This window comes from Castor canadensis, chromosome 17 (genome assembly GCF_047511655.1).
Source record: "Castor canadensis chromosome 17, mCasCan1.hap1v2, whole genome shotgun sequence".
In the NCBI taxonomy this organism is placed as follows: domain Eukaryota; kingdom Metazoa; phylum Chordata; class Mammalia; order Rodentia; family Castoridae; genus Castor; species Castor canadensis.
In genome coordinates this window covers 959,904-1,020,851 of record NC_133402.1, presented here as the reverse complement: position 1 = coordinate 1,020,851, position 60,948 = coordinate 959,904, and the positions used below count along the sequence as shown (strand labels likewise).

The 60,948-nt window shown below is 57.8% G+C and overlaps 2 protein-coding genes across 2 annotated transcripts; one reads left to right on the top strand and one right to left on the bottom strand.

Annotated features, from left to right (window-relative positions):
• Positions 1-233: 233 nt before the first annotated feature.
• Tpsg1 (tryptase gamma 1) lies at positions 234-3,809 on the top strand. The gene is given in 8 exon segments (XM_074060239.1): positions 234-329; positions 2,020-2,089; positions 2,092-2,143; positions 2,737-3,002; positions 3,285-3,430; positions 3,531-3,566; positions 3,568-3,622; positions 3,625-3,809. Coding segments are annotated over 8 exon segments (906 nt in total).
• Positions 3,810-3,845: 36 nt separating this feature from the next.
• On the bottom strand, positions 3,846-30,233 carry Cacna1h (calcium voltage-gated channel subunit alpha1 H). The gene is made up of 34 exons (XM_074060468.1): positions 30,127-30,233; positions 29,916-30,049; positions 29,562-29,659; positions 27,293-27,452; positions 25,311-25,626; positions 25,044-25,136; positions 23,545-24,337; positions 21,760-22,202; positions 19,582-19,733; positions 18,738-18,923; positions 18,116-18,233; positions 17,793-17,948; positions 17,552-17,642; positions 17,247-17,455; positions 15,872-16,297; positions 14,769-14,869; positions 14,510-14,633; positions 14,355-14,423; positions 14,079-14,263; positions 13,802-13,928; positions 13,528-13,653; positions 13,345-13,434; positions 12,942-13,134; positions 12,610-12,627; positions 11,362-11,513; positions 10,569-10,678; positions 10,246-10,379; positions 9,770-9,840; positions 8,440-8,518; positions 7,321-7,442; positions 7,000-7,245; positions 6,735-6,918; positions 6,412-6,572; positions 3,846-5,663 (listed from the first exon to the last, which is right to left on the bottom strand). The coding sequence occupies exons 1-34, from the start codon at positions 30,217-30,219 to the stop codon at positions 4,620-4,622; spliced, it is 6,804 nt and encodes a 2,267-aa protein (XP_073916569.1). The 5' UTR covers positions 30,220-30,233; the 3' UTR covers positions 3,846-4,619.
• Between the last annotated feature and the right edge of the window lie 30,715 nt (positions 30,234-60,948).

The window sequence follows — 60,948 nt, the reverse complement described above, 5'->3', positions numbered from 1 at the left end:
CTGTGTCTCTGAGCTAGTCACTTGCTGTCTGGCCTGTGGCCTCCATGTGGGGAAAAATGGAGGTAGCCCCTTCCTGCATACAGAGTAGACAGACAGGACCTATCAGTGGAATTCTGGCTTCCTCCTCCCCCCTGGCCTGACAGCAGGTGTGAGGCATGCCCCACCACAGGCCAGGTCAACAGGTCCAGGACTCAAGGTGGACGGCCCTTCTGTCCCTGCTGTGGGCAGATGCCATGGCCCTTGGTCCCTGTGGCCTCCTGCCGCTCCTGGCTGTACCTGGCTGGGGTAAGGTAGCTGTTGCTTGGGGAGCATATGCATCCTACCCTGGGGTGGGGTGGGCTCCTTGCCTCTCTGGGCCTCCCCTATATTCACCATATTCCCCCAACTATGGAGCTGGTCCCCATCTGGGAGCTGGAAGCCCTACAGAAATTGGGCTGCCCCTTGGCTGGGTGTCCTGGTGGTCTGTGCTGGGGACGGAGGCTTGGGTGAGGGTGGAGGGTACTGGCAGCTCTAGACCCTGGACTCAGGTGAGACCCTCCTCCAGGGAACCTGAAGGGCCAGGGAGCCAAGGTCAAGGCAGTGCCCAGAGCCTCCCAGCTGCCATTTACGGCTTGTGGCTGGTCCCACCTTGCCCTGGGCTTGGAGTGACAGTTGGCTGACCCCATCCATGGGCTGGATCCTGCTTTCGGCTGCTCAGGATGGAGGATCTATCCCAGGGTCACCTTGGGGCCTGGTGGGCATGGTTCAGGCCTTTGTGGCTGGAAGTGCTTCCTTGGGTCCTCCTTTATCCTTCAGTCTCTATCCCTCAGGTGTCTCTCATGAGGTTCTGCAGCCAGGGATGTCCCCAACAGGTATGTGTGGGAGAAGTTGGAAAGGAGGCCTGGCAGGAGGACCCCAGAGATGATAGTGTGGGCATCCTAGGGGTCATCCGGAGGCCTAGGGAGGTCATGTACTTGTCACAGTTGTGTCCCCTCTGGCTGAGGGGGCACAGCTGGCCTACCCTGCAAGACTGTGCCTCTCCCTGCCTGGTGTTAATTTCTATTTTTCGGGAACTACTTTGAGGCCTTGCAAACCTGCTGAGCCCGGAGGTCCTCTCCTTCCCGTGCTGATGGCTTCTGACAGTCATTCACAGTTGCTGCAATCAGCTGATGCTCAGGGGTGCAGGGACTCCCCTCATCTTTTCTATTCTGTCAGTGTGGACTCAATTTCCCATTTTACTCATTTGTATGGATTTTAATCTCTTAGCCCTATTAAAGGTCAAGTTGACCCAAATCTGGCTGGCGGAGTCCCTTCAAGCTGGTCTCTGCATCTTCATTTTTTGAAAAAATCAAAACGTGGAGGTGAAATCTACATGATAAAACTTAGCCATGATCAAGGGTACTGTTCAGTGGTGCTGTGCACATCCTAGTGTTTCGTGTTCTGTGACACTGCCTCTATCTAGTTCCAAACTTTTTTTGTTTGGTCGTACTGGTGTTTGAACTCAGGGTCTCACACTTGCTAGGCAGGCACCCACTTTGCCACCCCTTTCTTGGTTGGGTATTTTTCAAGACAGAGTCTCATCAAGTATTTGGTTGGTATTGGCTTTGCACCACGATCCTCCTGATCTCTACCTCCTGAGTAGCTAGGATTTACAGGCGTGAGCCATCAGCATCCAGCTAATTCTAAACATTTCGTGATCCCAAAAGGAAGCTTCGTCCCCACCAACCAGTTACTGCGCCCCACCCAGAGCTCCTTCTTAGCACCCACACCTGAGTCCCTTCCCAGCACCTCTCCATTCCTGGGCAGTGAGCTGCCTGCCTGTTTGGCCTGGCCGTCTCTCAAGAAGCCACACCGTGCTTCTGGGAAGGGTGCCGTCCGTGGCAACTGAAGATATGAGTGGGAAGTCCCTAAGAGAGTGGGGAAGGGGTGCCAGGGAAGACTTCCTGGAGGAAGGGCAGTGGTCACAAAGCTGGCCTCCGTGAATCCCAATGATAGCCCCTCCTAAACCCCAGGTTTTAGATGCAGGATTCTGAGTTGTAGGGGCCACCTGCCCCGGCTGGGGTGTGGCTATGGCAGGCCAGCCTCAGCCTGCAGAAAGTGCACATATGCGCGAGTCCCTGCTTAGCCCTGACCGGCTAAGACTGGCTGCTCACTGCTTCTCCAGGTGAGTGTCTGGGGCAAGCAGTGGCCTGAATACCCAGGCCTGTGGGGCAGTGCTGGACCTTTGGTTACCTCTCAACCCTGGGAATGCTTGAAGCCTCAGTTTCCCCTTCAGTAAAAAGGGGGGACTATTTGCCCCCGAGGTGGCAGTGTGCAGTCCCAGTGAGGATGGGGCCCCTGCCAAATCATGGCTGTTGAACCCAAAGGCAGCAACATAGCCAGTACTGATCTTGGAAGTTTCCTGAGCACAGCCAGTGTGAGGCTGTTTGTGCCTCTGCACACCTCGCGTAGCTGAAAGCTGCCTCCTGATCAACCTCTCTGGGTCTTCGGAGTGTTACTGGCCTCCAGCAATGCTGGACACCTCCTAGTCAGCAGCAGTAGGTGCTCAAGGTGCCACCACAGTCCTGGGGTCTCTGAGGCTGGGGCCAGGCTTGGCTTCCCATGCACAGAGCAGCTACTTCTGTATCTGAAGCCAAGGAGGGATGAGTTGGGCATCAGGTCCTGACAGGGTAGGGTTTGAATATTCTGGATGCTGTCTTCCTGCCTGTGCAGCTGGTCACTCTCAGAGTGGTGAAGTTCCATCCTCTCCTTCCCCAGATCCCTGAATTCATCTGGCTACCAGGACCACCTGGGAGAGCTAACTATCACTGCATCCTCCCATTTCTCTACTGTGAGGCAGGTTTCCCTGTACTCCAGCCTCCGAGGGCCACTGGGGTCCCATGGGGACACTGCTCTGGTACAACTGACTGCTCCTGTGACCCTCTCCAGCTGGGTTCTGTCTGTCTGCCTCATAGAGGCCTCAGCTGACTTCTGTCCTGGAACTCGACGCTGGGTGGCTGGCTGGGAATTCACATGGGAGGGAAGTGAGGGGCTCTTTCCCAAAGCCTTTCCCCATGGGAACAGAGGAACACAAGGGCCACCTAACACAGCCTGGGACCCATGACCCTCTGATGACACTATTATCCTCGGTGACTGACACTCTAAGAGCCATTCACATGTTGGTCCATACCTGACCCACGACCAGTGTTACCAGTAACTAGGCCCCTATGGTGGGGGATCTGGACCTGCATAAAGGACAGGCCCTTTCCCTACTCTGGCCAATGCGGGGCTGGTGTCCTGACCACTGAACCTGCCTCTTCCCCCAGAGCCTCAGCAGCCCCCATACAACCTGCAGGAGACAGAAGTCTCCATTGTGGACACGGAGACCTGAAACCAGGCCTACCCAAGCACAGACGGCAGCATCACCCAGCCAGACATGCTGTGTGCCCAGGGCCCTAGGGATGCCTGCCAGGTGAGCCTGCAGGGTATAGTAGAGCATGGGGGAGCCTAGAACCCAGCAAGGAACCTCCTGACTCCTTGGCATCCCATCCTTACCCTAGCCTGCCCTGCAGGATGACTCTGGAGGGCCTGTGGTTTGCCAGATGGGACAGGGCCTGGTTGCAGACTGGTGTGGTCAACTGGGATGAGGGCTGTGGTTGCCCTAACTGCCTGGAGTCTACACTTGCAACCCTGCCTATGTACACTGGATTGGCCACCACATCCCAGAATCAGGAGGCTTAGGAAATCCGGGGCTCCCCTGGCTTGCTGTCCAGGCTGGCCCTTTTCTACCCAGCCTCCTCCTGCTGTTGGGCTCCTGCAGAGAGCTTGGCTTGGCTCCCACTCTTGCCTGAGCTTGGACCTCTTCTCTGATGCGGTAACCAAACATGTTTCTGAAATAAGTTAGTATTTATTCTGCTTAGCCCCCTCCCTTTCCTTCCCCTAGACTTAAGAAGCCACAGTTTTCTGCATGAGATTATTGCAACATTTAACCTGGATTTATAAAACCAAACAAAGGGGCATCAACTGAGAACGGTGGGAGGCCCACTGGAGGTGGGGGCTAGGTGTCTTATTGCAAGGGTCAGAACTCCATGGTGATGTGGCCCTTCCCAGAGTCACTGGGAAGCTTCTGGGATACCCAAGCAGATAGAATGAGGGAAGTGATGTGGGGGGGACAAGGCTGGAGGTGACAGAGAACTCAGACTGTGCGCAAAGGTGAGTTGGCCACTGTGGCCTCGGGACTGAGCACTTGCCCATGAGGGCACAAGAGGCCCAGATGTGTGCTCCCTGTAACGACAGCAGGCTGTGTGGATGGGGCTGCAATGCCTCCTCTCTGAGGAGTTTCTGGTCCTTTTCAAGATGCAGCTGCTCTAATCCTGGGGTTGCTGACCTGGCCCTGGCACGACTTTAGACGGTGGCAGCAAAATTCAGGAAAACCCAAACCTGAATCAGCACGATGGAAGCTCAAGGGACAGAAGAGCTGTTCCTGTGTCGTGGTGCAGAGAACAGCGTCTGCCCACATCTTTCTGGGCTGGTATCCTCCCTGGGCCCTTTTGCTCTCCATGGGGCCTGGGCCGAGAACCACTTATGGCCCCACCCAGGGCCACCATCCTGCAGGGCACCACCAACCCCAGTGCCAAAGCCCTGTGCACACTGAGCCCTAGTTACACGGGCTCATCTGTGTTGTCATCCGGGTCAGGGGTGGCTGAGGGGGGCCGTTTCTCCAGGGGGGCCTGGGGAACTGTGAGGAACAGTCCCCGCCCCTTCTCTGGGGGGTCACCAGAGGGCACAGGAGTCTCTGTTTCACGGGGTTCCAGAAGCACTGTGGCCCCTGAGGAAGCTCTGGGTTCTGGGGTCACACTGTGGCCACCGTCCAAGAAAGGGTCTCCACTAGGGCCCCCCACGTCCAGTGGCTCAAAGGCAAAGTTAGGCACAGTCAGGTGCTCTGCCCTGCAGGAGGCCTGTCCCCACCGCTCCCCCTTGACTGCAGGGTCCCCTCCTGGGCCTGGGCCCTCTGCAGGGTCCAGGCAGTCCCTGTGGGGGGCTGTCTCACAGGATGGGGTTCTGCGCCTCAAGGTGGTGCTTCCGCCCTCTGCTGCAGGGGGCCGGGCAGAGCCCTCATCCTCTGTGGGAGGGTCCACGGAGATACAAGGGGGGCTCATCTTCTTCTTTCTGCGTGCCCCCAGAGCTGGTTCTAGCTCCAGGACCCGGGCTCTCACCTCCCCAGGCTCCTGGTGGCTGTCCCCGCCACCCAGCTCCACAGAGGGCCACCTTTGTGTGTCTGCCCGGCTTGACTTGTCCAGAAAGCCCTGGGAGTCCACGCTACAGAACCTGTGCAGGTCCCGCCCACTGCCTGTCGCCCCTCGGGCTGCAGGGGAGGCCACAGGGGAGGCTCCTGGGCTGTGGGACCCAGCTGCAGGCCAGGGATGGGCGGAGCTGGTGATGTGGCTGACCTCCTCATCGGTGGGGTCTGAGGCTTCAGCCTCATCTCCACTAAGGGTTGGTGGCCGACTGGAGACACAGCGCTGTCCAAAAGTATGCTTGCGGGTGCGGACACTGGCAGGCCGTGGGGAGCGAGGTGGGGACCGCAGGGAGGCCCCCAGGGACGCCTGCCTTGTTGGAGTCTTCTCAGCAGGCTCCACAGGATATGGAGCACTGTCCCCAGTGCCATCAACCTGCCCTTCCAGGGACTCAGTATGCATAGCCTCCTGTAAGGGCAATGGAATCAAGGTGAAGATGAGCTCCCCTTCCAGCAGCCAGGGGCCCATCAGAGTCCTAGGGAGGCCAGGGTGAATAGGTCTCTTGGGGGTAGTAGCTCCTTGTCCTCCAGACCCAGATGACATAGCTGGGAGCTGCTGGTATGACTTCTCAGCCCCTGGCCTCCCCCGCCGACCTGTGAGGCCCCAGCAGATAAGTCTACACCTGCCACACTTTGACACCTGGAGGGGAGGTCTGAGCTCCTGTGGGCAGAGCCTGCTGAGGGCCCCGGGAAATCTGGAGAAGCATGGCATAGGCCACCTCCCTTTAAGCCCCATAGCTCAGCCTGGCACCCCAAGGATGGGGTGCTCCTGACAGCTCCTGTGGGGTGCAGGGTTCTTATACTGGGAGGCAGGAGCTGGGGAGGACAGGCAGAAGCTATGGGCCAAGGCTGGTGATCTGGACGTGGTGCAGATCCAGAAGCCAGCATGCTAGCCACTGTGGGGGCCCAAGGCTGCTGGCTGAGAAGGGGAGTCAGGTGTCTGTAACCAGCTCTGCTGTCACAGGCTGGCCTCTTGATGGGCTTCCCTGAACCACCTGGGCTTGATGTCCTGAGACCTCCCAAAGTGGTAGACAGAAAACTCTGAGCCCCAAGAACACAGTGCCTGCCCTCCTGTGCCTTGGTCTCATTCTTCCTCCAAATAGGGAGAGAAATCCCACGGAGCCCTCTGAGGTCTGTGGGACAAAGGCTTTCCCTACCTGTCTGCAGAGCAGCCGACTGAGGCTGGGGGAGTGGGGTGCATCCTGGGGGCACAGGGTGTGCAGACGGCCGCTGCTCCTGGCTGGGGAGGATGCTGCCGATGGGACTTGGAGGGACGCACGGGGCTCCAGGGGCGGTGAGGGAGCAGAGGTGACCGGGCCTGGGGCAGGAACACATCTGAACCTTGTGGCTCACTAGCCTGGCCCCAGGCCACCCTCCCACCCTTTTCCACCCTCCCTCCCACTCTGTCCACTCTCCTACCCGATCCCATCCGCCCTCCTGCCAGGTCTTGCTCTCTCGCTGCCCCTGCCAGCGTCTGTACCTGAGGGGGCATGGCCCGAGTAAATTTCCATCTCCACCTCCTGCAGTGGGTGAGGGTGAGCGGCTGCGGCGGGTGCCACAGGCCGGAACATGTAGCTGTCATTGGGCAGTGAGAGCATCCTGGACACAGACACTTTGCGTACAACCAGGAGGTTCGGGGTATCTGGCCCAGCACCTGGGCTCTCCTGGGGAAAGAAAGAGACAAACTCATGCCGATTTGGTGGCACCCCCAAAATTACCGCCCCCAGACTCTTCGCTGGCCCGACCTGCACAGCGGGCGGAGGCTGGGCTGGGGGCCCCTGCGCCATAGCCAGCTCGATCTCGGCGTCCATCTCTGCGTCCTCACGGGCCTCCTTGTTGTTCTCCTCCAGGTGCTTCATGAGCACAGCCACTACCACGTTGACCAGCACGAACTGTGCCACCAGCACGAAGGTCACAAAGTAGACAGGCGAGAGTGCCGGCAGGTAGCTGAGGCAGTGCTTGTCTTCACGCGTGCACTCACGCAGTGTGTCCTGGGGCGGGCGGTAGGGTCACAACTCTGGCCTCCCTCCCTCTGTGCCTAGGCCCCAGGGCAGTCCTGCTGTTACCTTCATGATCCCGTTCCAGTTGTCCCCGGTGGACACGCGGAACAGTGTGAGGAAGGCCATGCCGAAATTGGTGAAGGTGGCATGCCTGCTCAGGCCCTCACAGGGGTTGTCCTCGCTGCACTCTAGGAGGAAAAAAATCCCACTAGTCGGTCATGCCCTGGCATCCACTAAGGCTGCCCAGTGGCCCGAGAGGCAAAGGTATCACGGGCCATGGGTGGGCATGAAGCCAGCAGGCCACATCTAGGCGTGAGGCTGGCTGTGGGGCATGGCCTGGAGCCCGGAGCCAAGCTCTCTGCGGTTGCCCTAGCTTCCATCCCAACCTCCTGAGCCCCAGACCTGGCCTCTTGGCTCACAGTCTGAGAAATAGGGCTTTCCTGGGGACTGAGATTCTCTGGCATCTGGGCCTGGCCCAGCAGTTATCAGGCCTGGCTGTTGGGGGCGGTTTTAGGGTCCTGGGATCCTCTGTGATCACACACGTGTGGTGCCCAAGTGGGAGGCTATACCTGGAACCCAGCTCTCTAGGCGGGCAGATACCAGGCTATAACAACTACATGGCCATCTTCCAGACAGGGCCCACCAGACCCTGGAAAGACCCTGGCAACAACTGGGCTGACTGTCAAGGATCTCTACCTGGCCCAGCTCAGACTAGGCCAGGGTCTTGGGACTAGGTAGATATCTGAGTGGCAATCTAAAAAGACACGCTGCTGGCATTTGTCTCGTAGAGATCATGTGGGGTTTAGGTTGAGGCGTGTGTTTGTGTGTGCACATTTTCAAGTGCACACTCATTTACCCTGCCTGCCTAGCTTGGGTGTGGAGATGTGTGTGCAAGCCTGTCTGTATGTCACACCTGTGTGGACATGTCTGTGTGCGTAGTTACTCGTGCAAGTACCTTCTGTAAGCCCTGGCCTCACAAAGTGAAGGCTGATGGGGGCAGGGCTGGATGAGGACACTCTGGGAGGCCCATGGTCTGGGTTGGGGCCAGTTCCCTGTCATGTCCACAGCCCATCAGCCTGTTGTGTGAGGACTGATATGGGGTGGCGGTGGGGGCAGGGATTCCTGGGCTGGCATCTGTCTGGGGATTGGTGCCACTTAGCAGGGAGGTGGCAGGGCCACACTCACCTAGCCTCCCGAACAGCTCCACTCCCAGGGCAGCATAGATAAAAAACAGGAGCATGAAAAGAAGGCCAAGGTTCCCTACCTACACAAGAGAGAAGCAGAACAAGATCAGCCCACGGCACTCGACTCTGCAGCCCTCAGCACAGGCCCAGGTAGACCCACAACTGCCACTCTGGGCCTAGGCAAGGTGGGGCAGGGTCCATTTTAAACCCATGTTCCTCCTGGCTCTGCAGCCTCCTGGGGCCACCAGGAGCTCTCAGTGTTCAGGGCCCCACCTAAGCCAGCCTGAACTGGCCTTTCTCACCCAGCTTCTGCCCCTTCCAGGTCCTCCCATGCACCCTACTCTAAGCCAGTGGTCCTGCTTCCAAGGCCTACAGGCTCTCCTTGGGGGCTCTGGCCTACCCACCATGGCTGCACAGTCCCCATGGTGGGGACCCTGGGCTGGCGCTCAATGGACAGGTGTGCCACCAATGGGCCTCGCCAAGGCCTCCCCTGTGAATCTGCTGGGCCCCCAGCACCCACACACTGCCCAGCACCTGCTCCAGACCCTGGGGCATTGCTGCTGGGATACAGCCAGGCCTAGGCCTCCCACCACCCCAGCTGACAGAAAGCTGAACACAGGGTGGAACACCAAGCAACATTCAAGAGCATCACTCGGGGCTCAAAATGCTGCTGAAAGCAGGGTGTCGGGCCAGCTGAGGTGGTGAGCAGTGGGTCAGTGGGCTGGGCACGAGTGGACAGGTACATGATGGGGAGGTGGTTAGAAAGAGGAAGGTGTGGGGGGTGGGTGGATCAGTGAGTAGTTGGGAAGGGGACTGGTGGACAGAAGGGGCTGGGCTGGTGAACTGACAGCTAGAGGAGGGCAGGGCAGCAGGCTGGACTGTGGTGGGTGGGCACAAAGGGGCTCAGTGCTGTGCAGATGGGGCTGCGTGTGACATGTATCTTGCAGCATGAGATCCAGAAAGGATAAGGCAGGGTGGAGAACATAGGAAGTAGGGGTCAATTTCAAGGCCCCCACCTGCATCCAAGCCGTGGGTCTCTGCTCATAGGCAAGCCCACTTCAGTTTCCTGTGACCTCTGTCCCACCCCTCCTTGCCCCAGCTTTCTTGCCTCCAAAGTGCACCAGCTGTGGCAGGCACTGACCACTGCTGTTGCCTAGAGCCAAGGCCAAGATGGGTGACTGTGTCTGCCTCTTCCGGCTCAGCTGAGCTGTACACATGGGGCACCACCTTGGCCACATGACCAGGTGAGGGAGGGAGGAAGGGATGTGAGCCAGGCTCACAATGGAAGGCTCACGATGTCCACCCTCAGATGGTACCGAGCCCCGACCTACCTGGGGAAGAGCTTGAACCACAGTGTCGAGCAGGGCACGCATACCCGTGGCCATCTTCAACAGCTTCAGCACTAGAGCCAGGAATCGAGCATCAGTGGGGCCAGGCTGACCCTTGACTGTCCAAGGACCCTGGACCCCACCTGGAGACCAGGAACCCCCTCCTGCTATAGACACAAGCTAAGGACGAGCCTGTCTGAATGGCCTGCTGGGCCTAGAATTCCAAAGCCACCAGCAAATCGTGGGGGAGGTGGACCCTTGGGATGAGGTGGGGCGCACGGGACCGCCCGCCGCTGGGGGACCGCCCACCGCATGGAACCACCTTCTACCGCAGGGGGACCGCCCGCCGCGGGGCACTGCCCACCGCGGGGGGACTGACCACTGCACGGGACCGCCCACCGCACGGGACCCGCCTTCTACCGCCGGGGCACCGCCCACCGCCCACCGCACGGGACCACCCACCGCGGGGCACCGCCTACCGCGGGCGATACGCAGCACACGCATGATACGAATGATGGTGGGGTTGATGGGCAGGGCGGCGTTCATCTCAATCTCCTCCAGCGCGATACCCATGATGGACAGCAGGACGATGGCCAGGTCCAGCTGATTCCACCTGGCCGGCAGGGGTGCAGTTCAGTGCAGCTGCCACCTCAAGGCTCCACCAGAGCCCACCCAGCAGAGGGAACAAGTCTCCCTGCTACTTGTGGCACATCCCGGAGTCACCGCAGGGTCCACCTGCCCCATGCCAAGAAGCCCCAGGATCCCCCCTGCCAGGGACCACTAGGCCACCTGCTCCACACACCTGTCCTTGAAGAATCTCCGAAACCCAAAGGCCACCAGCTTCAGCGCAGCCTCGAAGACGAAGACGATGGTGAATACATAGTTGCAATATTTGAGGGCCTCGTCCAGAGACTGGGGACAGAAGGCAGACTGGCTGAGGGGCCCAGGGACTCTGGGATGCCCCCTTCCTCCTCTCCCCCCACTACACAGAGGGCCTCTTGCAGCCACATGGCTGTGGCACAGACTGGCTCAGCAGTCTTCTGATGATTGCCTGTCTCCAGCACAGCACACAGCTGGAGATTACAAAGATGCCTCCCAGGGTCCACGGGCCACTCCATGCCCACCCACCTGAGGGCCAATTGCATGTGGCCTCCAGCAGGCATGGGGCTGTCGTCTGATGACCCAGTAGCCTCAAGAAGAGAGGAACCAGGTTCCTGCCCTGTCCCCAGGTCCCCAGTGTCAGAAGAGGTGACATTTCCCCAAGACTAAGCTTATTCCCATTAAAAGCCTCTGTTATTCTGTAGTCCAATGCTCCCTGGGGTGGGAGTGGGGGGAGTGGTGGAGACAAAGTCCCTTTAATGTGAAGACGGAGGGGATGGGAAGGGACAAGGGCCAGCTCCTCACTGTGGACACAGCCGGCATTTTTGCACTGTGACTCTCATGCTGGGGAGCCTCTCCCAGGGTTGGACTCTGAGTTTTAATCCATTTCAAAGGCTTTGTTGGAACAGTGGGGAGGCTCGGCCGGGTTTCCCCATGCTGGTGCTGATTAGCCCCACCCCGAGGCCAGCCCTCTGCCTGACTGGCTGTGGGACCACCTTGGGCTGGTTGTAGTGCTCCATGGACATGGTGATGACATTGAGGCCGATGATGAAGGTGATGAAGAGGTCCAGGTAGTGGCTAGTGCACAGTGAGTGGATGGAGCGGCGTGTGTGCGAGTAGTCGGCATAGTAGGGCCGGCGCTGGGCCTCTGCGGGAAGAGGGGGTACAGGTGAGCAGCCTGGATGGCTGGGGGGCTGCCTGCACCCTCCCATGGCGCCTGGAGGTCCCTTCTTCCTCCTGGGAGGCTGAGTGTTTATGGGTGGTTAGGCAGGGCCGTGGCTGTCCTGGACTCTATGGGGGTTGCCCAAGGCTGTGGGAGGGGAATTTTTGTGGGAAGGGGCCTGTTCTAGCCTGTGAGTCCATGAGCTGAACTGTGCCCAGGGGCCTGAGGTCAGGTTGACCTCCTGGACTGTGGGGTCCAGCTGCCATGGGTTCCTGGAGCTCAAAGCCAGGCAGGAGTGTTTAGCCTTTGTGACCACTTTGTGCTGTATCAAGGTTCAGACACCTTGCTGATGAAGGGCTGGGCTGGATGACCCCTCTTTCATCTCCCAGTCTGGGTCCTCTGGGCCCCAGACAGGCAGAGACGAAGGCCCCCACATCCTCCAAGGGACCGCTGGTGACTGCCTGTGGCCTGGCCCATCTGAGGTTGGTGTCCTCATAGGGGAGACGGGAGCCTACCTGGGGTGCCCTCCCTCCTGCATGCATCCACCCCTGCAGGTTTGATCCCACTAAACGCTCTGCCTGCAGTATTCCCCTCCAGGTGTTAAGGTGTCCCACAGGGGAGGGTGTGGTCTACCCTGCACCTGGGACTGCCTTGGTCAGAGAATCACACACTGGGGGCAGGAGGAGGGCTGAAGATCTGGGCCCAGCGATAGCAGATGCTGACGGGCAAACACCCCCACCCCAGATCCACATGCGCCTCAGCCTAGCATGCGGTCACTAGAGAATTCAGGTCAACTTGGGCAGCGAAAGAGGCCAGCAGTCAGGGCAGAAGATACAGCGCAGCCACAAGGCGTGGGGAGCGAGTGGCGGCCTTGTCCACTAAAGCACAGCAGGAAAGCGTGCACACGTGCCGGCGTGAGGAGAGACAGGCAGGGCGGCAACAGGGACACCAGCAGTGAGCCACAGCCCGTCCTCCCACTCACTGGTCCCTGCCACCGTGGCAGACTCCAGCAGGCCTGTGACACCCACCCTTCCCACTATGGCAGCAGAAGCGGGCTGGGCATGCAAGGCGGGGCAGGTACCTGGGCTGGGGAAAGTGCCTGGAAAGACAAGGAGACGTCTGAGTGGCCGCACGGGGACACCCAGGGCCTGTGTGGGCAGTCCTCCCTGCTCCCAAGCCGCAGCCTGCTATCCTGCAGGGTCTGGGGGGGTCCCATCTGCTTCCTGGACCCTTTGGGGAGACCCTGCCTCCGGCCACGGTGGGCACCATGGCTGCCCGCTCCTGCCAGCCCCTCCGCTGGGGCCCCCATGCAAGGTGCAGAGCCACTGGGCTTGGGCTGCAGGCCAAGGGAGCCTGGCGCCACACAGCGTGCACACAGGTACGGACCCGCCACCGCCATCGGGGCCGCCTTACTCCTGCGCCTTCGTTCCAGGCGCCGCAGCTGCTTCTCCTCCCGCCGCCGCGCCTCCTCGGCCTCCTGGTGCTGCCGGCACTTGTGGAAGTTCTCCACCACCACGCCCACGAACATGTTGAGCACAAAGAAGCTGACGATGAGCAGGAAGGAGATGAAGTACAGCAGCATCCAGGGGTTGTGGTTCTGCACGGGCTGCGGCAAGGAGGCCGTGGGTCCCCCAGTCGTTCACCTGCCCGACTGCCTGTCCGTCCCGGGTACCATCCCTGGGGTTAGGAAGTGACCTCACGACAGACCTCACTGCAAGTTCTGGTGGAAGGTCCCTGAGAAGACCGTAGTCTCAACCCCAGTGACATACGGGATTTGCTTCAGGTCACCCACGGCAGCCGTCCCAACCCCACGCACCTGCTGGTCAATGCCCACAGCGTCTAGTCCATCATACATGATGTTCACCCAGCCATCCTTGGACGACAGCACAAACAGGGACATCAGTGCCTGCAGGACAGGGGATTAGGACGGGGGGGGGTCACCGACAGGGCAGTGTGGCTGTGGCCACACGAGTCCCTGGGGTCCACCCCACGTGCCCACCTGGCCCAGGTTGTCGAAGTTGTACTTGCGCCGCACCCAGCGGTAGTGGGCCGCCCGGCACTCGGCCTTTGTGGAGATGTTCCTGGTATCGGTGCCCTCGCAGTAGTAGAACTTGCCTTTGAAGAGCTGGCCAGGCAGGGCCGTCACCCTGGGTGGCCTGGGGTGCGGACCCACCCCACACAGCCTGCTAACCACCCACCAGTTGGGCAGGCCTTGTTCTGAGGCCCAGTGGGAAGGGAGAGGGGCTGACCCTGGATAAGCAGCAACCACACACCTGCACCCCCAGGATGCCGAAGATGATGAAGAAGGCACAGCAAATGAGGACAATGTTCCCAATGGGCCTGAGCGACGATATCAGAGTCTCCACCACCAGCTTGAGGCCTGGAGCCCGGCTGATGACCCTGGACCCAGGCAGAGGGAGTGTGCATTAAGCCAAGCGTGCATCTTCAAGGTGAACCGAACAGGGGGCCTGAGAGTCTGTATCGGTGGGCAGAGGCAGGGCTGGGCTTCCGGGTCTTTTCTGGATACCTGCAGGGGACCACCACACCCACCTCAGAGGCCGCAAAGTCCGCAGCAGGCGCAGCACACGCAGAATGCCGAGGATCTTGGCACCGCCCGCCGAGGCCATGGCCACGATGATGTCAACCAGGGACACCAGGACGAGCAGCCCGTCCAGCACGTTCCAGCTGCTCTGCAGGTAGGCATGCTCACCCCACAGCAGGCCCAGAGCTACCACCTGGGGTGGAGTATGCACAGGCTTGGTGGGTGCTCTGGGGATGGGGACGGGGGTGGGATAGGGACCCATGGGGAGAAGGGCCCATCAGTACCTTTACCATCATCTCGGCCACGAAGATGGCAGTGAAGATGTAGTTGGAGATGCTAAGGAAGGCTCGCTCCTGCAGGGAGAGGCCACCTGGTGGGAGGGCTGCATCTGCCCTGCCTGGCCCCGGCCCCACCCTGAACACCACTGACGGGGACTCACGGTGCTACCCGGGTCGATGTCTGGCCTCTCCAGGGCAATAGTGATGCAGTTGAGGAAGATGAAGACGAGGACCACGTGGTCAAACATCTTGTGAGCAATGACCTTCTGGCAGGAGACACGCAGCCTGGGGAGGCAGCCAGGTGAGTGTGGGGCTTGGGTGGTGTCCCAGGCACTCACTGCCCGTGGTTGGGCAAGGCCGGGCCCATTCTGCCCTTCCTGGTGTGTGCAGCCTCGGGGGACAGGGTTAGAGCTGCCTCACCTGTTCTGTGGTGAGAAGAGGTACAGGGCCCAGGACTCGCGGCTGCGGCACCACTGGGGGGTATACGGCTCCAGCACCTTGTGCAGACGGAAGCAGCAGCTCTGGAGACAGGGGAGGTGGTCTTAGCTCCTGTGGCCTCCGGTGGCAAGGACACCCTCACCCTCTTGCCTCTTCCTTATGCTATTCCCTGCCACCTTGGCCTCACCTTTCCCACCTGACCAATGAGAAAGTGGCCATGTTGGGAGTCCACAAGGCTGGGCAAATGGATGTTCCAGCCCTGCCCCAGGGAATTTCCCTTAACCAATGGGAGCAGCCCAGCCTGGTGGATGCCTCTCTTCCTCTCCCCATCAAGAAGCTCCTGGGGAGGATGGGATGGTGGCCTATGCCTATATCCCAGCTACTCAGGAGGTGGAAATCAAGATGATTGCTGTTCGAGGCCAGCCCAGGCAAAAAGTTAAGAGACCCCCATCTGAACAAACAAAGTTGGATGCAGAAGTGCACATTTGACACTAGCTATACAGGAGGCAAAGGTAGGATGGCTGCATGGCCCAGGACAGCCTGTGCAAAAAACATGAGATCCTATCTGAAAAATAACTACACCAGGCACTGGGCTCACACCTGTAATCCCAGCTATGTGGAAGGCTGTGATCAGAAGGATCCAGGCAGCCTAGGCAAAAACATTTGAGAGACCCCCATCTTAACAGAAAAAACCTGGGTATGAAGGCATGTGCCTGTCATCTCAGCTATGGTGGCAAGCATAAATAGGTAGTGCAGGCCTGCCCGGAGCAAAAGGTGTTGCAGGAATAGCTCAAGGCATAGAATGCCTGCTTAGCATGCAGAAGCCCTGAGTTCAAGTCTCAGTATTGCCAAGAAAAAAAGTGTTCCTGGTCAGAGGCTGACCACAAAGGTAGGGGAGCCCAGCCCCCAACAGCAGGTAGATACAACTCTGGAACTGGCTGGGAATGGGTTTCTGTCCTGGCCACCTGGCTCTCTTCTCTTCTCCTGACTCACTGAATTACTGCCTCAGGCTCTGTGTTGGGGAACCGGTCCAAGACAGGAGGGGTGAGGGGGGCTGTGCATCTGTCTCACACCATTCCACTCACATCCTCCATGTCATCATCAAGCTCGGCCGCATCCTCCTTGTGGCTGTCGATGCGCAGGAAGAACTCGCTGGGCAGGGCCACCATCTGGCCGTTGCAGTCGTGGAACTTGGCGGGCAGGAGGGCAGCAGGCCGTGGGGGCCGTGGCTCCAGCGTGCTGCGGTGGCCCAGGGACTCGGCACGCCTCAGGGGGGTGGTGCGGGGCACAGGTGAGGCCCCTGGACGGGCCCCTGCACCCAGCCTGCCATCCTCAGCCTCGTCATCTGTGCTGCCCTTGCCCTCACCGGACAGCAGTGACTCACGCTCCCCACTCTGGCTGTGACGCTTCAGGCTGGGTGCACGGCCCAGGCTGTTCCAGCTGGAGCGCCGGCTGCTCCAGGTGCTGCTGGGGCCCCAGGGGGCGCAGGGTGAGCTGCTGCGGAGGCTGGCCTGGGGAGCAGGGGACATGAGCAAGCGGGTGCGGGCCCCACAAACCCGTTTCCTGGTCAGAGGGGCTTTCCCCAGGACATTGCTGGTACTTCTGGAGTGCTGTGTTCCTGGCTGTGTGTGGCCAACACACCTAGAAAGAACCCTACTGGGGACACTAACTACATGGTATGCTTTCAGGCCAACACTTGACTCTGCTGGGGATGCAGCCAAGGCAGGGTCCAGGGCAAAGGCCCAGCTGCTGTCTTAAGGACTAACATCAGCCCTAGACCCAGCGTCTCTTCCTTGGCTCTGTGCTGCTCATACCATCTTCACATACGGGGCCTAGCAGGAGCTGAGACTTACTCTCCATTCCGGTCCCTATCCACTTTCATGGGACCCCTGACGCTTGTCTGTGCTGTGGTGTGCTTGGCGGCTTGGCACCAGAAGCTCCCTGTGAATGCAATCTTCAAATGCTTCTCCCGCCTCTCCCTGCCTGCAGGTCTGCCTCGGCCTCCCCTCCTGGGTCCAGCTCCCTGCCTCTGCCCTTCTCAGGGTTCAGAAGCCAGATGTGGTCATGCCCACATCTGGGCAGCATTTTCAGCCGTTTGTTTCAGGACCTCCCTCCAACACACACCCCATGAGATGAGAGGCTCTGGTTGTGAATGGAACTGAACTGTCAGATTCACCAAGATGCATGGAAACCAGGTCTGACTTTTGTTCCGTAGGCCCTCTGAGTTACCATTTCTGCTGGCCCTTTGCTGATCTTCCCTGGGATGTGCTCTGTGCCCAGTTAACTTGCCTTTTACTGCATTTTGGAAGATAAACTTCCCGCTGTACGCTCTGCAGGTCTCGTGCCTGTTCTCATGAGAGCGGCCACCCCAGCTTCCACGTACAGAATACAGCCCTGACTCTCAGTGTCGGCGTGTTACAGGGTCCCTCCCTCACCCTAGGGGCAGGGGACAGTCCCTACCAGAGACTTCTGGTCCCCTAACTGGGGGTCCACGGAACCGCTGCTGCTGCGTCTTGAGTCCAGGAGGCCGTGGACCGCGTCCAGGTGTGGGGAGCTCTTGGGGGTGGGCATGGGTGTGGCTGCTGTGCGCATGATGACAGGTGGGGGCAGGCTGCCTCGGCCCTCCAGGTGTCCATTGGGGGTCACTGCCAGCGAGTACATCTTCATCTCTGGGGGAGGTGAGCCCCATCAGCCTCCAGGAGCCCCAGGGAGTGGGGACATTTCTATCAGGCCCTCTGCCCTACCCCTGTTGTCCACACGCACACCTGTGGCTCGCAGGTCTCTAAACTTGTCGAAATCCTCCTCGAAGTGGGTGGACGTCTTGTCCTCGTCTGTGTCGGACCTGTTGGCGTCACCCTGCACCCACACAGCACAAGACGGGCGTGAGGCTCCCGTGATGGGAGGGCCACCAGTTTGGGATGATTAGGGCAGGTGCTGGCACAAGGAGGGGCCCAGTGCCTGCAGGTTTGTCCAGGCAGAAGCCCACCTACCTTCCCAAGTCCTTACCTCTGCCTGGAAGCCCTCAACCAGGATGGCCACCAGCAGGTTAAAGAGCACATAGTTGCCGAAGGTCATCAGTGCCACAAAGTAGAGGGCGGCCCAGGAAGAAGTAGAGGCCATGCCATTGTAGAGAACCACATTCCAGTCCTCCTGAGTCAGAATCTGGGGGTGGGCAGCACATCCCCAGGGCTGAAGGAGGCTCTGGCCCCACAACAACCCACCCATCTCCTTGCGGGATCAGGCTTGCCATCCCCATGGTCCCCAGATCCTTTAGCACTGGCAATCTCTGTTCTCGGAGACCCCCCTCTCCCCGTCGCCACTGACGATACCTGGAACACAGTGACGATAGCCCACAGCAGGGAGTCAAAGTTCTTCCTGTCAGGGACTGTGTCCCCTGTGTCTGTCTTCAGGCTGAACTTGCACCCGAAGAGATGCATACCCAGGATGCTGAGAGGGGCAGGCACTGAGCGGGGAGAGGGGCCGGCGCTTCCCCCTACCCCGGGTTTCCTACGGGAAGGACTGCCCCTGGGGCTGAGCTGCTTGTTCTGCTGGTGAGGAGGCCCAAACTCGAGAAGGGAAGGACAGCTAGAGTCGACTCTGGTTCTAGGCAGCAGCTAGGATCTGGGAGGCCTGTTTTGGCCATGCTTATCCACAGGCAGCAGCCTGCTTGGGTTGCCCACCCTCCTGGCCCCCTCTCTCGGCCTGGGCTGGCACACAGCAGGTGCTCAGCAAACCCCACCAGGAGCCCCCACCCCACATCTGTGAGCCCCACCAGAGCAGAGCCCACCATGTACCCTATTAGTGCTGCCAGAGATGGCGGAGCAGTGTCCGAGTCCGCAGAACTGAGGGCCAGCAGCGTGGGGCTTGCCCCTGCTCTGTGCCCCAGGCCTCCACCTCCCAGCCGCTCTGGGTCACAGTCCATCGCCCCACGCTGTCCGCCCAACCGCTCACCTGAAGATGAAGATGAAGAGCATAAGCAGCATGCAGAAAGTGGCCACATTGTCCATGGTCTTCATGAGCACCACGAGCTGCCGACGCAGGGCTGGCAGGAAGCGCACCAGCTTCAGCACCCGCAGCAGCCGGAAGGTGCGCAGCACCGACAGTCCGCCATCTGCCTGACCCACGATCTCCCAGACGCTGTGGGCGGGGGGGTGGGGCAGAGGTGAGGGTCAGAGTGACTGGTCCCCTGACCCTGGGCACTCCTCTTCCTGGAGGCAGGATAGCCAGCCCAGGATCCACAGTGGCCTCTGCTCAACCCATTTAGTGAGGAGTGGGTCTGACTGCATACAGGTGCCTGAGGAGCTGCGGCAGTATCGGCCTCATAAGCCATCATCAGTCCAGGAACCCCTGGCTTTGGCTGGGTCAGAGTTTGTTAAACAAAGGTTTTCTCTTGTCCCAGCCTTTCACACTCACACCCAAGCCTTCTCTGCCAGGTGTGAGATCCTCTGCTTCCCCTGGGGAGAGTCAGGGACCACTCTCAAGTTCTTCTATCATCTGGGATTTGGTTGCAGTAACTGTCCCAGAGGACACTATGCTCTGCCCCTAAGCTGGCCTTCCCCTCAGGGCTGAGCCACCAGGCTAAGAGACCCAAGCCCCACCCTGTTCATGCTGGGGATGGCTCCTCCAGGTTCAAGAAACAACCACAGAGACGCAGTTGACCTGTGCCACGGCAGGGACAAGGTTCCAGGGAGGTGCTCTGCTTAGCTGGCCTTTTAGGCAGCTGACCAGTGTCCCAATGGCCCCTTGTCCTAGCCACTGCTAGGACTTTGCTTTGCTTTGCGTGGAGGGAACACACCTGATGACCACGATGATGCCGTCGAAGATGTTGTAGGGGTTCCGGATGTAGCCCAGAGGGCCGCAGGCCAGAAGCTTCAGCAGCATCTCCAGGGCAAACACGCTGGTGAAGACAATGTTGCTGATCTCCAGGGCGTTGGTCAGCTCGTCGGGCTGCAGGTGGGGAGGGGGCAGTCAGGGGGTGCCCCCGCTCATGGCTCCCACCCCTCTAGGCATTGATCTGCAAGCAGGGTTGGTCATACCAAGAGCTCATGGGATGGAGGGGCTACCCAGCATCTCAGAAGCTCAACTAGCTGCTGCCAGAGGAGGAAGCCAGGCCTCCAGAGTCCCCTCTAGGCGCATGCTTGGTCCACCTGTCCCTCTCACTCTGACTGCCCCTGGCTCCCCAGGACCCCACGGATGTCCTCTCTCGGTGCACACTTGGCTCCCCTGTTCCTCCCACTCCCCTAGACCACAGCTCCCCTAGACCTTGCCTGACCTTCTTACCTTTACACCTGAGCATGGGGGCTGCCAGAGACATCCATAACCCCACCCCAGGCCCTGCTAGTGCAGGTCACAAGGAACAGGACTGGGGCACTGTACAGGGGCCCAGGCTGGGTCTTGGGGAGGTGCAACAGGCCTACTTACCCTTCCCCTCTCAGAGGCCCAAAAGGCCTCTCAATACTGATGTGTCCACCTTCCAGAGAGTGCTTACATGTGAGTGCTGCATGTGTTCATACGTGCGCGTGTACAAGTGTGACCAGCCATGTGATTGTGTGCACGCATACATGTTCACTCCTACGTGTGTGTGCATGTGGTAGGTTTGGGAGTCTGTATGTGCTCCGGCACAAGTGTGTACACATACATGAATGTGAGTGCTACACGCTCAACGTGTGCATGCCTGTCTACACCTGTCCACACGTGCAGTGGTGAGCCTTGCACACGTACGGGTGCAGCGTGCACAAGTATGTGCCTGTGTGCAGGGGCTCTTCCAGATGGGGTGACTCTGCTCTGCCCCTCACCAGAGAGCTGCCCTGCCTGGGGCCTGCCTGAGGCTGACAGTGGTTGGATTTCCTCTAAATTACTCTAGGATGAAAGAAAACAGCAGCTAGAAAAGCCCAGAGGGTAGGAGGAAAGAAAATAATTCCCAGTATTAAAAAGATCTAAGCCAGAGCATGGTGACACATGCCTGCACTCCCAGAGACTCAGGAGGCACAGATCAGGGGGACTGCAGTACAAAGCTAGCCTGGGAAAAAAGACCCCATCTAAACCAACAAGCCAGGCATGGTGGTATGTGCCTGTCAGCCCAGCTACATGAGAGGCACAGGCATTGGTAGGAGGATCTCAGTGTAGACCAGACCCAGGTAAATACCAAGACCCTACCTGAAAAATAACTAAAGCAAAAAAAAAGGCTGGGGGTGTAGCTCAGTTGTAGAGCACATCCCTATCAAGTTCGAGGCACTGAGTTCAAACCCCAGTACCACCAAAGATACATATATATATATATATATATGTATTTTTTTTTTTAAAGAGGATTTAGCCTCAGGAGCCTTCTTGGTTCCCCAGGAGAGGGTGACCAAGCTGGACCACAGTTGTCCTTCCTCTGGTGGGGCCAATTCCAGGGGCAGAGGAGTGTCAGCTGGGTGCAGTGCCTGTAGCATTCAGGCAAATGAGAGGTGCCAACCACCCCCATTCCTCCTCCTGGGTCCAAGTCAGACCACTGGCCTCTTACAGCCTACAGTAAGAGGCTACCCCAGTAGCCATGGCCAGGAGTTTCAGACATTTGAGGGGTCTCTGTCTCCAGACAGGTCCTGAAAAGAGCTGACTCCACGGGCCAAAGTAGCTGGGTGACTGTCATTGGGCCCACTGCCCCGGGTGTCTTCATCCTTGAGGGTCTCTGGTGGCCTCATGGCCCCCACCCCAGACAGAGGGAACCACTGGGCTGCAGTCATGATGTTGGTGGTTATTACTCAGCACAGCTCAAGGAACCATGGTGTTTGTTGAGTGAATGAAAAAAAAAACACCCCATAATCAATAGCCCTCCCCACTCAGCTCTGATGCCAACCCCCACAGGCCCTGGGGGGTTGCAGCTAGAATCTCAAGGAAGACACAGGCCCACTGCCTGTCAGTGAGCACATCCTAGCAACCTTGCCCTGCTCCACCCTCACTGCATGAGATGGACACCCAGGCCAGTGCCCACCTGCTCGTGGTACTCCACACCCATGCTCAGGGTGTTGAAAAGAATGGCCACCATGATGCCACGGTTAAAGTACTTGCTGTCTACGATACGGTGCAGTTTGCTGCTGAAGGAGGCCCAGAGGCGGCCCAGCCCACTCGGCTCGCCCGAGGCCACCCGTCGCTGCGGCCGCCGCTGTGTGCCACCCTGGCCTGGCGTGTCTGCCGCTGGGGGTGGCTGCATGGGGTCTCGGCAGTCACCGTGTCGTACATCCCGTGTGAACTCGTAGACGCCGTGGGTATCCGAGTCTCCGCTCTCTGACCCGCTGAACTCAAACTCGGGGTCCTCCAGGGCGCTGGCGCAGTACGGGCAGCTCTTCAGCTCACAGGTCAGTGTGCCTGCCTGGGGGCTGGGCAGGGGGCAGGGCACACTCAGGCCTGACAGGTGGCTGGGGGCCTGACCTAGTCCTGTGGAGGAAGGGTACAGAATGGGATCAGGCACTACATCCAGGGCACTCTCTCTCTCTCTCTCTCTCTCTCTCTCTCTCACACACACACACACACACACACACACACACACACACAGACACACAAGGGTGTGTGTGCCATATTCCCAGGTGACATTGATTAAAGTGAGGTCACCCTGGCCAAGGAGGTCCTAACCTCAGAAGAAGAGAAAACAGACCCACAGGGAGAGTCCTGCAGAGACTGCAGAGGGGAGTGATGTAGCCCAGGACCACCAGGAGCCAGGGTGACCCTTGCTAGATTCCCCAAAAAATCAACCCTGTGGCCTTGACTTTGGACTCTGCCTCCAGACAGAACAAATTTCTATTGTCCTGAGCTGCTCAGTCTGTATTTTATAAAACAGCTAGGATGCTAGGACAGATGCATCCACAGCACACACCCGTGTATGTGTGAGCACACTCACAATACCTGTGCACTCGCACACATACCTGGGCACACACACACACAGAGCTGGGCACATATACATGTATATCCGGCCACATTCATTTGTACTCCTAGACACAGTCACATACCTGTGCACACACATCTAAGCACACACGCTCTCACACCTGGGCCCACGCACGTTCCACTCATCCCTCACAGTGGCAGTCTTGTCACACACTGGGGTGGGGACACACTTGAAGAAACAGAAGTTGTCTGCCCTGGGGTTGCAGCGTCCATGGAAATCCAGCACAGGCCATGCTCCAGCAGTCACAGTACACAGTGAGATTGGTTCTCTCTAACCCCACATCTGAGCTGTTTTCACACCAACGCAGAACTGACAACACTTTCCCATGCCGTCCCATGTGCTCTGGAGCCCTGTGCATTTTACACTCACAGCTGAGGCTCTGTGGCCACTCAGATGGCAGTGCAGGCTACAGGGCCATGTGCCCAGGACACCTCACTTGCATATGCCTGGGGCCTGGTGCAGGAGAGCACAGGAGGACCTGGTACATCCCTGCCATATTGGCACACATCCCTGCCCACCATCTCACAGGACCTGGTGAGTCTCTAAGTCAACAACACCCAACCTCCTGGAAGGTCCCAGTGTCCTCCCATAAGCTGTCCATCCAGGAGGGCTGAAGCCTGGAGGAGACCTCTCCCAACCTTGGAGCCTCTGTCTGGACTTCCCCTCCTGCATGGCCCAGAATCAGTTTCCCCAATCTAGAAAGGGCAGCTGCTGTGGCTGCAAAGGGCTGCAAGTCCTCCAGGGAGATGGCCAGGCCATGGTCATAGACATACAGCCCCTCTTGGGAACAAGCAGGGCCCCCTGCACCTCTTCCATGGGGCGGGGTCATGTCCTCACCGTGCTCTCCGACCACATGCTGGATCTTCTCATAGGGGTTAGGACCACCTAGGCTCAGGGGGCTATGACCTGTGGCTCCGGGGACTCCAGCTCCCCGCTTCCCTTTGGGCCCAGGAATGGTGCCACCTTTGTTGCTGCCCGTCCCCGAGGGCAGGATGGTGGGGTAGTTCATAGAGCCCAGCCCTGAGGCCAGCTTGAGGCTGGCGGCCGCAGTGGCTGCAGCTTGTGCCACACGGGCTCTCTCCTGTGGCCCCTCCACGTGGCAGTCAGCGTGGTAAATACTGTGCACGGACTCAGAGTCAGGCGGCCCCCGGCCCGGAGACGGAGGTGAGGGTGGCGCACAAGCCCGGACCAGCCTGGTGTCACTGACACCCGGCTCGGGGCTGGGCCTGCGTGGACTGCCGTGGCTGAAGTGGTAGTGGTGGTGGTGATGGTGGTGGTGGTGGTAGACCAGGTGGTGTACGGAGGCCCCGCGCCTGCCTGCATGGCGCTGCCGTCGCCCGGGGCCCTGGCCGTGCAGGGCACTGCTGGGGTCCACCTTCTTGCGCCAGCGGCTCTGCCAGCGGGCGTACAGACGCAGGCTACGACGTTTAACCTTACGGAAGATGTGACCCACATACTTGAGCAGTTCCTCATAGCAGCTGCCCGGCTCTGAGAAGCTGGCCAGCGTGCTGTCGTTAGACAAGTAACGTGCGCGCTGCTCACGCATCAGCTGGTTCTCCCGCTGCTTCGTCTCTGAGAACTGCGTGGCGATCACCACCAGGCACAGGTTGATCATGAAGAAGGAGCCGACCTGCAGCAAAACAGGCAGGACTGCCAGACTGAGTCCACGCCAAGCCCTGGCTGTGCCTCCTGGTGGTGGGGCGGGGCGGGGGACTGGATGTGGTTATGACACCATGGGTGGGGAGCCATATGGCAGGTGAGCCGTGCATGTCTGTGTGACAACGGGGACCTGGAACCTCTCTCAGGGTTACCCATGTGTCCCTGACATGACTACACATGGCAATCACACTCCCCTTCCATGGGACTGTCCCTAGCCTCTGTGGCCAGTTAGCACGGAGCACCATCAAGTCTCCTTTGCACGTCCATCCTGTCTGCTGCCTGAGAACATGGCAGGATGTGTACTTTCCCTGCTGGATCCCCATTGGGGCTCCATACACCCAGAGCACCACAGATGCCTGCTGGTGGACAAACTGACAACTATCTGCCTAGACACCTTGTCCTTGTCACAGACAGGACAAGGAGAGCCACAGATACTGTGGAGGGCTGGGCTGAGGGGCCACACACCGTGGAGGGCTGGGACTGATTCCTGTGGCCTCCATGCTGTACCTGGGGTCAGGAGTGCTGCATAGGCTTCTTGAATGGGCTCCCCCCCCCAACTGTCTGTCCATCCCAGTACCCCCCATTCCTGGTAGTCCTGTGTCTCTGAGGCCTCTACTCCACAGAGTACAGGGGCACAGGCCATCCCACCCCTCCCTGAATGCCCACACTGCACTCACGATGATCAGCAGGATGAAGTAGATGAAGTTGTAGAATGAGTGGGCATCCATTACGTAGTACATGATGTCCACCCAGCCCTCCAGCGTGATCACCTGTGGAAGACGGTGACTGGACACCGGCCTGCATCCCCCCACTCCCTCTGGGACAGCAGTGAGCACCTCCCTTTCCAGCACGGACACCTCTTTCAGGGGTCCCCGTCTCATACACTTGGTCCCCACTGCAGACTGGCATACTGCAGCCACAGGTCATGGGCCCCAGAAGCCCACCTGGAAGATGGCAATCCAGGCATAGCCGATGTTGTCAAAGCTGATGGCTCCATTGTGGGGGTTGGAGTCCCCTGAGCGGCACACATTGTAGTACTGGTTCCAGTTGATGCAGGCATTGCGGGCTGTGCTCACACCCTCGGCCTGGGGCTGCCCGTACGCCTCCCACCCCAGCGTGCACGGCACACGCAGCTCGCGGCGGCCAGGGATATGCGAGCACTTCTGCATCCCATTGTCCCGGCGGGAGGAGCAGATAAACGGGTTCTCCTCGCCCTCCTCCGTCTGGTAGTACGGCCGCAGAAAGGTCAGGTTGTTGTTCCTGGATCACAGTCGGCCAAGCCACGGTCAGGGACTCTGGGGCCACACACATCCTTCCTTCACCCACCCAGTCATGCTTGCCCAGGTCTTGCCAAGCCTCAGTTCCACCTGCCACCTTGCCCCTCAGAAAGTAACCACTCTGTGACCACCCCCCCCAACTCCCTCACCTGGGCACTGGCCTGGTGGGACAGGTGATAAAAGGAGATGACGTGTTAAGAACCCGTGGGGTGTGTGCAAAACACACAAAGCAGAGCCCACTGGCCCCTTCATCACTGCCAGGGTTACCTGAGGCCCTGGTGAAGTAGAAAGCCCCACCCAAGGCAGCACCAGGGGCCCCTGGATCTGTCCTGAGGCCCACCCCCTGTCCCTGCCTTCCTCCCTGATTGCTCTCCCCGCTTCCAGTCAAAGGGGTATGACAACATGTGCCACAGTCTCCACCCAGGGACCCAGAGAGCAGGTGACACCTCAGCCCCATGGGCAGTCAGTCTAGGGGCTCACATAGGGCGAATCTTTGGCCCCAGTGGTGGCAGGAGGGCAGGTAGTTAGGTCATCTGCCAGGCCTGGAAGAGGGTGGGCTGCCTCATAGCACCATGGTCACCTTCTAGAGTAGCCCTGGCAGGCCACCCATCTTCTCTGAGGCCATGGGGGAGGGGACACAAGGGAACGACGGGGAGAGGTGCCTCTTTGTGCAGAGGGAAGAGGGAGAACAATGTGTGTGCAGGCGATTCTTTCCCAGACACAGCATCTGATAGGAAGGGCTCTTCTAGAGACGGTCTCCCAGCAGAGGCAAGGGGGCAGTAGCCATCTTGTGGGTGGTCACTGTCCCTCAGGAGGCAGCGGGAGGATGAGCCCTGGCTGCCCCTCCAGGTAGGCTTTCCTGGCTGCAGACCCCACACCAATGGGGTAAGCCACCCTGGGAAGGAGCAGGTGGCCTCCATTCTCCACCCTGTTCCCACTCCTGGGGGCTGTCCTTCCACTATACACAGACTTCAAGATGGCCCTCACCTGCCACGGCCTGTCCCGAGCAGGGCTGGGCTCCCCCAGGATCCTAAGGCACCAGTCTCAGCACAGAAGCACCACAAAGCCCTCATGGTCAGGCCCACTGGCCCTTGGCATAACTGAGATCTTTCAGGAGGCCAGGGCTGAGTGCCCTGTGAGCCTGGGTACTCAGGGGCAAGTCCCTCAGGGTGAGGGAGCCCATCTCCTGCCCTAGCCTCCCCTGAGTGCTCCCCAGTTGCCTCATAGGTCAGGACAGTCCACAGAGACAGACAAGGAAGCACAAGAAGAGACAGTGACAGAAGAAATAGAAAGGAAAACCCAGGCAGAAAAACAGAGGAGGAGACTCAAAGCCAGAACCAGGATTCAAATTCCAGGCAGGGAACATCCCTGGGGGGCATGGCTTGGAGGAGCCCTTTGGGGGTATGGCCTGAAAGGAGACACCTGCAGGGTGCACCTCCTAGGGTGGCCTTAGGGGTGGGGCCCTTTGAGGGCATGGCCTGTTGACTGGCTTATTGACCAAGAGCCTCACGCTGGGGGCATGGCTTGAAGGGAGGAGCCTCACTCACACTGGGCAGAATCTTAAGGAAAGTGTCTGCAGGGAGGGGTCTTAACGGTTATGCCTTCAAGGCATAGCCTGGGCTGGGGGGAGGGAGGCAGGACCTGCATACCTGACAAAGGTGCTGTCCAGGAAGCAGCGGTTCCGTAGAAGGCCAGCCCAGAGCTGGACGCCAACAATTCCAAAGATGAAGAAGACAAAGAAGCAAAGCAGAAGGACATTTCCCAGCATGGGCAGTGTGTCCAGCAGCAGGGTGACCAGGATTCGCATGCCTGTAGGAGGCAGGGCAGGGGTCAACTGAGCCAATCCCTCCTGAAGGGTTCTGCATTAACCCTGCCTGCTGTTCACAGATTCACACCAAGGCCCACTGCATGCTGGTGGAGGACAGGCAAGCCCTCTGGTACAGGGGCCCGGGCCCCATCTTGACCATAGCTTCCCCAGCTGAGGTACTGCAGGTTCCCAGGGATGCCCAAGGATGGCAAGGCATCCATCAGCACCATCAGCAGAGGCAGGCCAGTACCTGGGCTTTCTGGAGAGGTGAAAAGTGGAGAGGGACAGGCAGGGGTCCTGGCCATAGCAGACTGGCCACACAGCATCACTGGGCCCTTTGGGTGATCGGTTGGGAGAAAAGTGACTCTACAACTTCATCTGAGGCTACACCAACTTTGGGGACCCTCAACACCCTGGGCTCCCCTCTGCCTGGGGACATCGCAGAGGGGATGAGGCTTTTTGTTATTCCTGTTAAGAACCACGTGGAAGCAGAGCCCCAGAAATGTGTCTCACAGTGGGTTTGAAGTCCTTGCTCCCGAGAGCAGTGGCCTGTGTAACCTGAATGAATCTAGGAGGTGGGTGGGCAGAGGCCCAAGTGTCCCTCACTCCATCCTGGGCCCCCTTCCAGACTTCAGGAAGGACATAGTTCCATTCCTTAAGATCTACACAAGGCCAGCTAAAGCTGTAGGCATAGCCCTTGGGGAGGACCCACGGTCTCCTAGGACTGCAAGTGGCACTGGCAGAAATGAACCTTGGGTCGTTGGGGGGAGTTCGAGCTGGGAGTGGCACTAATATCTCAAAATGAGGGAGAGGAGACCGAAAGCAACCAGCTCAAAGGCCACATGAACCGGGGTCAGCGTGGACCCACGGCAAACAGTAGGATGCAACCCTGAACATGTCTGACTAATTGAGTTGCACGTGGTAATGTCTGGGGTCACCCAACTTGGGACATTTAACCAGAACAGTAAACACCTGTGGACAGGGACTGAGCTGGGCTGCTGCAGGGTTCCAAAGGTGGACTCAGGCAGGGGGGCCATCAGCTCTGCTGGGTAGACTGAGCATGCATAAGATGTCAAGAACACCAAAAGCCACGAGCATGACCCTTCACTTCATACCCACTGCCATCCTTTGGGGGGAAGGAGGAGGTTATCACTGTGTTCCACCGTTACAGGAAGAAAGCGAGGCCTGGTAACTTGCCTGGGGTCACACAACATTTGAGCCCCATCTGACCCTGGACGTTACAGCCAGGCAAGCAGACTGGCCTACGGGAGAGATCAATGGCACAACCCTGACCCACCTGCTCTTTGGTGGATCTGGATGTTCCAGGGAGCATGCCCCTATCTTGGGAGTGTGTGACAGTGGGGGAGGAGAGTGCTGCACGAACAGGGCCAGCCCTGGGTGCTAAAGCCAGGTTAACCAGTTGGAAAGGTGGTATGTAAGCCCTCACATAGTCCCACTGAGCCACACCTGCACACAGGTGTGCACACACACACACACACACACCTTGCACAGCTTTGGGGGCACTGCACCCCACACCCCGAAACCAAGCAGCTGAATTAGGCCACTGAATATAGAAGAAAAACCCCACACCAACCCTGAATGCAGGCGGATAGTCAGTGTCTAGACAACCAAATCACCTCCCAAATACAGCCTGCAACTTCTTGTAGGCTTTCCCACCATACACAGGGCAGGCAGACACAGAAGGTCCTCCTGACGCCTCTAATTGCTGGTGGGAGTCTGGAGGACTCGCAGTGGCACCTGCCCCTTGCTGAGCTCAGGGGCTGTGTACATAGGAGGTGTCACTGGACTTCCCAGAGCTGGCTCCTCCTCTCCCTAGGCCAGGGCCCTGTCTGTTGGGCAGAAGTCACCTCTCCCAACAACACTGGGATGACCAGTGATGCCACGGTGGACCTGCTCAGGCCCTGGCCTCTCCCAGATGTGCAGATGAAGAGGCCAAGGTTCAGTGTTCCCTGTCACTGTGCACCACCAGCCCCATCATGCCTCAGCTCAGATCACCTCAGAGATGCAGCAAGTCCTACAAGCCAGGGAAGCAGGAGGGCTAGCAGGAAATACAGGCCTGTGCACAGCCATGCTGGGCCTTGGACACTTACTAGGCACACGATTGATGGCGCGGAGTGGCCGCAGCACACGCACAGTGCGGATGGCAGAGAGGCTCACATTGTGTCCGTCCAGGGAATACTCCATCATGCTGGGGAAACAGAGAGGCTCGGGAGGGGGAGGGGTGCTGGTGTCCAGCCTGGGGACTGGACCATGCCCACGCTCACTGAGGACCTGTACCCCGATGAGGAGGCTTCCCCATCTCTCCTGCACCCCACTGCTACACAGGGACGCCCAGAGCATGCTTTCCAGGCAGTGTCCCAGCCACTTCCCAGACCTGTACCTCCCCACGCGCCCTGGGGGCTCAGGACCCAGACTCCTGAGTGTGGCAGGGAGAGGATATATACCCTGCCATGACAATGAAGAAGTCCAGCCTGTTCCAGGTGTCGCCCAGGTAGCACTTCTGCCCAAACAGCCCCAGGGCCACCATCTTGATAACCATCTCTACCGCGAAGAAGGCAAAGATGAAGTCGTCGAAGGCCTGGCGGGAGAGGAGGTCAGGATGGGGGAGCTGGGCCCCGGGGTCCTCCCTGTGCCGCCCCAGCCCGCGTCCCCCACCTCCAGGATGTTACACCGCTCGGAGCGACACTCCACATCCTCGCAGGGCTGGAACATGCCCAGGGTCACACAGTTGAGCATGATGACCAGCATGCTGGCGTGCTCGAACCACGTGCAGGCAGTGCGTTAAGGACCACGCGGAACAGAACAGTCCCCCAACCAGCTGGGTGCACCCTCACCCCAGCCTGGGTCCCCAGTACAACCTGGCCACCCAGACCACCTTGGGTCAAAAACGCCTGTCCCTTCTGAGTGTGGCCACCAGGTGGCACCTGGGCTCCGTGCCAGCCACCTGGGCCTCTCCAGGGTTCAAGAGCAAGAATGTTCCCTGCCCTACAGCCCCCAGATGCCTTGGGGGCGGGGGTGGGGTGGGTGGCTCTGTAGTGGGCTAGCTGTGACACGTGTGGGGCCCAAGCAGGGGCAGCTCAGAAGACATCCAGTGCCATGCCCGGCCTCCTTGATGTGAGTGTGGTTACAAGGGTGTTCCTCGCTTCTGGGAGGGCCCAAGGCTGAGGCACACCAGGGTACACTCACGTACCCCGCCTATAACCCCACATTAGGGATACTGGCTCATCCCAACACAGCCAGGAGAAGTGGGGTGGCTTTCCACAGGCCCTGCCCCCTACAGCTTCCACGTGATGACAGAGGCCACGTGGGAGACCGTGGACCAGAGTGGCCTTTCTTCAAGAACAATGACGTTGGCCTTTGGAAAACAGCAGTGGGAAGCCCAGGCTCTGGCTTGTATCTCCTACTGGAATCAAATCTCCTGGCAGGTGACCTTGGGCAGGTCACTCTCTTCTGAGCCTTGATGTCCCTCACCCTCCCCACTGCCCACTGGTGGGTCACCTGAATCAGGAGGTGACAGAGATGGCAGCAGCATAGAGCCACTACCCAGGGACACATAGCCACACCCAAAACAGTGAAGATCTGGGCCTGTGGCATGGGGGTACTGAGGACCGAGCCTGCGACTCCACCCAGAGGTGGTATAAGCTGGAGCCTCATATGGGACAGGTTGGGCTCTGGGAGGTCTGAGTCTCTGTAGAAGGTGGAGGGCTTCCTTGCCTCCAGTCCAGCAGGCCTTACCTGGTGCCAAGGGCAGGGCAAGGGCTGGCTGCCTTCCTGAGAGTCCTCCTTCCAGGGCCCCAACCCTGGCCCCTCTCCTTGCCCCCATGTCAAGCCCCCAGCCCACAGTGGTGCTGAGCAACGTGGCTCTGAGCTACCAATGTAATTACATGTTCCCGCTGAGAGCATCCTAATTATACTCAATGGGTTCAGCAGTAACAAGAGCCTCTGCTGTACTGGGGCTGCGGAAAACAGAAATCAGCCTCCTGCTAGGGCAGCTCCATCCTTGGCTGGCACTGGGTGGCACTGGGCCCAGTGGGCTGTGGGACTGCAAAGCCCTTCCCGCCATGCATCCACCCAAGGAGGCTGTGGCTCCACGTGGCCCCCTTGTCATGATGGCTACTCTCTGCTGTCCTTGCTCCTGGACAGGAGAGGCAAAGGAAGCAGGTGGAGAAGTTGGGCTGGGCACACAGCAGAGTCCTGGAGTAGAGTACCTGGGCCTCTGCTACCTCTGGTGGCAGCCCTGTTTCTCCTTTTGGGGCACCTTTGGTGAAGGAGGCTGCTGCAGTGCGCCCACCTGTGGGGCTGGGTGGAGGGTTGGACTTCCCCCAGGGAGTGGTGCCGTTCTGTCACAGTCATCAGGCACACAACAGGGACGGGGACAGTGTGCATTTGGGTCTGGGCAGGATCCCTGCAGGGAAAGACAGCGCTGAAGGAAGCTACTTTCTGGCCTAAGCCTATACCCTGTCTGGCGAGGTGGACCATCAGTCTTGCAGGTGACATGCCCTCCCCAGGCCTGCTAACTCTTCAGTATCCCTCCCTATACTGGGCCCTTGTACTCTGCCCTGCTGTCCCAAGCTCTCTGCCATCCCCAACCCATGCCAGCAGATGCTCTGTCAGCAGTTGGGGTTTGCAGCTGACCCCAGCTACCCCTTTGGACTGTGGGACCCAGCACTGAGCCCCATACCCTTGTCATCTCCAGCTAGCACCCTGCCTTGTTTCTCCCCAGCCTGCCCTATGTTCACTCTCTGATCCCCCTAGAAGACTCCCTGCAGGAAGGTCCAGGCTGGGTCTGGGGTGCCATTCACTGCCATGTGAATATTTGCCCTCCCCAACACCTGGCTTTCCTTGTGAGGGTTACCAGTACACAGAGCGGTCCACAAGTCTCCAGACATTCCCTTCCCCTCCCCCTCAAGGCTTTTTCAAGTCTGGAGGACTGGCAGAGTGTTTCAAGTGGTAGAGTGCCTGCCTGGCAAGTGTGAAGCCCTGAGTCCAAACCCTAATACTGCCAAAAAAAAAAAAAAATCAAACAAAAAAAAACTCCAACCAAACAAAAAAAAACCTTACAGATCTGGAACATGGCCTTCCCTGATCCAAAGGGGAACCCTGGTCCAGACTACAAGACTGGATGGGGATGGACATGGCAAGCACAGGTACCTCCAGGTCTAGGGGAGGTTCACAGGCAACCAACAGGTACCCTGGGCCTAGCAATAGACAGTATCCAGACCCCAGGGCTGCTCTGTCACAGGTACAGACATGAGTCCTGCCCTGAGCAAGGCTGCCAGGTGCACAGGGTCCCACATCCTAGGCAGGGAGAGTCCACCAGCTTCCTACACTAGTAAGGATGGTCCTCATGCATGGCACTGCACCAGCCACATTCTGTGGGCAGCTGAGGACAGGCAGTGCCAACCAGTCACATTGCAAAGAGCTTGCTGACTTCTAAAGACTTAATTACATCGGTGGATTTTCTGGGTTTAATTAAAATTCCTGTAGGTTTTGAACCGACATCTACAAATTAGAATCAATTCCACTGTGGGTCAGAGGAAGCCAGGCTGACAGTGGCCAGGAGGGGCTGCTGGTGCTCTCTGGGCCTGGTCACTGAAGGAAGAACCAGGGGACTAAGGGCTTGGGTTCAGCTTGGAGGGCTGCTGATTTCTCCTAAGTGGTCTCCCTTAGACACCCAGGATCCACTCAGTCTTGAAGGCACAGAAAGCAGCAAAGAACTGCAGAGAAGGACTTGGAAAAGGGGTCTAGAGCCGGAGATGCCCTGGGCAGCTGGGTCCTGTGCTCAAGGAACCAGTCAAATACAGTGCCCACCCTGTCAGCCTCCCACTCCAAACCCAGAGTCTGGCAGGTCCACCCCCATCTTCTCTCTCATTGCTCAGGGCCTGTGTGCTTTGGAGGAGCTCAGCCTCCTTCCCACTCCTGCAGGCTCCTATAGGGCCAGCTCCACCCACCCCCACCCCCCACCGCTCCAACACCCACGAAGGCTCTTCCACGGGGCTCCAGGGCACTGCTCCTTGGTCTCTCTGGGGAAGAGACCTTCTCTCAGACCTCCAGGCTTCCTGCTGGGGATGCACCTCCTCCAGAGGGGCCTGGCACACGGGTTACCCTCACAGGAAGGTCTGCGCCTCCTTTCTACCTGCGCTGGGGCCACAGCACTCTGAGCCAATGTTCATGAAAATGTTCTTTTTTTTTTTCAGATTTTTGTTTTCATTTTTCTTTTATTATTCATATGTGCATACAAGGCTTGGTTCATCATGAAAATGTTCTTGAGACACAGCTGTGGTGCCTTCCAAGGGACTCAGCTACAATGCACCCCAAATGAACACCAGAGATGTGTTTCCAAGTGGACCAGGAGGAGGGTGAGGCTGGATGGGAGGCGCGGGTGGCCGTCGCTGTCCACGGTGCTGAAACAACCGTTCCACTTGAGTCCCATGCAGCGCTGGCACAAGGTTGGTTTGAGGGGTAGGCAGAGGACGGTAGACCTGGGTGGGACTCTGTCCTCTTGGTTGGAGGGAAATGGCCATCTGGAAGACCACACTGTTGACCTGCCCTTTCTCACTCAGGGAAGCCAAAGGAAAACACACAGGACAGTGCTCTTCCCAGACTGCTTGGTGAGAAAGAGGACAATGGTCACTTTTCCTTGTTCCCAGCCCGAGCCCCTGCTGCATGTGGAAGGAGGTGAGGCCACATGGCCTTCTGCTGGGTGGGGTGGCTACTGTCACCTTTGCACTGAAGTTATCTGGGCCAGCAGGCAGGGACTATGGGTGAAGCCAGGTGGGGTCTCCCATTGCTTATTCAATATCCAAGCTGTCAGCTCCCCACGGGCATCTGTGTCATCTGGACCCCTAGGTGCCATGCACTCTCTTAGAAGGGACTAGGGTCCAGAGAGACCTCATGGTGTAAGACAGTGTGGCCCAAGTGTGGGCCTGAACCATGGAGCTTAGCATGGCCCCCAGGTCTATCAGGTTCCCTGCTTGAGTCATACCTGGGCTAGTCATACCCTGATTCACACCAGGGGACAAGAGCCTGCCCTGACTCCACCACTACCTGTCTTTCATCCTCTCTGGACTCAGTTTCCCATATGTACAATGGAGGTCACAATACTTTCTTACAGTGATGGCAAGGTCTCACATCCTCCAGATGTGTGCTTGATACCTGAGCTCAGGCCCTGACTGCAGAGGCAACAGCAGGATGATAGGGGGTTCTGGTGTATCACACCAAACAAGACACTCAAAACTCCAGAGCCCCACGTCAGCTGCAGCTTCTTCTCGGACTCACAAGAAACAGCCATGCTAGCAGAGGACAAGGGCCAGGGATCTCCAGGCCTGGCTGTTGCCCTGCCCACCCCATGGTTAGAGTGGCCCCCCCCCAGCAAGACAATTCCCCCCCATGGATCCCAGGCTGGGCTCCCTGCTGGGCAGTGTCATGCAATCAGAGGAGGATCAGGACAGAGCTGCCCCAGCCCCGCCTGCCCACCAGCCCCCAGAGCAATCTGCTCAGCCAGCTAAGCTCCATTAGGCCAAATCCAGAACAGCTTGGCGTGCAAGAAGCTGGGGGGAAGGGGGGTCACCGGGGCCCCCAGCAGGAAGAGGGAGACCGGGCGAGGCAGCCAGAGTCCCATTCAGGCCACATCCTGTCCCCAGCACTCAACTCTCAAGCTCTCCTCTCTACATGGATGTCTGGCTGGCCAAAGCCTTCCCTGGCCTGGAGGCTGGGGCTTTCCCCTCCCCACCTACGTTGCAGACAGGCCACTGTTGCAGAAGCCCGCACGCCATGCCATGCTTGGGCTGCCCCCTTCATCACATTCTCGAGCACTCAACCTTACTTTTCTAATTTGCTCAAGGAGAAAAGCATGTGCTTATTCATGAAGAAAGCCTGTCCTGCAGAAAGAACAGCCCAGCCCAGTGAATGCCCAGGGAGGAGGTGACGGTGCCATGAGCAGAGTGTTATTTCATGGATCCCAGATGCCTTTGCTGAAGGGAGAGTGACAGCTTCAGATCCGATATCAAATAGCCCGGTCAGAGCAGGCAGGCCACAGACCCTGGCACACTGTGAGCCATGAAGGGGGCTCTGAGAAGAGGCGCACCTCCTAGAGCATGGCTCTCCTGAGCCCCTCTCCACCACACTGGGACCAGGGCAATTTCAAAGTGCCACCAAGGCTACACCAGAACCAATCATCCTCAATTCCACCCCCCCCCCCACCCCCCATGCAACTAAGGAGGCCCAATGGCATTGGCCCAAGCACAGGGACTCACTGAGTCAGGAAAGGTTAAATGGTGGGATGCCTCTGACAGGTGCACACGGCGGGCAGTGAGTCGTGGCACTGCCGTTTGGCACTACCTAAGTGAGGACAGAATGACTGTACCTGTATGGGACAGAAGGTGGGAATGGCAAGTTGTGGAATGCACACAACCCCATGTATGAAAAATGCTGCCACACAAACCCTTTCCTCAAGAATGTGGGTTCACACAAATGTGCACAAAGGCCAGCTGGGTCATCACTCCCCTGGGAGAATGTGGGAAGGGTGCGAGGTGGGGGACAGAGGGGTGGAGGAAGAGACCAGAGTTAACTTCGTTTTGACCCCACCGCCATCATCCCATCTTGAGGCTTTCTGCATCTCACACCTGGACACCATGTGTCTGATTATGGAAGTGCATTGTTGAGGCAGACTGCTGGTCCCCAGCCCCCAGGACTCTCCAGTTCAGTCACCATAGGATGCTTCAGGGTTTCAGTGGCTGCTGGCACCAGGAAAACCTTCAACCCAGTCTGCCAGAGGCTCCTGACCACCCTGAACACAAGACAATATGTGGCTGCTGCTTACCCAAGCCAAGGGAATCTATGGGCTTTTCTCCCTTTGCACCACACCGGTGACCCCGACTTTCCATAGTTGTCGTAAGACGCACCACAGCCTCTTCCCTGGGCCTGACATATGGACAGCCCACCAGACTCCCTGAAACACACCAGCAACAGAGGGGCCCCCAGACCAGCCTCACATGGCAGGGACCCTGAAGGAAGGCTGGCAGTGTGTGCCTTGACCCAAGGTTCCTGGTCCCATTGTCCCTGCTCAATCACAGAGATTCCCAGGCTTTCCTGAACACCTCCAAGAGGGGCAGATGGGATGGGCCAGGGCCAAGCTGACCAGTGGGGCCTTCTGTAGATGGCCAGTTCTACCTGGGACCTGGGTAGCTGCAAGGACCATGGACAACGGATGTGAATCCAGCCCCCAATCCAGGGCATGTCACACTTGTTTTGTATGTAGCTGAGAGGAGACCACTAGGTGAGAAACCGTGAATGACCACAGCTTGGTATTTCCTCAAAAAGGTGCATGGAGTTCCAGTGTGGTCCAGTGTGACCACTTCCTGGGCACATGTCAATGCTAATGGGGAAAATGGGAAATGAACAGATGGGTACACACGTGTCCACTCAGCATTGATCACAACAGTCAAAGGTGGAAACAGCTCGAATGGCCACTGATGGGTGAATGGATAAAGAGCGTAGGTGTCCATCCACATGACAGAATACCATGTAGCAGTAGAAAGGAGCCATGCCTGCCACCCGCTCTATCACGGACCACCTGTAAACACGACATGGTGCAAAAGAAGCCACACACTGTGTGATTCCACTCACCAAGAGAGGCACATTCATGGGGACAGATAGAAGACCAGACTGCCTGGGGCTGGGGAGGGAGCTGTAACGGGGACAGGCTCCTTTTGGAGAGTTAGAAATGTTTGGAACTAGATGGAGGCGAAGGCTGCACAACACCGAATGCATGAAAAGTCACTCAACTGTTCACTTTAAGCCGGGGAACTTCAGGACACGAGAACCGCGTTGCACTTCAACAACCATAGCAGTCTGGGTACCGGGCTTTTTCTTTTGAAGGACAGCTCCTCCAGGCTGGAACTCCTGCCCTGCCCTTTGTGGCCTCACTCTAAGCAGTTTGGTCTGACACCTGGAGACCTGGCATTGGGCAGGCACAGTTAGGGCATTCTCCATCTGCTGTGCAGCTTCCCCTGGGGGCCAGTGGCCCCTGGACTCTTGTGAAGGCCACCTGCCTTGCCAAGGTGTGACCCATGTCTTCTCTGAAGGCCCCTTCATACTGCAACAGGTGCTGGATGAGGCCCCTGCTGGCAGTCCCAGTGCCTACCCAATGGGACATGACATGGAACCCAGTAGCTGGCCCCATCCAAGAGCTCATGATGGACAAGGATGAAAGGCTTGGGAATGGAAGGCACAGCCTGGGTGGAGGCCTGAGCCCAAGCAAGGAGTCACGTGGATGGGGGCCTATGCCACCTTCAGAAACAACAGAGCCACTGTGCAAGGGTGCAGAGGGGTACCTGCCCCGAGCTGCCAACCCAGTTAGCCTCTGACTCAGGAGCAGGCCTGGCTCCCCCTCTAATTAGGTGGGGTGAGGGGCCCTGAGCCCTAACATCACACTTGACAGCCTTCACAGGTCCCCATGCTCCCTCTACCTTGGGCAGCATCTGCTCCTGCTCTCCGGGGTCCCAAGGCCTGGACAGATCCTACCCCTGGAGTACTGCAAGCCCCTGGGCAGAGGCCCCACACTGGAGGGAAGCCTTGCTTGCACTCTGCAGGGGCCAGTGTTCTGCTTCCCCTTGCTGGCATTTACCCTGCAGCCAGTGGGGATGGAGGGTCAGGCACAGCCTTATGGCTTTGAGTCTCCTGTCCCAGCCCATTGCTGGCCCCAGCTGGTCACCCACATGCAGCACAGCACAGTCCCACAGGGTGGATACTTCTGCACCGGATGTCTGAGGACAAAGACCCCACAGGCACTCTTGGTGAGTTCACTCAATGATCCCTTAATTGAGGCTCACTCTGCAGGGATGACCAAATCTGGGACAGGATAACTGCAGACCCTGGGGGTCTCTCACTGGGGAATGACATACACCAGGATGTGTGTATACACATTTAGCTTGCTCTGGTACATTCACCTGCTATGCACAGTCCCAGTTTCAGCAGTGTTGGAGCCTTAGCCACCCTCCTTATCCTCCTCCCTCCTTATCCATCTTGGGCCTGCCCTTGACCCCGGGGACTGGCCTCCAGCACTGTCCATTCAAGACTTCAGGTTCTGTCCCCAGTCCCACCTTGCTCAGGACAGAGAGATCATACCACACACTGCTGTTGTCCACCACCCATCATGTCCTGCAGACATTGCTCCAGGGGGCCCCAGATCTGTCCTCTTTTTTTATTTTGTTTTTGCAGTACTGAGGCTTGAACTCAGGGCCTACACCTTGAGCCATTCCACCAGCCCTTTTTTATGAAGTGTTTTTCGAGATAGGGTCTCATGAACCATTTGCCCAGGCTGGCTTTGAAATGTGATACTCCTGATCTCTGCCTCCTGGGTAGCTAGGATTACTGGCATGAATCACTGGCACTTGGTTTCTGCCCTTATTTTTGCCACATTCCTCTCCCTTGTCCCATCTGAGCTACCCCTCAAACAAGGAACTGATGAAGGTATTCTCCTGCTCAAAAGCCTGCTATGGCTCTCTAGTTACCTGGACACTGTGTCCAAAACTATGGCCCTCTGTGGCCTGGCCCATGAAAGCCATGTCTGACTTCTTCCCTACCCTGGCTGTTCCAGGGACCTAACCCTCTATGCCTCCTCATAGTGACCTCTCTAGGCTACAGGTGGCCCTCCCTAGCAGGACTGAAGTCATCATGGATGGGACTGCACAAGTGACCATGGAAACTGCCATATGCACATAAGAGCCCACCATGGTGTGCACTGAGTAGAGCCAACACTGGGGTCTCCAGCAGCCACCCAGGTCAGGAAGGCTCTGGCTAGGGCCAGGACTAGACAAGCTCTAAAGGGCAGGCAGCTGTTCCTAGGTGGGGCCAAACGGCAGGGAACACTGGCCAGGAGCTGACCCAGTGAAGGTGACTGACCTCCTGGAAGGGGCTCAGAAGGTTCTGCCACCTCTACAGATTATGCAGGTATCGCCCACACCTTTGCCTGCGCCCTTGAGATAGGTAGGTTGGAACAGTGTGGCGGAGACCGGCAGATAGAAGGAAGGGAGTCTCGGAGACAAGCGGGTAAGGGTTAGCCAAATCCACAATGACCCTCCAGAAGGAACCCCACGCTGAGCCAGACATCCCTGCAGCTGCTGCCCCACCAGTCAGACTAGATGGGCTTACTCAGTGGGAAGGGACCTGGAGGTGAATGCAGGCTACAGCTTGGCAAGCTACCCTTGACCTGGGGGTGTGGATGAAGCCCCTAAAGGCTCAGAGCAAAGCTAATGTCCAGACATTTGGGTCTCTGAGCCCTGGCCTGGCGCCTGGGAGGCTCCCAGCCTCAGGGGAAAGTGATGGAAATCCCAAACCTGTGAGACAGTACAGTGCCTACCTAGGGAGCTCCCAGAGCCAGTGGCCCTGTGGGCACTCTTCCTGGACGCTACTGAGGACTCAACGGCAGCTACTCTCCAGGATGTGATGACCAAGGAGGTTCTTCCTTCCCCAGGCTGTTGCCATGGCAACAAGCGGCCGACAAGGTGAGGAGGAACCTGGAGGCCCAATTAGGGCACAGGCGGGAGGGGATCCCCGGTTACGCTCCATTGCTCACTGCCAAGGCCACCTCCGTCAGGATCCCCACACCCAGCCCTACTCCACTCCACCTACACACTGCAGGGTTTTAAGGGTGTGTGTGTGTGTGTGTGTGTGTGTGCATGCAGAGGACATCTGTTGGGAAGGAAGCGAGCTGGCAGGAGGGGCAGGGAACAGACAACCCTGTTGGGGATCATCAGGAGATGTATCCCCCCCCCCACACCCTGCTTTACAGCAGAGTGACTGCCCACAAAGCACTGGCATCAGAAGCAGCTCCAGTCTTCCTCTCCTTGGGGGATGGGGCCCCATCATTCTCATCTGACCCTGTTCCTGGACCAGCTGGCTGATCCAGAACTTCCTGGAAGTGCACAACCTAACACCATGGTGCTGACTTGTCCTGGCCACCGTGGGGTCCAGCAGCTGCCCAAGGTCACGTGGGTTCAGGGTCAGGGCAGGGTCCAGGGCCCTACTCTATCAACCTGGGAGGCCAAGGTTTCCAGGAGCTGAGATTGGTAGGCTCAGGTTCAGCATTGCCAACTGTAACCTCTGCACAGTAAAGAGAAGGGGGTACAAGACGCTCAGGGTTTGCTTGGGGGACAGGTTGGAGAGAGCCAGCCAGGGTGCGGTAGCATCACAGCTTACCCCCTGTCCAGGTCTCAGGCTATTGTGGTGCCCTGGCTGGCCTCTCCCTTGCCCTGAGATGATCTGCACCTGGCTCCCAGCTTTCACTCTAGGAGGCCTCTATGTCCTCCATCCTCTGCACTGTGGCCTAGCTCAGGGAATATGGCCGGAAAGCCGGGCGGCCTGGGCCTGCGTGACTCACACTCAGCTCAGCTGGAGCTGGGGAGCGAGGTGAGCCGGCCAAACATGGAGCTGTTTGTTCTCCAGCTGGCTCGGGGTCACACAGGGGAAGTGGGGGGCTGGGCTGACTGTGGGAGAGCGCCTCCCACTGAAGCAAGGTTGGGGCGGGGGGAACCACTCCCCTAGAGCAGCCCACCACCCGAGGGGCAGATCATGTCACGAGTGGCCAGCTCTGGCTGCCGGAACCTTCTTTCTCATCCCCAGCTTCTCCGTCCAGGGGCCACACAGAGCTCCTATTTGTCTATAACACAAGGTTGATGCCCCCTGCGCAGCGGCTGAGCTAATCCGGGTAGCACATTGTTTTTGTCCTGGCTAGGGTACAGCCCTTCTGTCATGGGGGTAGGGATAACAGGCAGGCAGCCAGGTGGAGCCCTGGTCAGCCTAGGGTAGGGGAGCATACAGAGCCAGACTGGGGTACCAGGTGACAGTACGCCTGTGTGCATGCTGCATGAGTGTGCCATGCATGCCGCCTGAGTGTGCCATGCATGCCCTATGTGTGTGTGCAACAGGGGCACCTGTATGTGTGCACACACACATACCCTTCAAGGCTTTGAAATGAGGGCTGGACCTTGGCTCTTCTCAGGCAAAGTCCTCCCCCCCCATCCCCGGGGATTACAGTTTGCTTAGACACCATGGAGCCTGAGCACATACCAATAGCTCCCTCTAATTGTGCAGTTTTCAAAACCATGCTAATTAGGAAGAGTGCTAACGTCTCTGCTTAGCTCTTAATAAAGAGCTTGATTCGGGATCTTTCCAAGGCATAATTGAGTGGAAAAGCACCTGACCTCACCCCCCACAAACACCCCCAGTCACTGTGCCTGCAGGAGGCAGACTGTGCCGGCAAGAAGCCTCATCAAGACCCTGCCAGCCACTTGGTGGCAGCGTGTGACAGTCCTACCAAGCACTATGGGGGCCCATGGCCCCCCAGGAATGATCCTGCCTGGAAGGGGAGCCAGCCAAAGCCCATTTCTCTCCCACGTTTCCAGACTCTCCTGGTTGATCTCCATGTCACAGCTCTGGCCTGGTGCCCACTGGTTACTGAGAGGACTGGGAAACTGCTCCTAGGACTGGGCCTCCCTGCTCAGGCTGGCTTTTCATCCTGGGAGCAGAAGGTGAGAGGGGCCTTACCAGGTTACACCTTCCTAGCCACACCCCTGTCCAGCTGGCTCTCTGCACAGCCCCCAGGCCCTGGAAGGGAAAGATAAGGGCAGAGGAATGGGGCTGGTGAAGGGGCCCTGGGGAAGATGACCGCTGGCCCACAGGACAGGCCTTCAGGCCTGCTCTGGCGGAATTCTCTGGGCCAGAAATAACCGAGTGAGCATCAATGCACAGCTGCCTGAAGCCCAAATTAGCGACCCCAGGGGACTGGATGCTCCTTCCATGGGAACGTAGGCCGCAGCTTCTCGTGTCTGCCCTACCCGGATCTGGCTCCTTCCTGCAAGACAACCAAGGTGCCCCCTCTGATGTAGCCCCCAGGCAGCATCTCTCCTCTGTGAGCTGGCAGTGGGGGGTAGGGCCTTGGCCTGGGGTGGGGGGGCCACAGGCTAATCAAGACATCAGAGCCCCCAAGAAGTCCTGGAAGCTGAGAAGCCCCTATGGGGTTCCTGCCAGGAGGAGGGAGCACCACACAGAGCCTTGTCCGGTCTCAGACACTGCCCCTACCCTCAATCTCTCTCTGATCTGCAGCTTCTCCCCTTTCTGCCCAACCCAACCTGGTCCAGCCCCCATTCCTCTCTGACCCACTCCACACAATAGCCAGAGAACACCCACACCCCAGGAAAGCCAAGGTCAGGAGGGGCCATGCTGTTGAATAGATGCTTCCTGAGGGTCTCCCCATCTCCACTGCCCACTCTGCACCATGCACAGACTACTCTTCGTCCCTGCTGAGTGCTGAGAGGTTTCGTCTGCGCCCCAGGAGGTGGAGGGGCTGGGCTGGCAATGGCAGCACAGAGCCCCCGAAGGTGGGCCTGAGCAACCCAGCACAAGTGGCCACAGTCCCTCTCACTTCTGCACAGTGTTGGTGACACTGTGGTCTCCACCTTTGTGTGAGAGCACGGCTCACCTGTGCCATGTGGCATTCATCTGTGTTCTCTCACAGCATATACATGTCCATCTGCGCACACAGGAGAGCTCACAATACACTGGGACGTACGGGACAGGGGTGTACACCTGGCAGCCTGACTCTCCAGCATACACAGGAAGCCCTGTAGCAGGCCATGTCCCTGGACCCTTACTCCTCACTGCCTGTCCCTGCAAATCCCTGCTTCCCCACCAGCGTTGCCTGGTAACCGTTGTTTATTAGACAAAGGACACCTCAGGCCCTCAGGCCTGCTCTCCCAGGGTGTGGAAACCCCTCCCCAGGCGCTCAGCTCCACAACATCAAGTGACCCCAGGGCTCACTAGACCACAAGCCCCCACCCCAGCTCCCATGTATAGAGCCACCAGACCCCCTCCGTGTAGCCCAGGGGGGCACTGGGAGAGGGCATGGTATTTTAGCCATTTTGCCTCCCCAGGAGGGTAGGGAGCAGTGTGCAAGGATGGCTGAGTCTCATGCCAGGTTCAAAGGTCTCTGCGGCCTGGCGCCCACTGCCCACTTACCATCACCATCGGGCACACTGTTCGTACTAGATCAACTCCATCGTGCTGCCAGTCTACTGGAAGCTATTCACCGAGGCCCTAAAAGCCCAGAGTATGGAGGTCCAAGGCGGTCACTTAAGCACAGCCAAAGCCCAGTGGACGCCTCCATCCCAGTGGCAGAGTTTAGAGCCTTCTAGAACAGGTCCTAGGCATGGTGAGGCTGGTGCTGACCCTCCTGAGCAGCCCCACGTCCAGCTGGCTGCTGGGAGATGCTGGACACAGGGGCTGCCGAACATTTGCCAGGCCTTCCTCTGGGTCTTCTGACCAACACAGAGGCCTGGAAACCCCTGAGGCTCTGGGAGCCCCTTGCCTTCTGTGTCCAACAGTCCTGGGTGCAGACTTGGCTACTGTAACCCTTATCTGTCTGTACAAGCTGGGACTGACTGGACCAACCCATAGAGCTGCCAGACAGTCCCACCTCACAGATGGACACACAGAGAGCCAGAGAAAAGAAAGCTCTCAGTGGCACAATGAATTGAAAGCTGGGCAGTGTCACCTATCTCCTCTGGATGCCTCCTTCCAGTCCATGAGCAAGCCCTGCTCCAAGCAGGTCAGCTATACCTACTCTGGGCCCCAGCACACCCTTCCCTAGGTAGTGCCCATTTCTCACCACTCCACACAGGGGCTGCTGCCTGGCCCCTCCACACGTCCTCTGGACCCTGAAGCCCTCTCTGGCTGAACTAAGTGGTGTCCAGCCTTGGCCCTGCCCTCCCTCCACCAGCAACTGTGTTATTAATAGCAGTGACATTTTAAAAGGACTGTCCAGACCCTCAGAAAGACCAATTTCAAAGTGGAACTAGCTAGACCTTGGTTCCCCAAGGCTGCTGCCCTTCAAGGCCAGGCTCTCTACAATCCAGCCCTCAGCCCTGGCCTGACATTTACACACAGCACCCATGTCCTTGGAGCTTCTGCCCAAAGTTCAGGGCTGTAGGTCCTGCTCCAGCAAGCTCTGCAAGGCCACTGTGCAAGAGCCGAGTTGCAGGCTGGCCCACAGGCAGCTGAGGGTCCCGTGAACCTATCTCGGGTATGACAATCATCTGCTGGGGTGGTCTTGCTCCCAGTTTTCAGCACTGCCATTTCCCCGGTGGGTAAACTGGGGCTCAGAGACGTGGTTCAGGACCTGGTCACCTGCCAAGTCCGAGAGAATTGTTCCTCACTGGCCCAGCATTCCCATTAGCCTCCTGCTCCCTGCTTCCCCAAAGAATCAAGTCACCCACAAACAGGCCACAAGCTTTGGAACACAATGCCCTGCCCACCCCACCCTGCAGACAGGCCCTCCCAGACACAGCCCGACCAACGCCAGGACCACGACACAGCAGAACTCCAGGGTGGGGTGGGGTGATGCCAAAACATCACAGCTGTACCTGGCACCCACACCCCAAGACAACGGAGGCTCCCTGTCAGGCACTAATTAAAGCTCCGTGTGGCAGTTTGACACATGAACAGTCAGGGCGTCTCCAGCACAAATATTTCAAACCACACAGTATTTATGTTTAATGGGTTGAAATTCTTTAAGCCTAGAACCCAGCTGAGCCATTATGCCAGCCAATTTGCAGAGAAGTGGAAAGCAGCGCACGTGGAGGCCTTACATGGCTGACCCACGTGACTGGAAAGGGAGTGAGGCAGGCGGAGCCTCCCTCCAGGCCACAGGGGGCTGCCCTCACCTGGACCCAGAAGCAACACCACCCCAAGCCAGGAACGGAGTCGGGACCAGTATCCTGAAGGTGGCCATACCAGGGGTCTAGTGGGAGGAACTGGGGAGTGGGGACAGCCACAGTTGGGCAGACGCTTGCATCGGCCATTGGGCATAACCTGCTGATGTGACCTCCCCGAGTCTAGCTGGATGCACCTGTAACTCCCAACAGACTTCCTGCTTGCAGAAACTCATTCTCACCCACAAAATCCACACCAGGGATCTTCCACCAAAAAGGAGCCCGGGGTTCCTCCATTGCCCCATCGTTACTGAGTACCTACTGTGTGCCAGAAACCATCGAAGGTCCTTGGTCCCAGAAGTCAGGGGACAGGGCTGGCCTTCATTGAGCTGGGTGCAGGGAGACAGTGAAGGAATAACATGTGATACAGATGTCCAGTGGGGAAGCAAGAGGGCACAGACACAGGGTGGTGCCTTGAAAGCAAGCAGAGAAGGGAGGGAGCCTAGAGGCCACTGGAGGCCATCACTGCTGCCAGGGCTCCTCCAGTAGAAACAGCAGGGAACCCTGCAGGCCCCAGACTATCTCCACTCCACAAGGTGAAGAATCATGGTGCAAACCCAGAAGTGGACCTACTGGAGGGTAAGAAGCTGTCCTGAGCCTCGTCAGAACATACCTACTCTTCCTGGAGGAGGACAGACACTCAAGAGACCCTGTAGACAGGAAGCCTCACATTGTGTGGGGCTGTGGACACAAACCTGTGCACACAGCAGGGCCTTGGTCCCAGTGGATCACAAGCATAGGCTGTGCACAGGTGGCCTGGATACAGGGACAAGCCATCTAGCCAGCCTGGAGGGGAGGGGTGGGTGCCTCCTCCTGGCTACCTGCCCACTAACCAGCCTGCTGACCACAGACCTGGGCCCTGGGGAGTCTCCAAGCCCATGCCTCACTGACTCGCACAGCCTGGCTCTGCTCCAGCTGCCCGTGTCTCAATCGATCCCTAATAACTTGATCCATTATGTCGGAGTGGAGTTCTTGGAAACCGGCAGGAAAAGGAAGGCTCTGTGAATCGTCTGAGTCACTTTTTTCTAAACTAACAATGGGCGTGCCTCTCCCCTCCCCAGCATGGCAGGCTGTCCACGTGCTGCTGCCACGTGTGTTCTGGAAGGTTCTGCATGTTCTGAAGATGCCGGCTGCCCTGCTGGGGGAGGGGCCCAGGACAACCCAGCACAAAGGGCAGGGTCTTCCCTTGAAAAGCTATAGGGCCCATCCCTCTTCCCTCCCCACCCCCATCCCTCCCTCCCATTTGGCTCTACACCAGTTTCCGCCCCCTCAAATCTGGCCACCCCTGTGGCTCTGGCTGCCCACAGCTGGAGGAATCCTGGTGCTGTCGTTTCCCCCCACCCCCCCTCCAAGAGAGAGGGCCCCCCGCAAACTGGCGGGCAGATGAGCTGAATTTGTGTTTGGCTGCTGGGGTGTTACTCCATTTCCTGGGTTCCGCACTCCTCAGAAGACGTATGTATGCTACAGGTCCAGCTTCCCACAGGGTGGGATGAGAGGTAGTGGCCTCAGAGCCCAGGGTGACCACTTAGACCTGATGGCCAAGAGACTCACGTGGGGACAAGCACACTAAGGCACATACTATCTTCATCTCTATCAGTGCCTAAGTCTCCAGATCTGAGAAATGGGACCCCATGAGGCAGCAAGTTGCGAAGAACTCAGACACTTCTCTCAGCGTCATGGGAGGCCCGTTGCCCCACTCACAGCGTGTGGCCAGAGGACCTGTCCACCCGATTCTGCACAGCACACTGGCTCCTCCACAGGTCACCTGACCCCTCAACAGTCTAGGCAGCCCAGAGACACAAGGTAACCAACGAACATCCCGACTCCCACGGAATCTCTGTTTATAAAATGCAGCCATTTGTCATAAAAGAATGCACCAACATGCAGGCTGTTTGCTGTTGGCGTCTTTGAGTCAGTGAATTAAAAAATTTAAATTTGCCAGTTTTAAATTCTAAAAGGGTAAGAAAGACCTCATCATAGGCACTCACTCTGGGTCCTCATCCATGTGCAGTGTAATTATGAGTGCGTACTGAGCAGCATGGCCGTAGAAGGGAAGCATACCCTCTGGCCTCACTGGCAGAGGTCCCGTGTTCCCCAGCTGCTTGCTAGGCCCCAAACACCTAGCCCTACACCAGCAGTGTGCCCCAGGGTCTGAACATGGTCATGGTGTCAGCTTGATACCTTAACATCCCCAGGGACTCCCAGACTGCTCCTGGATGGTGCCTCTCCCACCCAGACACAGACACCAGGATGTCCCTGTTGTCCATGGAGCCTATGGCTCAAGGAATGTCCTAAGGACAGGCCAGGCTGACCCCAGACCTGGCCCAACCTCAGGAATTAAGCCGGTGAGTTTCAATGTCCACTGAGTCCCACAGTAACCCCCACTGGGCTGCTGACAATCTGAACAAGCTGAGACATCAGTTCTAAATGGGGGTGTCAGGCCATATGCTACCCACTGGTAGCCCCCATATGGGACACCAGCTGGGCCCCAGGCTGAGGGGCATTTGTTCTCTGTCCCCATGCCATAGGAAGCCAGCTCTAAGTAAGCCAGCACTTTTAATAATAAATTGTTTAATTAGGGAATCCCTGGGCTCCCGTTAAGAACTGGCACAGTGTGGAGTGCCGGAGCGAGGGTTACCTGCTGTTCCCACGTGTCTCGGGGTTCCCTCCACCCCACTGTTTGCTCCAGAGCTGGTGCCGCCCACAGCTCATACATGAAGGCACATCCTGGTAGGGACACCATGGGCCGAGAGGGCCAGGCCCCACTGCAGGGGACACTCTGGTGGGAGGGGAACTTGGGGGACAGCCTGAGAGGAGGAGTGGTGAAGCCTGGGGTGGGAGCAGAGGCCACTGCCTCTGCCCATTGGGTGTCCTTCCCACAGGGATCAGCAGGGCCAAAGTAATGCCCTCTCAGGGATTCCTGACGCCGCTCTATAGGGAGTTCTAGGTGTTACCAGGCAAGATGGATGAGGGAGAGCCAAGGGCTAGTCTGAACAGAAGCATTAGGCCACTCTCATCAGTGTCCCATTGTCTAGAGGACCCTGCCCACACCAGCACGGCCTTGGCGACCACCTCCTACCAAGTAATAGGAAACCTGCTGGTCAGTGAACAGAAGGGGACATGGGAACTGAGGTGGCCAGCCCAAGGGACCAGTGACTGTGTAAACACTGTGTCCTCCCCACCTTAGCCCTCTCATGGCATCTGGACCCTTGACCTCTCATCCCCAGTACCTGCACAGCCTGTGAAAGTCCCACAGATGTGGACATTGTTCTCACTGCCTCTGACATCACTGCCCAGCATGGACACAGGAGGAACAAGGCCACATTTGAGAAATAAATGGGGGCTAGGCTGGGGTGAACCTGTCCTGGGCAAGAATGACCCAAAACAAATGCTACAGACCAGGGTGGCCAGCAGTTGGGTGAGGCAGTGCCGGGGATCAGAGGCTGGGGATGGGGCTCACACGCTCCTGAGTCTCTGGTTCCCCTGTGCTAGGAAGGGTGGCCCAGGTGGGCAGGAGGGGTTTTCCACAACACAGGCAGGCCTGCCCTGAGGATGAGAATGCTTGCCTCAGCCAGTGGAAAAATGAACCCCAGCCCCTGCCCCCCCAACTCCCTGACTTCCTCTAGAAGATTCCACACTGTTTCCACCCAGGGCGTAAGTGTTTGGTTTTTGCACTCTGTCAGTTCCTCTGACAAGAGCTTGTCAGACCCGATTTTGGACCTGTCCTCAGACCCTGGGGCCTCCCCTCCTCCTGGCAGCCCCATAAAGACTGAGAGCTTTCTAGGGGAAGGGTCCTGGCCTATGCAGAACAAGCACACACTCAGACACCTTGAAGGCCAGCCAGGCTGGGGTGAGTTGTCCTGGGTGGGCTCATAAGGGCTATTGGACACTTTGGGAGTGGAGAGCAAGCTGGACAGGGGACCTCCCAGCCTACCCTCTCCACAGTGCCTCCCAGGCCCATACCTCAGGCTACTAGGTTTGGGATTAGGGGCACTTGAACAGTGGGCCTGGCCCACCAGACAGTGGCAAGGTCCCCCTGGAATCTCCTACATGTCCCCTACAGAACCAAACAGAAGAGGATGAATCCCAACCCCAGATGAAACAAAACACATGTGTATGAAGAGGAGAGGCAGCAGCCACGACCCAGGCCCTGCTCTGGCTCCTGCCTTGAAGACCCTTACAATCCCGGGGGCTACAGCCCGAGGTCAGCTCCTCCAACCCCAAAATTCGAAAGGATTGGCCAGGAGGAAGGGGTACTGGCTTGGTTGGCATGGCGACCAAGAAGTCAGCCCAGGCCTTCAAGTCCTTGAAGGGAGAAAGAAGCATAGCTTCTAGTTAGTCAGAAAGTCAGCACCTATTCACAGGTGGTCATGGAGGGGCCGAGGATGAGGGGCTCTCTGCCCCCAATTCTCCCGGCTTCTGTCTCCCCAAATGACAGCTGGACCTGCCCAGAACTGTAACCAGATTCCTCTGAGCTCCAGTCCCCCTGGCTCCACCCAGGGAGCCTAGCTGGCAGGACGGACTGGCCATGGCATGATCTCGGGTCCCTGACCAGGAGAGGCCTGGAACACATGAGGAGGGGGCTATCCCTCATACAGAGAGCTCTTTGGTGGAAGCTGGGGATGGGCAGTACCAGCTGGCCTGTAGGACTGATGAAAATGCCTGGGGCTGGCCGGAGTGGGAATCTAGAGGCCAGGCCCTACTCAGCACACCCCTCAACAGACCCTACACCCACCAGACACAGGGCAGTGAAGAGGGAGGTACTGGGAGGGGCAGGCGGGGGCTCAGCCCACACTGCCTCTCCCTCCCGGGACTCCAGCTCTGCACATAAACAGTCTAAATTAGGAATTAAAACATCCCGCGATCCGATCCCAACCATCGTCGGGCAGACCGTATTTCAAACACGCAGGAAAACACCCAGGCTATGAGTCCCAAACTTCCTAACGTGACCTGCAGCATGGTGGCTGAGAATGCCTGTGCCCTCCACGCACAGAAGCAGGTCCTGTGTGGGTACAGCCATGTGTGAACAAAGCCATCTTACCCTGAGATCAGTGGCCAGGCCTGGGAAGGAGACAAAGAAATCCCTGAAGAAAGGCTTGGCAGGGCTGTACAGAGCCCCCCACACTGAGGGCAGAGTCAGGCTGCCCCCGGCCTCCTGCCAACCCCCAGCCATGGCTAGGGCTCTCTGTTCTCCAGAGGCCTGGGAACTGAGCTAAGGTTGCTGCCTACATAGCCGTTGAGAGTGGGGACAGTAGCCCCGAACTGGGCTTTTCCAGGGGAGAGGCTGAGGACAAGTGGCAGGCATGGAATGCCCCAGGTCATCTAGGGGGGACAGCCCTGGGAACATAGCACCCTCTCGACAGGGACACAGTCCTGTTCAGTGGGCATCAGGCCAGGCTGCCCATCCTCAGGCATGGCAAAGGCTGGAGGGGTCTCTGTACTGAGAGGGTGGTAGGAGGACCTCTCCACCCATGGCCCAAAGGAGGCCAAGGTCCAAGTCCAAGGGTGCTGGTCAGGCTCTTGGAAAGCCATTGACAGACTCTGATTTCCCCCAGTCTCAGTGCCCTCTTCTATGTAGCCTTCTTGGACCTATACACCTGTCCCCACAAGACCCTGGGGTTTGGGTGCAATCAGGAGCAGGGGCAGCACCCTGTGGGGAGGGAGCTCCACAGTGGAACTCAGGTATCAGAAACAGGCAATGCTCCCTTGATTCAAGCCAGGGCCAGGATGGCACAAAGGTATGTAGAGGCAGGTCCTAGACACTACTCATGTAGGTCCCATGGAGGGCTGGGAAGAGCTGAACCCAGCTAGCCTGTGGGTCCAACCCAGACTGGGCAGGAAGAGGAGACACTTTCTAAGGTGTGTGTGGGGGGGGTCTATGCACCTGAGGCTGCCTGGGGCAGGCCCCTGCTTCAACTCCTTTGCTGACACCCCGCAGGGGCTTCAGGTAGTAGCCCCTAGAGCATATCAGGTGAGAGCAGCCCAGAAGCCACTACCTCTGACCACACACGGAGGAGGCAAGGGTCATAGAAATTACTGGATCCATCCCTCTTAGGCTGTCACCCCCCTCTCCCCCCTATATACATACCCAGCAACAAATTCAAGCCCATATCCATCAACATGTCAGAAGACATAGCCTGGCCACACAGAGTCTGCCACCATGCCAGGCTCAAAAGTATAGGAGTGGGAGGACTGTGGACCCTCAGAACCTAGATGGCCTAGTGGACATGGAATCTGACTTAAACACATCAGTTGTCCCCAAGACCCTGGGCTCCAAACCCCACCAACACCCAAAAAGGTGGACACCTTGGGTACAGGGGTCATTGCTAATCAGCCCCTTCCACCTTTGGAGAGCTCAAATTGACCTTTCTGTTGAGTTCAGACCAGGAATGCACAGCCTGGAAAGGAGCTGGCCCTGCGGGTGCCCCAGGCCAGCACTTTGTGTTATGGGGTGCTGGGGGCCACAGCTCCTGGCTCCAGGCAGGGCCTGCAGTCACCCCCACAGCTCTGTGCTGGCCCAGCCCCCTCTGGCAGTCCAGAGCTCACAGGCCTCAGAACCGCCTGTCGGCGTTAACCTTCCAGGCTGAGCAATGAGGAGTGCAGGGTAGGGGCCTGGATGGGAAGGACGCCTCACCTGTGCTGAGGACCTTGCTGAGGGCCCTGGAGGAGCATGATCAAGAGGAAGAGATGACTGAGCACTGAGGCCTTGGTAGGAACAGGGCCAGTGCAGGTCTGCAGAAGACTGTGCACTTTTCTTACAGGTTATGGGTAACTGCCGTAGTTGACATGCCAACTTGACTATATTAAACTTGACTAGATTGAGAAGTGCCTAGGAAACCTCCAGGTGTCCAGAAAAGATTGAGTTGGGGGAGGGGCGGGGGGGGGCTGGTCCTGAATGTGGGTGGCACCATCCCATAGACTGGGTGCCCTGACTGAACAAAAGAGGAAGGAGGAGGATGTCTGCCATGCAGGCATTTTCTCTCTGCTTCCTGGCCACCATGAGGTGCACAGCTTCCTCCTCTGCACATTCTTGCCACCATGGTGCTCTGCTTCACCCCAGGCCCAAAGTAATGGAGCCAGCTAACCAAGACCGAAACCTTTCAAACCACAAGCAAGTATTTCCTTCTTTAAATTCTCTCTCAGGTATTTTCATAGTGAGACTGTGAGAAACTGACTCACATAGGGGCAGGTGGTCCCTGAGCAAAGGGGTCATGTGTTGGAGACAGGCTGGAAGCTCTCGGGGCTGTGCCTATCTGAGCACAAAAGGGCAAGCACAGGAGTCCAGCTCTGTGTGTGGACATGCTGTTTGGAGCGAGGGTGACTGGCCCTCCCCACCCACGCAATCCTCCTCATCCTTATTTTGGATGAGCAAAATAAAGCTAAGTGAGGCCTGCCAGCATCCATACAGTCTCCTGTGGGTGACCTCCCTGGGAAGTCCCTCGACAATCCCTATAGGACGCCAAGGCCACAGGCTGATAGGGATGAGGGTCAGCTGCTGATCCCAACAGCTGCCCACAGGCTCAGCCCAGGAAGGGGACCATCAGAGGATGGAAGACAAGCTGACAGGCCCACATGTGGGGAGTTTGATTATCTAGATTATTCCAGACCTTCCTTCTGCCCTCACTAAGCTGTTTGCTGAGCCCCCAAGCCCTTCACTCAGGTCCCCTCAGCATTGCCCCAACACCCTGCTGTGGACAGGACCCAGATGGCGGGGGCTCCCTAGAGTCCCAGCCCCAGCCCACTGCATATACCGCCCAGTGGGTAGAGACATGGGCTCCAGGGCATCCTGCCTCCCATCCAGGACCCCTAAAGGCCAGCAGGGCTGTGTTCTTGGGTAGTGACTGTGGGTACATGCCACCTCATGAACCCTACTTTAGGCACAGCTTAGATGTCCACTTCCCAAGGTAAGTTGGATGGCACTCTGGCCCATCCAACTTCCACAGAGTCCTCTCTCTAGAAAGCCCCAGGACACCAGGTGTAGTCTCCATATCTGGGGCACCTAGAGAAGGGGTGAATATCCCAGGGAGCCAGGCAGGGCAGGGAACAGCCTGGAAGGCGCTAAGTGGCTTTATGTAAGCGGGCAGCACGCTCCTGGGGCCAGGCGGGTAAACCAGGAGCTGGCTGGGGATTAGTGACAGGCGTTGCCACAGCAACCCGATTAGAGGAAAACATGCCGGGTGCAGGCCTTCTTCCGCACTCTTCAGAGGCAGGCGCCTGCTCGGCAAAGGTAAGAGGAAACCCCAGAGATTCATTAGCAACAGGTTCCCATGGCAACCGCGCCAAGCTCATTAATAATTTTTTTTTTTTTATTCCAAGTGTGGGTGTTGAAATCCTCCTGAGAGCTGATAGAAGGATGGATGCTGAGCAAACACACAAGCCTGCTACTCCCACCCGAGGTCCGGGTGCCACCGCCTGTTAGTGGCATCTGTTCCCACCGCACCTGCATGTCAGAGACCTAGAGGTTCCGGTTCTGCACAGGAGGGTGGATGGCTGGCCATGACAGTCTGTTGGCTGCGACCCAGAGCCCAGGGGGCCACACCAAGACCCCTTTTCAAGATCCCTAGGGCAGTGGTTGCCACATGTTACACAGGCTAGATGGTCACCAAGGCCACAGCAAGACAGTGGCTCACATGCTAGGGGCAGCAGGCTGAGGATTAACAAGTGGGCATGGCTTTGAAAACAGCCCACAGTTCCTCACACAACCACACACTGTTCCTGTGTGACCCGGCAATTCCGCTCCCAGCCATCTGCCCCAGGGGACTGAAACTGAGGCTCCAAACAGAACCCAGAGCCTATCTGTTCAGAGCAGCACTTTTGGCAACAACTGAAGGTGGAACTGGCCTGGATACCTGTCAGCGGATGAACGCAGTGTGGCCCCACCATATGTGGGACCCACCATATGTGGGACCACGTATGACTTAGTTGGGCACTGCCACCTGCTACAATGTGGGAGAACCGCAAACCAGCATGATCAGTGAGCAGCGTCACTGATGGGCACACGTTATCCCACGTACACAAACCTCCCAAGCAGGCAAATGTGTAGGTAGACAGTGGTCAGCAGAGAGGGGGCGGGAGTGACTGCTGGGTACGCAGCGCTCCAGAGGTTACTGCAGTAATGGCAGCTGTCTGAACTGGGTCAGGACTGCTGAGCGCAGCTTTCATGAGTGAGCTGTGTGGCTCATGGATCATATCCCAACAAAGACGGTTGGAAAAGCAGTAGCATGAGCTGTGCTGGAGTCCACCAGCTAGTTCTGGACCCTGCACATGGTCACTGCCCTCAGTGCACCTTGGTTCCTCGTGGGTAGAACACACAGGGACTTGGCAAGGGGAGCGAGGTCGGGTTCCTGGCCACTGTCATGTGCCCAGTGGACAGCCACTCACGCCTTCTGCTCTGGACAGGATGGGACCCAGAGCTCATGGGCCTTGTGGGGCAAGGGACAGTTTTGTACCAGGGACAGCAGGAACATGGCAGCATTTTGGGGCACAGACAGAACAAACTCTGTGATGTTCATGAAGCCCCAGCCCACCTCATGGGACACGAAGTACTCGTTAGCCCCAAGGCTTCTGCTCCTCCTCCCGTCCTTGCAGGCTCATGAGAACGCATTAAGTAACAGGAAACTCTACCACCGACTCACAGAACCACATGGCTGGAATTCACACACAGAACACAGGCATGGGGGACAGGGAGCAGTAGCAGCGACATGGCAACTCCTAATTAAAGGACAAAATGGGCTGCCATTCACGCTCCATGCGGTAGTAACAGCCCTACTGGGCTGGGCACCAGACACAGCCAATTTCACAATTAGGAGCCACAAACCCGCCCATGCACAGGGCACACAGCACGGCCCATTCTTTCACAGCAAATGGGAGGGGACTAGCTTTCACCCTGAAACTCCAGGAAGAAAAAGGAGTGTGGACAGGGCAGATCCAGGACAGACAAGCAAAATGGGGACTTGGTCAGGCACAGCAGCCAAGGTGAAAGAGACAGGGCAATGGCCCCACTGTGTACCTGGGATGGGGACTTGGTGCCTGCTGCTGGCTGGGTATGACATCAGGGCTGCATCAGTGGACATGGCCTCTGAGGACTTCTCCCTTAAGCCCCAAGGCTGATGCCCCAGTGCTAGGGTACCAGATGTCCCTCTACCCAGAAGTTCCACTAAGCAGAGACCAGCCCTGGACCAGGTCTCAGTGGGCAAGGTCCTGATTCCTCCTGTCACTTGTCCATCCTCCTCCTTGGGCTCCAAGCCAGTTCAACTTCTTACCACCTTACTCAATGACCCAGATCCAAGGGGACATGAAGAAATACAAGGTTTTGGAGTATCAGGGACAAATGTGGCATCAGCCAGCCCAGCTTCTAAAACCATGATCTAGGGCCTTTCTCCCTGGGCCCATTGATGAGCTATTTCATGACTGTCTGGCATCTAGAACACTCCAGTGAATGGTGGCACTCAGGTAACAGGAGTATGAATGGGATGTTCTTGATCAATGGCCCCACCTCTCAAAGTCCCCAGCCAGTGCCCTTTCCTGCCATAACACACCATCTTCTCTAACAAGGGAGGCCTCCAGGAGCCCCCTCCTCAAGTTAGTGCCACCATTCCTGCCCAAATGTAGGGTGTCCTTCACATCCCAGAACCTCCACCACAAAAAAACCCCAAATAACCCCAGATCATCCACCTAAAGGTCACTCCCACTAGACCCACAGCTTATCTTGGCCTACCTCCTGGAGACCAAGGCATACATTTATGAAGCAAACATGGGGCCAAGCCAGCCGGGATTCCCCCGTTAGCAACCTGCTCAGACTGCAGCCACACCCCCCACTGGATACCAGGCCTCAGATGGCCTCCCACAGCCCTGAGCTACAGTGTTGAGGCCCAGCTGAGCAGTCCAGGTGGACCCCAGATCCACCAATCATGGGGCTCAAGCCTCCATATCATAGGAGTGAGAACCAGGAGAAGGTGGTCAAGAACCCAGGACTAACCTGGTGCTGCTGACAGGAGGAATGTGATCACACACCTGGTTCTTCCCGGAGGCTCTCTCAGGGTATAGGGCAGGGAGGTGGTGGCCAGCACAGGCCTCTATTCATGGCTGGAGATTCCACAGAGACCAGCTCACTGAGAGGCACAGGACCAAGATGAGTGCAGATCTTGGTGGGGATGTCCACATGGGGGTCAGGGTGGCACCCCACTGTACAGGAGCACAGTGAGGGTGGCCATGCACACACTCAGCTACACACCCAGGCTTCATGCACTGCCCAGCACATCCTTGTCACATGGAGGAGGGGCTCTGTTAAGCCACATGTCATTGATGCTGATTGGGCTCTGGAGTCTGGAGAGCCAGCCCAAGACATCAAGGGACATCCAACATTACCACTGTCCCCATCCCACAGGAAAGACACTGGGAATGGTGGCCAACCTGTGTTCACACTGGAAAGGGGCCAAGGCAATCCAACAAAGTTTACTGAGTTTACTGTGCTCTGGATGGAAGTGCCTAAACCATCAGATAAAAAAGCAAGATCCTTAATTAAACCTGGATTTCAGATGAAAAACAGTTTCACACTGTTTCACCTTAACCCTAAGACATCTTCACTGTGCCAAAAACTAATTTCAAGCCGGGTGTGGTGGTGCAGGCCTGTAATCCCAGCTACTTGGGAGGTGGAGACAGGAAGATAGCAAGTTTGAGGTCAGTCAGGGCACAGTTAGCAGACCCTATCTCAAAAACAAAACACTAAAAAGACAGCTGGAGGACACAGCTCAAGGGGCAGAGTGGTTGCCTAACATGCACAGGCCCTGGGTTCGATTCCCAGTACCACAAAAAAACCTCTGATTTTCCTCGGTGCCCGGGGCTTCCTCTGGCGGTGGGACCCAGGCCCAGGGTTGGGTGGGTACACCATCAGCTTCTGGAGGTGGAGGAGCCAGGCCACTTGCTCAACACTCAACAGGATACCTCCATACTGCCCGGCAGAGAGCCACACTACCTCAGCACTCATGGCTGCTTCTGGTGGGGCAGGGCTGAGCCTGGTCCCTGCTTCCTCTTGAAATGGAAAGACGGCGAGCAGCCTGTAGAGCTGTCACTGGCTAGTGACAGTCACAGGCCCCGCACAGTCACTGCAATGACACAGCAGGCGGAGTCCTCACCCCCAGGGGAGGTAAGGGAAGGAGGCAGCAGCTCTGGCCCGGCTTTCTCACTAGCACCTATGGGAAGCACTCTGAGCAAAGGCGAGATGAGTGGCTTCCTGGCTGCCACTTGGCCACTTGTAGGGACCGTCCATGGCTGTGGCTATAGCGGGAGACTGTTGGGTTTCCCCCAGCAACCCAGGAAGAGTCCGTCCATTTTAATGAGGCGCTAATGCAGTCTGAGTCACCAGACGGCGGCCACTGGCTGGACTGTTGTCTGCTGCCAAAGACAAAGGGACATGCCAGGGACAGTGCCACACGACTCCTGGGTGGCTGTCAGAGAGGCACTTGCCTCCTCTGCACCTTCCTGACAAGTGGTGGCCACTGCCTGCACACCTGGGCAGGTTTCCTACCCCTGTTGCAAGCTGGGGCTTGAAGGGACAGGTGCAGGCTGGAGCTCAGGGGTCACTCACCAGGCCAGATCAGAACCTTCTCCCACCCCTTCCCAGGAGGATAGCAGTCTGGGCTTTGGAGGAGTCCGGCTCAGCAACAAAAGGCCCTATCAGGCCCCACTGGGGAAGGTGGACAGGGATCACCCATCACCATGTTCAGATGGTTACCCTAGGCCCCGGCAGGGGAGAGAGGACCCGCTCACCCCTACAGCAGGCTGCCTCACCTTCCCAGAACACAGAACAAACAGACTGGGTACAAAAGCCAGGGACACAGCTATCTTAACCATCAAATACCTTCTGAAGGCTGAGAGGCAGGAACACTTAGCCCATGTGGGAAAAGCCAAGGATAGCACCAAGATAGCTACAGGGACATCTACCCACATGGGTCATGGCTTGTCCCCCCTGTTCATGCCCACCTCCCCTGGCTAACTGTCCCCCAGACTAACCATCATCCACACAGGAACAGCAATGGCTGCCCTCAGCAGTGGCAGGGCCTGAGTGTCCCCTGCACCCACCCAATGCAGCCCCTACACCCCTCAGCAGAGTCCCAAGAAGACTGGGGTCCCTAGGAGGAACTTTGTGAGTCGTGATATATCTAAGCCCTCCCTGAGCCATGCCTGAGGCTGGGGTCAGGGTCAGCTTCAGACTCCAGCTGCCTCTTCCCTGGCCACCTTGTAGATCCTTCTCCATGGATGCTGAAGCGGGAATGATCCTGCTTCTCTGGACATATGAGCAGCAGCTGGAACCAGATGCCATCCAAAGCCCCTGATGCCACCAATGGGCACCTCAGCCACCATTCCCAAAGTGTCCCCCTCAGAGTAGCAGAAAAGTCTGATGGCCCAGGGCCAAGGGCACAGGGTGAATGAGGATCCCAAACTCCCAGAGGAGCCTCAGGAGCTCCCTCCTAGATGGGGCAGCCAGGCCCAGTAGAAACTGCTGAAAACACTACACAGGGGACTGACCCTGACAGCCCCTAGGCTGGGGTGGGAGCAGTGCTCAGCTCCCCCTGGAGACCCTACCCTGGGCACCTGTGGGAGCAGCTGGACAGGGCCTGTGTTCAGGGTAGGGAGCACAGGCTCCCTGTGGGCTTTCCATGGCTGACAAGGTGCTCAGAGTGACCGATTTCATGGTTGAGTTTCCCCTCTCTCGGGGTGGCCTGACACCAGGGCAAGCATCTAATCATGATTTATTCTGAGAGGGCTGCCTGCCATTAGCACATAGAGCACTGGACAGCAATTTATCTCCCTCTGTGGGTGGGATGCTAAGGAAGGGGCTGGAGCCAGTGCAGGCTGCAGGAGAGAGACACCCCACACTCACAGCTACATGTGGGTGGGCATATCACAAGCTGGTTGGTGCCCTGTGACTCCCATAATGAAACACCATCAGAGGAGAGTGCTCTGAACAACAGACGTTTATTCCTGTACACACCGAAGGCCATAAGATCATAGTCCAAGCCTCAGCAGGGCTGGCCCCCTCCTAGGCTCTACAGGGAGCTGTCCCAGCCCTCTCCTGGCTCCTGGTGTTGGTATTCTGTGGCTTGTAGCCACATGGCTCCAGTCTCTAACTCTGTTGTCACACAGCCTGTCCTTTTTTGTGTCTGTCTTTTCCTATAAAGATACCCATCACTAGATTTAATTTAATTACCTAATTCAATTTGTCTTCAACTTACCTGTAAAAAAATCTCACTTCCAAATATGGGTGAGCTTCACATTCTGAGGTTCTGGGTGGTCACAGATTTTGAAGGGCACCCCCACCTGCTGCAGCACAAGAGGCCATGAAAGCTATAGGCCCAGTTCACAAAGAAAACCAAGGCCCAGGCCAGTGTGGTGGCTCAAGCCTATAATCCCAGCCACTTGAGACGCAGAGATCAGGAGGATAAAGTTTCAAGGCCAATCCAGGCAAAAAGTTCTCGAGACTCCCCCTTTCCCCCCAAGTCTCAACCAATAGCTGGACATGGTGGCTGTGTGGGAAGCATAAATAGGATTGTGGTCCATGTTGCCCTAGGCACTGCTGTGAGACTCTATTCAAAAAAAAGGGTTGGAGGCATGGCTCAAGGGGGTAGAGCATCTGCTTAGCAAGTACAAAGCTCTGAGTTCAAACTACAGTACTACCCCCCCCAGAAAAAGAATCTTAAAGAAAGAAAGAAAAAGAAAACTAAGACCGTGGAGGTAACCTGTCCTCAGAGGTACTGGTACTGCGGCTTCCAGATAGGGACCCAGTGGGTCCAGCCCTGGGCACAGCAGGGCCTTCGCTGGAGGCTCAGTGCCACTTCTGCCCTGCCTAACCACCTTGACTTCAGGGAACACAAAATCTTCTCATCCCGAAGACTGCTACCCTGTGGGAAAACCCAGCTGGGCCTCATGTTTAAAGCCGTACACCATGAGTACAGACCAGAATAAGGGGACCACAAGGAGTTGGGAGCAGGAGCGGCCCCAAGTGACAGGGTCTGGGCCCAAGAGCCAACCAGAGAGCACTTGCTAATTGGCTACCACCCTGGCCTTATGTGGAATGGACCAGGCCCCCTAACCCAACCCATTCTGCCAATGACCAAGGAGGACCACCAGGGATGACATGGTGGAGAAATTGAGTCACAGGTGGAGGTAATACCCAGACAGGTGCATGGGGGAGTTTGCTCCTGTGGCCAGAATCCCAGGAGGCTCTGGCCAATCCAAGATGGAGTCACTCACTTTGGGTATGGTAAAGGACCCTATCCCCTGATGAAGGGTATCCCCCCTTGGTCCTCTGCCAGCAAGGGGCCCATAGATGATCCCCCCAACCCAGGTGCATATGGCTGGGGGATGAGAAAAAAGGGACCAGAACAAAAGGGATAGGGGGGATAAGGAGTCTCCACACCCTGATGGGCCACCATCCCCACTGCACTAGCGCCCTGACCTCACCTGGAGCCTGGCCTGGGGGAAAGTGCTGGCAGCCCAGAGGAAAGAGGACAGAGTGACAAAGCAAGCCACTGCTCCTGCCAAGCATATCCTGTGTACTGCCAGGGTTGGGGCACAGTGGGCTCTGGTGCCCGCCCGGGTCCAGGCAGCAGGGCAGGGGTTGTGTCACCCAGAACTGGCCTGGGGCCTCGCCCTGGCTCCTGGTCCCACCCTGCTGCCCACTGCAGGCTGGGCATGCCATACCTCTGCA

What these genes read in the sequence shown, in the direction of transcription:
- Cacna1h (XM_074060468.1), bottom strand. Translation starts at nt 30,219, where the DNA reads ATGCTGGTCATCATGCTCAACTGTGTGACCCTGGGCATGTTCCAGCCC. An exon ending in CTCTTCATCTTCATCTTCAG is followed by an intron (nt 18,234 to 18,737) that starts GTGAGCGGTTGG and finishes TGCCCCTCTCAG; the next exon opens with CATCCTGGGTATGCATCTCT. An exon ending in TTGAGGGCTTCCAGGCAGAG is followed by an intron (nt 17,643 to 17,792) that starts GTAAGGACTTGG and finishes GTGTGGGTGCAG; the next exon opens with GGTGACGCCAACAGGTCCGA.